The 71,491-nt window shown below is 44.1% G+C and overlaps 1 protein-coding gene across 4 annotated transcripts; it reads left to right on the forward strand.

Moving 5' to 3' along the window:
• Positions 1-7,595: 7,595 nt before the first annotated feature.
• ZNF124 (zinc finger protein 124) lies at positions 7,596-31,640 on the forward strand. 4 transcript variants are annotated; one of them, XR_013415837.1, is made up of 5 exons: positions 7,596-7,785; positions 26,771-26,951; positions 27,571-27,631; positions 29,392-30,558; positions 31,480-31,640. XR_013415837.1 is itself a non-coding variant. In XM_015128031.3 (4 exons), the coding sequence occupies exons 1-4, from the start codon at positions 7,756-7,758 to the stop codon at positions 30,041-30,043; spliced, it is 870 nt and encodes a 289-aa protein (XP_014983517.1). In that variant the 5' UTR covers positions 7,596-7,755; the 3' UTR covers positions 30,044-31,640. The 4 variants fall into 4 exon arrangements, 2 of the variants coding, with proteins under 2 accessions (XP_014983517.1, XP_014983535.1); XR_013415836.1 differs by having other exon boundaries at positions 26,825-26,951; XM_015128031.3 differs by having other exon boundaries at positions 26,825-26,951; positions 29,392-31,640.
• The last annotated feature ends 39,851 nt before the right edge of the window (positions 31,641-71,491 follow it).

Consider the following 71,491-nt stretch of genomic DNA (forward strand, 5'->3'; position numbering starts at 1 on the left):
CCTGAGCATCCCTCTTTAGAAATTGTATCTTTTTTTTTTTTTTTTTTTGAGACGGAGTCTCGCTCTGTCGCCCAGGCTGGAGTGCAGTGGCCGGATCTCAGCTCACTGCAAGCTCCGCCTCCCGGGTTCACGCCATTCTCCTGCCTCAGCCAAGAGTAGCTGGACTATAGGCGCTATAGTAGCTGGGACTATAGGCGCCCGCCACCTCGCCTGGCTAGTTTTTTTATTTTTATTTTTTAGTAGAGACGGGTTTTCACCGTGTTAGCCAGGATGGTCTTGATCTCCTGACCTCGTGATCCGCCCGTCTCAGCCTCCCAAAGTGCTGGGATTACAGGCGTGAGCCACCGCGCCCGGCCTAGAAATTGTATCTTTGTTCTGCATTCTCATTTTATATTTATCACATTGATGCTACAAATAAAAAAAAAAGACCCAATCATATGTGCACAGTGCAACTGAATAAAATGTATGCTAATAGGAAAAGAATCACCAAAACAATTGAAAAAATAATATCTAGTTGTCTTTCTGACATGCTGACCTTTCAATGCTTTTAATTCTTTGTCTCTCACACTTTGAATCTTTGTGATTAGACGTTTGAACCTACCATAGTAATTCAGGATAGTATCCTTATTTTTCACCAATAAATTAGCAATTTTGATCCCATGTGCAGCTTCTCATACCCATTGCCATGAAGTGTATATTTGCTGTATCTGAGAATTAGAACATGGACACCTTTGGAGGGCATTACTGTGCTTACCAAACCCTATTAGCTGTATCACATAAAAATGGCTCTGGCTCTCTTACAGTTTAGTTTCCATCTCAAAAATAAATTTTCTACGTCTCCACAGAGGATCCCCAGTGTCCAGCTGTGAATTGTCAAGAGAATAACACTAGTAATCACTTTATGACAACCATAAAGTTGCATCAAAATGATCAAATGTTGATCCTTTTCTTGAGATTCCACTTAATAGAGAGATCCCCTCTTTTGCTTTGAAAACACTTATTTCTCCAATAATAAAGGTAATTTCCCTCTAGTTTTGTTAGGATACCCATAATATCAGAACACCTGGCATAATTTCACTGAGCAATTTTGAAATTACTCTCTAATGTTATTGGCCAAGATGCAGGCATAATTGTTTTATCAAATTAGTGATTAGAACAAGTCAACTTAATGACACAAAAAATTAGAAAACCATTCCACACCACTCAGTTTTTTCTGAGATGACAGCTGTCAAAATTATATTTTAAAGGTCACTTATCACAGTGCCATCCCATGTATGTATGGAGCAATAGATGATAGATTAGATAGATGTAGATATCTCAATGCAGAAATGGCGACAATTAGTATTTTTGCCTCTTACTCAGAAATTAATGGTTAAGGTAGAAAATTTCTCTAAAACAACCTCATATGTATGAGCTAATCATTTCAACCTCATATGTTGAAATGATTGTTAATAATTCTTCAAAATCTTAGTAAAGGAACACACTTCCAGAACCAAACAACGGACAGTTCCATGAACATGCACCTTTACCCTCAGCACAACTTGGTTTTGCTGTCATGATAAAACCAGGAAAAGAGCCAGGATATCATCGATTTAAAGGCTTAATGGTCTCTCTTTGGAGGAGTATAGCTCCAGTAAAAGAATACTTGGACTTGGACTATTAATATATGTGCAATTATTTATAAACTACATGTCCACATAATTTCGTTAATAAAACACATGTAAGCCATATAACAAAAAGAGATAAAATAGGAAATCTGATGTTTTATTCTCTTACCCTAAGATATATTTAGCTCACCCCATGTATTTCACACCCTTCTCTCTACAAGTAACCATCACATGCTGAAAAATACTTTATCTGCTGAATCACCAGATGGAGTCCCTCCAACAAGTCTCTTGAGGTCATTGGTGTTGAGACTACACAAGAAAGGATCACAATACTGTGGATTAGAATTGACAGCTAAAGTGTATTTATTTTCATTATTTCTTTTGGAAATTTATCTCTCAGAATCTAACTGCTGATCATTGTCAAAGACATGTGTGTGCACCCAAAAGTCATTTGTCATTTATTTAAATTTTAAAGTTCATTTTCTGTCCTATTTTTTACTTGATGAATCTGGCAACTTCACTACGAATCCCAGGATTTGCAATAATATGGTACTGACCTGGGAGAAACAATATAGAAGAACATAAGCAGAGAGCGTATCTCTAGGTGGATCACAGTGCAAAGGACTATTGGGTCTTACATGATACGTTGAAAACGGATCAATTTAATGCACATCTCAGCCCTCCCTATGGGAAGTGACAGCCATGGGTGGCTGGGTCTGAGGGTGAAGCTCCCAAGCCCTCTCAGGAAACAGATAATGCAGATCAAGTTCATCCTCACGTTGGCTTTTACCTCAGACTATTCAAAGTATTGTAAGTCCCAGGTATTTATGTAATTATGAATAATGATGGAAAAAATTTACCATTAAATGAACAAGACACAAAAGACTGATGATAAAATCTGTGAGCTTAATCGACACATCTGAAGAAAAGAGGAGCGTACTAGAATGAAAAAGCCATTTACATAAATCCAGAAGCAATTTTACATGCAACTTTTACATGCAACTAATGTGTTCTTTGAAAAAAAAAAGTTTGCTGAGAACTCTCTCCTCAACTCTATTACAATATATAATTTTTACTGTTATTTGTGATAGATGGTGTCATTTTATAAATGACTGTACAGTGATCATTGTGGTCATTTAAGAATATAATCTTTATGATAAAAGTATCCCGTGTTTTGTTTTATTAATAAAAATGTCATTGTTATTACATGCAAGTAACAGCCAGCATTTTAAAACCTATGACTGGTCATTGATAACATAAAATGATTTTAAGAATTTCACGTTAAAAGTCAAAGAGGAGATGGCTAATGCATGCTGGGCTTAATACCTAGGTGGTGGGTTGATAGGTGCATGGGCCCAGACTCCCCTTTTCTCTGTGATTGGAGTGGATGCCAACAGTGAGGAGAAGCCAGACAGTGGGAGCAGCACTTCTGAGCCTGTGGGGGTGAGGGGGACCTCCCTGGGCCCTCCAGAGTTCAGAGATGCCTGGGTCTGCCGCTGTGGCGGCTGCGCCCAGGAGGGTGGGGCTCCTGCCTGCTCCAGCTCCCAAGAGCACAGGGATGCCCAGCTCACCGATGGGTCAACCCCCAAGAACATTTATAATTTCTCTAGAATGGCATAACCCTTCTGAAAGCTGACGGGGACCTTGGGAATCTTCTTCCAGAGGGCCCTGGTCAGGGATGTTGGCCTGGCTGTGAGACAGACAACCTCCTACCCTCCCTGTGCCTCCTGGGCCAACATATGGAAACCTCACCACGATGCCCTGCCAGTGGCAACAGGCCAAGGACGGGGTCCGCGTGGGAGGCGCAAGCGGTTCTGGGGCTCCCAGGAGAATTTAGAACTTCCTGCAGACAGATGCCTCTTTTCTTCACTTGTGGTCCAACTGATATACCGGATGGCGAGATAAACCGTACATTTTAATTTTTACGTATTTTTTTCATTATATGCAAAATGTATATTTAAACAATCAGACACTGGATTTGAAGGGAAAAGTATTTGAGGTTCATTCTTTTCTTTCAAATGTCATTTAGTCCTGTGTATGAACAGATTCACCCTATGTGTAGCAACTATGTAGATAAAAGAGTTATGAAATTGTTTTTGGTTTTACAATGCTATATTAAAAACATTAAAATTCACCAATCAAACAATCTATGCAAGGGTATTATGTTTTTTTTGTTATTGTTGTCAAAGTCCTGAAATACAGAGATAAGAGCCGAGTGAGTAGCCACTGGTAGAGAAACAGTCTTCACAGGGCCAGTATTTTTCTGCCCCATCTCATCTGGCTGCTGATCAACACGTGTCATTTAGTACAAACAAGCACACAAAAACAGTAATATGCTTGTGTGCCTACCCCAGATGCTTTATGTGCAATAATGGAATGAGGAAGGGGAAGATAAGAGAATGGAGAAAAGGATACTGTACCAGTCAGAACGTGGAGTCAGAACGTGGTGAAATCACATGGTGGTTTTGTACACGAGAATGTCTGCTGGAGCTGTAGGAAGAAGTTCTAGGGGAAGGAGCAGGTGTGTTCTTAGAAGACCCTCCTGTCTGCTGCTGGACACATCACCTGTTATTTGTCCTCCATTTCCCGCTTTGCAGGTGTGACAGTTTCACTGAGTAACCAGTCCTAAAATCCACATCTGATTTGCTTCATGGCCAAGCCCTGCCATTCGCCAGAGGCTTCCACCCCTTCATTCAGTGATGTGTGCTTCTTCCCCTTCAACTGCACCCCAGACCCATCCTAGCCTCCACCTTCAAATGCACAGAATTGTTGTTCTGTCTTGATTCAAACGTTTTTCCTGCCGCAGCAGAGCACTGAAAGTCTCTTAAGTTACAGCTTCACAACAGAGGTCCAAAGTCTGCACAGAACCAGCAAATCTGCAGCCGCAGGAGCAGCAGCACGATGAGGCAGCAGAGCTTTATTCCACGTTTTCATCACCGTTCCTACAACAGCAGTGGCAGCAGCAACAACGGCTACTACTGCTAATTGTGGTAAAAATACTTAGAATAATGATGCATCATAATAATTGTAGTTGTTGACACTTTTGGTTTATATATGATTATTTGTTATGTTCTACAATTTACTTTTAGTAATATACACATAACTTTTGTCATCAACATCAGGACCCTAAAACACCACACCTGGTGAATGAATGTCACCTATGGACCTAAGGCCTTCACCTGCTGGTGCAGGCCCTCTCACCACTCCATCTCCAGAGGATCTGGTCCACCTTCTGAGTCAATATAGTAGCCCTGACACTCACATGATCTATTTGAAGTCTTGGAAAACAACCTTCCCTTGTTAAAAATCAAAGGATGGGCCAGGTGCGGTGGCTCACGCCTGTAATCCCAGCACTTTGAGAGGCCGATGCAGGCTGATCACAAGGTCAGGAGATGGAGACCATCCTGGCTAACATGATGAAACCGCATCTCTACTAAAAATACAAAAAACTTAGCCAGGCGTGGTGGCGGGCGCCTGTAGTCCCAGCTACTCGGGAGGCTGAGGCAGGAGAATGGCGTGAACCCGGGAAGCGGAGCTTGCAGTGAGACAAGATCGCACCACTGCACTCCAGCCTGGGCGACAGAGCGAGACTCTGTCTCAAAAAAAAAAAAAAAATCAAAGGATGGCTTCAAATTGTATTCAGCTGTTTTGTTAAATGGCAGCAGGAAGAAATTTTTCTCAGCAGGTCTATTTTTATGTCACTTGCTTTCAGAGTAAGAGGTTATTTCAGACACAGTGGTTTGATTTAGTCTTTGTTGAAAATAGCCTACAAACAACAAAAAGGGAGGAACAGAATTTGTGTTCATGTGGAGGGCATCATCTCTGCTTTTAAATAAAAAATATATATCGAACGTTGGTTTCCTAAATTAGGAAATCAACCATTTCCTCAAATTATTTCAAGTTATTCCAAGATGCTTCAGAAGCATTCTCTGGAGGCAACTGTTCCAAATGGTGAAGAGTACTAGATGGATCAGAATCTCACAGGATTCTTACTTCTATTGCAGAAGATTACTTTCCAGGACTTCAAAGGTTTAGAGAAGCTGCTTGATTTGTGTGGCTTACAGAGGTGCTTGGGCTTTGGAGTCAGGAAAAGTTAATCCTGAGGCCCAGCCCAGCCTCTTAGTAGCTGTGAGGCTTTGGACAAGTTCCTTGTCTTGGAAAGTTATATAAACCTCATCTGCAAGAAAAGGCATGATACTGATTGCAAAAATGACAGCAATTCTTCATCCCTTCCTGTATTTATGTCCTTTGTGATATGCTTTTATAGCTGCTTTCATTGAGAGGCAGAATCTGGTTCCCAAACCTTGAATCTCACTGGCCTGATTTGCCCTGGCCAATAGAAAGCTGTGAATATGACCATGTGCCAGTTTGGGGCCGAGGCACAAAGCTCTTGAATGCTTCTGCTTTTTATTTCAGAACCCTGTCATCTCCATGATAACAAGTCCCTGTTAGCCTGCTAGAGGATGAGATACTATAGGGGAGAAACCAAAGTGCCACAGTTGACAGGCAGCTCACCCTCAGAAGCAGCATTGCCTAGTCAAGCAGCAGCTGACCACACGTGCCTGAAAGGGCCCGGCTGAGACCAAAAGAATGGCTCACCTGAGCCCAGCCTAAAAGGTGGACCAGCTCAATCTAATAAGTTTTGGGGAGTTTTACTGTGAAGCAGTAGGTAATATGTACACCTAGCGCAGACAGGGTGCCAGGATTCAATGACATGTTGATGACAAGTTACGAGGCAAACACATGGCACCCTGTATGCACTGATTTCCTTTTCCCTTTATGTAAAGTTGGATCTCTGGTTAGACAGTGTTGAGCCATACAGAAGTGCATGCAGACATGCATGCATGTGATCAGTGCTTCAACTCACACACTTAAATTCCACACCACAGGAGGAAACAGAAAACCACAGCTTGCCCATTAGGGCCAAAGCCAAATTGCATAATGAGAAGTTTGTCTTGAAGGTATTCCCTCCACATCTAAAGTCCTGAGGTTAAGGCTGTGGACAAATCTGAAGACATGGGTTTTCTTCTCCTGGGGCCCCTCGTCTTTTTTTCACTGTCTTATCTATAGAAGAGGCTGGGCCCCTGGCAAGAGCAGGTGGGAAATCGTAGACTCCCTCTAGATACTTCTTTATTGCAGCCTACTTCTCTCTCTGGGCACTGTCTCTGCCACCCTTGGGCCCAAGGAGAGATGTTAGCAAAAAGAGGGCGTTCCCTCACTTCTAGCAGAAAAGAGGGGTTCGGGCCCTTCACTGCCTGAGGTCAGGGGACTCAGAGCCCTCAAAACTGCACTTCAGTGTGACAGTCACTGCCCAAGGGGTCTACATAGCGCCTAGAATGTGGCTGGTCTGAATTGGTACGTGCTGGAAGTTTAAAACGCAGAGTGACTTTGAAAGATTTAGTACCAAAAAACAAATAACGACTAAAAATCCTTCATTAATATTATATTGATTATATATTTAAATTATAATATTTTGTATATATTGAGTTAAAGTATTACAATCAGTTTTGCCTGTTTATTCCTCTTTTCTTTTGCTACTAGAAATTTTTAAATGACACCTGTGGCTCGCATGTGATTTCTATGGAAATTGCTGCTTTGGAGGACTGCTTCCTTTTTCAAAACTCGGGCTCCTCGGACTGCTTCCTCAGAAGACCAGAGGCCATGAAGGTTAATAAGTCTGAAATGTTAAAATAATTATTATTATATTGTTTCCTATTTTAAATATCATATATATTATTCACAAACGAATGTAACGTTGTATACAAGGTTAAGTGTATATAAATGAATGTCCCCTAGGCAAGGCTGGGTCCCAGCCCCAGAGAGGAAGCCCTCCCCGAAAAGTGCTGTTGCCAAAACGCTGCCTCATTCAGACACGCGTGGGAGCGTGTCACCTGTCACTCAGGGCCTCAGGGGGCGGGGCCTGAGACCCTACCCAATCAGGGGCACCGGGGCGGGGACTGCCTAATCAGGCGCTCGGCTAGAAAGCCCGAGGCGGCTTCCGGGTCTGCCCGGCCTTTGTCTCTCGTGTCCGCACGTGCGTGGCGCGGTCAGTAGCCGGCGCTTCTCCGTCGCTCCTCGGGTTTCAGGAGGCTGTGCCGCAGCCTGGGTCCTCCTGTGACCTGCGTGTACTGGGGGATTCGCAGGGAGGATGTCGGGACACCCCGGAAGCTGGGAAATGGTGAGTTGCGCCGCCGGGGGTCTGGAGAAGGGAAGGGGCTGTGGCGGTGCCCGGCGCCGGGCTCCCAGCGGTCGGCTCCCGAGGGAGGACCCGGGTCCCTGCTGGCGCGGCGCGGCCCCCGGTCCTTTCTGGAGCCCGGCGGGGCTGGGCGGGCAGCGGCACCCCGGGCTCCCGTCCCATCTCTGCATGGCGACTTCTGTCCTGCCCGAATCCGCTGCCTCTCCAGCCCCGCACCCGCAGCCCCGTTTCCCCGGGATCCTGCAGTGAGACCCGAGGGTCCTCAGGGGAGAGGCCCAGCGCGGGGTGCGAGCTCGCGCCTGCGAGGATCTGTGGCCACTGGCGTTTCCAGTCCCTCTTTAATCCTGTTGAAAATCAAACTGAGGTTTAATTAAAGCGTTGCAGAGTTTGAGCAAACAGCGATTCATGAGTAGGGGAGCACCCAGCCACGGTTTTTGGTTTGTGGGCCACCGGATGGTCTTGATGGAAAGGCTTTTCTAAAGTGTGTAAGGAAGCAAACCAAATTTATTTTTTCTTTTAATGATTGGGCGGGTTGGGGGGGGGGTCTCTCTGTGTTGCCCAGGCTGGTCTTGAACTCCTGGTCTCAGCCTCTCAAAGTGCTGGGATTACCCTGCCCAGCCCAAAGCGACCCCAATGTAATAATTGATTGGTTGTAATTATGTAGTTCTGTTATTCGGATTATTTAGGTGGATGGTTCCCGGTTATGTATCAGAGGTAAATTGATGATTTGGAGTTGGTTAAGTTTTGGTTCCCTTCAAGTGACTTACTTTACAACGAAGGCATGAAGTTCCTTTAGGTTTTCTCGGTGAGGAACTCAGGGCACCGTAGTCACTTTAAGGGAGGAGACCACCCCTCATACTGTCTTATGCCCAGTTTCTGCCTCCAAAGAAAGAAGAAGTAAAAACTAAAAGGCAGAAATGAAATCCACAGGCAGACAGCCCGGGCGGCGCCCTGGGCCTGGTTAAAGATCGACCCCTGACCTAACCGGTTATGTTATCTACAGATTCCAGACATTGTATGGACAAGCGTTGTGAAAGTCCCTGTCCTGTTCTGTTCTATTCTGTTCTGATTACCGGTGCATGCAGCCCCCAGTCACGTACCCCCTGCTTGCTCAATCGATTACGATCCTCTCACGCGGACCCCCTTAGAGTTGTAAGCCCTTAAAAGGGATAGGAATTGGTCACTTGGGGAGCTGGGTGAGTCTTGCCAAAGCTCCCGTCGGAATAAAGCCCTTCCTTCTTTAACTGGGTGTCTGAGGGGTTTTGTCTGCAGCTTGTCCTGCTATAACTTCAGTCTAATTTCTTCCTATTTAATTATTTCCACAGGGGTACTGGTTTCCCCTGCATTTTCCAAATGTATGGCAAGCAGGGTCTCAAATCCATGACCGTATTCCCCAGCCTCTCTTCTAGAACTTGAGTAAAATTCTAAATTTCCAGTTTCTTCCTCATACTCTCGAACTCCAGCTTCCCCTCTGCAATTTACAACATTTTTAACTATTTGTTCTTTATTGTGCATTTGAACCAGATGCAGTCTTTTAATGGTTTATCATGTTTTCACTGCGCAGTGAGGAGCTGTTTCTGAGCATTTCACATGAAAACAGAGAATAATCACCTGATCTAGTCCACTAGAAAAAATTCTTTGTGCCTCTCCTCCTCTTGTCTTCCCTAGGCACACACACACTTTACCAGAACGTCTTTGGATGGAGGTTTCCCTTTGTGGCGATGTGTCCTCCGCCACCCTCCTGTCTTTTCTGGGTCCTGGGTTCAAAAACTGTTTGAGGATGACCTAATGTGCCCACACTGGCCATGTCTCTTGGAGTGTCATAAATAGTGAATGTCAGCCGTTGGGTCCTCTTCTCCCAGAAGACAAGGTGAGGTTTGGGGGTAGAGCCTCTCAGAGGAACAGCTGGATGGCATGAATCCCCTGGAACTGAGAGGAGTCTCCTGGGATACTCTTCTATACTCTTCCTCTAAAAAGCTAATCCAGTGGGTCTTAGATTTTTTTTTCTCTCACCCCTGTTATCACTCCTTAGAGACAAAATGCTGGTCAGGCAATCAGATACTGGTATTAATGGAAGAAAGAATTTCTGCCCTCTGAATTCTCTCATACTTGTGAAGGGAGAACAGCTATTCCAAAGTGCAAGGAAACACCCTCCCCGCCCGCCACCCACTGCAGTGAGGCAGGAACCTAAAAAGCAAAATGCATTTGGGGCACAGTGGGGACACAGCGCAGCTTTTTGCGGGAGGATGGGCATTGAGTACTGTCCTGACCAGGATGGGGTGGGAGGGCACGGTGGGGACACAGCGCAGCTTTTTGCGGGAGGGTGGGCATTGAGTACTTCCCTGAGCAGGATGGGGTGGGAGGATTCAGGTGATGAGATGGTCTGACTTGACCCTTGAGTCACCCATGTCCGTGTCAGTCAGTACTGCTACTCCTTGTGTTTGTCACCTTGAAAATATTTGTTCACTTATTTTAACTTCAGTTTTTCACTGATTGAAAAATACATTTTATCAGTACAGCTTGAGAGATAAGAAAATATTTTCAAAAGGCCAAGAAAGAGGTGTATATCAGAAAAATATTAGATATCTAGTCATATATTTCATTTGTTAAAAATTCTTAAATGCTTTTTTTTCTTCCCCAGAGGGAGTGTAGTAAGTTTCACAGGTTTGCTCTTTTCTAGGGGATCGTTCCAATCCCGATTCGGGGCTTAGCTTTGGGAATGCTGCCAGGGAAAAATAGGGACACTGTCTTCCATTGTGGCTACAGAAAAACACATTTTCACAAGAAAGTATAGTAGATAAATTAGTGAATAACACTCACTAAAGCATCAGCTCCACCTTTGTGCCGAGCGGAGATTTTGTGACAGTGGATGACTCTGTTTCCTGTTACCTGGATGTCCAAGTTTAATGGTAAATCTGTGGGTGGGGACTTGGCATTTTTAGATGTGTTAACATAGAAATAATTTCTTTATGAAATGATTTGTTATCATGGAAATAATTAAGTGACTTGTTTATTGTATGAAATAAATACTTCTGCTTTTCCTGTTGAGGTATAAAATGTAAGTGCCTTACAATTTTATTCCTTCCAACAAACATAAAAACTGAGTTTGAGTGATTTTGCTGGACTCTTCAAACACTGAGTATTTTTTCATTTAAAACAACGTGGGGGCCGGGCGCGGTGGTTCACGTTGGTAATCCCAGCACTTTGGGAGGCTGAGGTGGGCGGATCACTTGTCAAGAGTTGGAGACCAGCCTGACCAACGTGATAAAACCCCGTATCTCCTAAAAATACAAAAATTAGCCGGGTGTGATGGTGCACACCTGTAATCCCAGCTACTTGGGAGGTGGAGGCAGGAGAATCACTTGAACCTGGAAGGCAGAGGTTGCAGTGAGCAGAGATCATGGCACTGCACTCCAGCCTGGGTAACAGAGAAAGACTCCGTCTGAAAAAATAAAATAAAATATAAATAAAATATAAATAAAATGTGGGCTGGATGTGGTGACTCATGCCTGTAATCCCACCCCTTTGGGAGGCTGAGGCAAGAGGATCACTTGAGCCCAGGAGTTTGAGACCAGCCTAGGCAACATAGCAAGATTCTGTCTCTACAAAAAATAGAAAAAACGCCACGTTTGGTGGCACATGCCTGTAGTCCCAGCTACTTGGAAGGCTGAGGTGGGAGGATTGCTTGGGTCCAGGAGGCTGAGGTTGCGGTGAGCCATGATTGCACCACTGCAATCCAGTCTGGGTGATATTGAAACCCTGTCTCAAGAATAATATAATAATAAAGAATAATAACAATTCTTTTAAATCATAATCATTGTTTTTAAATCATCATATACATATTGATATATTAACAATAGTATTAAATATAATTATTATTATGGTTTAAAAAATGAATAACCTTGACTGGGAGAGCAGAAACATGAGCTTAGTGACTTACAGCTAAGGTCAATCGAGCCTGTAGGAGGAGGCTATCGAAGAGCCTGTTCGTTCTTCCTGGGTAGCCTGTCCTGCTCACACCAACCATGAAAGGAGCCCTTTATACTAACAGAAGCTACAAGGCCCTGGAGAGCTGAGGATCCACAGGCAGATGTGGCTGCTCTTGGGATAGGAGGAGGGTTGTGATGCCCTTTCTAAGGGTATAATTGTTACTGTCCCGGGAGTGTTGCAGTTAAATTCTATATTTCCGGTTCCTTCCTCACACTCTCAAACTCCAGCTTCCCTTCTCCTATTGACACCATTATTAACTTATTACTTATCAAATAATTTCAAATTTAGGTTAAAAGTAACTTTAAAGGAATGTTGCAATATGGAAAAGGACCAAATATAAGATCTGTAAGCCTCTCAAAGGTCAGGCAGAAAAGAGCTTGCTCTCATAGGGAGGAGCGAACATGATTAGAAAGGGGTTGGGAGGGAGAGAGCAGGATGGAGGTGGCAAAATCAGATCCTAGATCAGAGACTGTCTCACCCCGAAGTCAGCCTATTCTTAGGAAGGATGTAAAAGGGGTTATATGTTGACTGAGGCTAAGTAAGAGTCAGAGTTTGGGGGGCCTGGAGGTAGGAGAGAAAGTTAAGCAAAGTTTGGATAACAGATATTTTTTTCTTTTTTTTTTTTTTTGAGACGGAGTCTCGCTCTGTCGCCCAGGCTGGAGTGCAGTGGCGCGATCTTGGCTCACTGCAAGCTCTGCCTCCCGGGTTCACGCCATTCTCCTGCCTCAGCCTCCCGAGTAGCTGGGACTACAGGCACCGCCACCTCGCCCGGCTAGTTTTTTGTATTTTTAGTAGAGACGGGGTTTCACCGTGGTCTCGAGTATTTTTAGTAGAGACGGGGTTTCACCATGTTAGCCAGGATGGTCTCGATCTCCTGACCTTGTGATCCGCCCGCCTTGGCCTCCCAAAGTGCTGGGATTACAGGCGTGAGCCACCGCGCCCGGCCAACAGATATTTTTTTCTGACTACTGAAGAGAAAAATGTTCATCTAATTGTTTATGAAGCAAAAAAAAAAAAAGAATGCGGAGTTTGTGTCTGGCTTTGTGAGAGGTAAAAAAGGAAGCATCATCTAAGTCACGATGAAAAGGATGTTTCTTTGCAGTAAGCTGCTCTTGATACATGGAAATGATAGCGGATTTCTTTAATCACAGCTGTTTACCAGGGTTACCCACCCACCCTACCTTTCCCTGCCTCTTTTGCTCACCCTATACATTTTTTCCCTTTGACTGTTTCTGAGTTGTGTCCTTTATAATAAACTGTAAATATAAATAAAGTGATTTGCTGAGTTCTGTGAGTAGTTCTGTCCAATTATTAAACTTGAGGAGGGGGTTACGGAATTCTGTAGTTCATAGTGGCTCAGAAGTACAAATGGCCCTGGGGCTTGGGACAAGCATCTGTAGTGGGGGCAGTGTTGTGGGACTGAGCCCCAAACATGTGGAGTCTGCGCCGACCCCAGTGGTTCCGAATTGAGTTGCACGTTCAGTTGTGTTGGAGAATTGGTTGGTGTTCAGCAAACTTCACACATTTAGTGTCAGAAGAAAAGACATCACATGTCAGAACCTCAGACTGACTCCCAGTGACTGGTCAGTGGTGAGAATTGAGACCCTGGAGGAAGAAGCATTTTCACCCTGTGAGGAGGGGACAGTCAGGAGTGTGGAGCTCCCAGCATTGAATGTTGTGGCTGCTCAGATTTTCCTCATTCACTGCCTAGGAGTGAGCCACCCGGGGCTGCCTCCCCACAGTGAGTGTGAGCCCTACGCTTATAAACGTGAGTATATAAGATTTGTATTTTCTTATTTGAAAATCCAAGTTAATAGATGTGATCTGAAAAAGCAAAGATAATTATTGAAATAAATTGTTTTATGCTAAATTCAAATAATAAGAATGTGAAGAGTCATGGACTCACCACCCGGGGAATAAAGAGGCCCTGGGCAGTTCTGGTGTGTCTCCCTGATCCCACCTGTCTTCTGCCCACAGAGGTGATTGCGGTCCTGATTCTTTTTTTATTCTTTTCTTTTTTTTTTTTTTTTTTTTTTTTTTTTGAGAGGGAGTCTTGCTCTGTCACCCAGGCTGGAGTGCAGTGGTGTGATCCACCTCCTGGGTTCAAGCAATTCACCTGCCTCAGCCTCCTGAGTAGTTTAGATTACAGGTGCCCGCCACCATGCCTGGCCAGTTTTTGTATTTTAGTAGAGACAGGGTTTCACCATGTTGGTCAGGCTGGTCTTAAACTCCTGACCTCAGGTGATCTGCCCGCCTTAGCTTCCCAAAGTGCTGGGATTACAGGTGTGAGCCATCATGCCTGCCCTCTTTTTTTATTCTTTGTGGCTTCTTTTTGTGGTTTCTTTGCCTCAATCTGTTGCACACATACTGCTGCCTGAGGGTGGAGGGGTCAACCAGTTTACTCACCCATTCCGTTGCTTACGGGACTTGAGTTGTTTCAAGTTTGTTTTTAATGTGACGATGTTATTCTTGGTTTTGTCCCCAAGTGCTAACAGTTTGTAAATGTATTACTTATTGGGAAAAAATTGCTGGGTTGTAGATGATGGATACATTCAGATTTACTAAGAACGGCCAGTGGAATGTATAGATTTGCTGCTTGACTATTCATGCCCGTGCTTTTATTCCTTTTCAGTATTTATTCAGGCCAGATGTGGTGGCTCACGCCTGTAATCTCAGTGCTTTGGGAGACTGAGGCAGGAGTTTGATACCAGCCTGGCAACATAGCAAGACCCCCATCTCTACAAAAAAATTAAAAATAAACATGAGTTGGCATGGCGGCACCTGCCTAGCTACTGGGGTGGCTGAGGCAGGAGGATTGCTGGGGTCTAAGAGTTTGAGGTTGCAGTGAGCTGTAATGGAACCACTGCACTCCATCCTGGGTGACGGAGATACCTCGTCTTTAAAAAAAATTATTCATGTTTATTTCTGTGTGGTTGTATATTGCTTCTTGCTAATTACCATTTGCTTTGAGCATTTGTGTGTGTGTGGTCTTTCATCTTCTTTGAAATAGTTTTTCATCATTTTCTCACATTTTACCTGTTTGCATGTTTATTGCTTTTGTCGTTTGTGTGTGTGTATGTTTTTGTCAAACACACTCCAAACACTAATCCATATTCGTTTGTAAAGACTGTAAATATTTTTTCCCAGGTTGCATTTTGTTTTTCACTTCATTCTACAAGTTGATGGACAGTTCTTAATTTTAGAACCGTCAAACTTGTCAGTCTTTTCTTTGGGGCTTTATTTTCTCACATAAGAACCTGATAGATAGGAGGGCTTGCTGAGCTCCCAGAGTTAACTCTTAGGGTCTCCGTGCCTCATCACCAGGGAACAGTCCCCACTGAAGTCAGAGTCTGGCTTCCAAGCATGAAATATATTTAACTTTCCAAATGTGGGTTTTCATTGTGAACTGTGGGTGAAGCAGAGTCCTCTTCTGAGCCAGTTTAAACGTTTGGTTTTCTTCTCTTTTAATTTCTGTATAGACTGTTGCTGCCATATAACTCTAGTTTTTCCATATATTTCATAAATTTAGTTCTTTGTCAGTGTCTTTTTATTTTTTATTTCTGTGGCCGAATATGAGCAGGTTGAGGAATGGGGTTTGAGGAAGCCTTGGCTATGGGCCAGCAGCCTCCTCCCAAATTAAAAGCCTGGTCTGGGCAACCATCCTTCCCTTAGGTCAGGATGGCTCTGTTGGTCACTGAGTCTGTGCTTCCCTGTGCACACGTGGGATCCTGTGTTCAGGAGGAAGAAGCAGGAAGAGTTTAAGGACTGCAGGAAGACAGCAGGGCCCACTGTGGAAAGCCAAGGCCAAGTCTGGCTTACAGGCGAATGTCCCCTGGCTGGGGCCCTTCCCCCAGCTCTCAGGTGGAAGCCCTGCCTGAGTAGAGCTGTAGCCAAAAACCTGGGGTTCAGACCTGATTTAGTCACATGGTTGGTAGCATCCCCTGTCACTCACAGATGGAGGGGGCAGGGCCGGGAGTCCTGTACAGTCAGGGGCACTGAGTTGGGAACTGTCTAGTCAGCTGCACAGTCAGAGAGGAGGCAATCTGCCTGGGCCACTGTCTTTGTGCCTCCCGCTGAGCTTGTGGTCTGATCTCCGTGGCTGTTTCCTGGGCTCTGGGAAGCCCCAGGTGACTCTGCTGTGGTCTCTGTCACCTCGTGACTTGCAGGAACTGGAAGAGCCCTAGGAAGAAATTTAGGATACCCCAGAAGCCAGGAATGGGCAGAGCCAGGCCTCCCAAGAAGTGGGCGAGGTGTGGGTAAAACCTGCTAGAAACGGCTGTGGCAGGACCCAGGCCACCCTGCAGTCAGCTCCAGAGTCTGCAGCCCCTCCTGCTTGCTTGTGCAGCCTGGCCTCAGTATCCCCTGGCTGTAGGGCGGGGACGGGGTCTGCAGTGGGGACCCGGGCATCCTGCAAGGATAACAGAAGGGTCATCAGGGGAGAGTCCCTGCTTGCTGGGGAGGGGTGTTCATGTGTGGGAGGAGCTTGTGGTTCCTGGGATTCTCAGTCCCTCCTTTCTCCTGTCAAAAATTAAACACAGCACCTTTCCATTTTCAAGAGTTTATTTGAACAAACAGTGATTCATACATCAGGGAGCACCTGGCCATGGTTTGTGAGTTGAGGGTCCACCAGAGGGGCCTGATGGGAAGGCTTTTACAGAATAGCTGATTGGTTGCAGTTACGTAGTCCTCTTATTTGGACTATTCCGTAGATATTTGCAGAGATTAATTGGAGGTTTGTGGTTGGTTAAACCTGAATTTTCTTGTGAGTAATTTACAAGAGTTGCATTTGAGTTAGACTTCATTAATTCACAACATTATCCACTATTTGTCCTTTATTATACATTTCAAACACAGACATAGTTTTAATTGTTTGTTATTTTTTCACTAAATAGTAGATGTTACTTTTTAAGATTTGCTTTTTGGTTGTGAACATTGCACATGCGGGGGAAGCAGAGAATCATCTCCCACTCTTGCACTGTAAATGATCTAGTTGCCTCTCCTCTTTTTATCTTCCCTAAGTGCAGATACTTTATCAGAATGTCTTTGGGTTGAGGGTTGTTTTGGGAAACTACAACAGCGATGTGGCCTCAGCCACCCTTCTGTCTTTTCATGGTCCTGGGCTTCAGAACTGCCTGGTGATGTCCCAGGAGCCCACAGTGGCCATGACCCTGCAGCATCCAGGGAAGCCAGACCATGAGTCATCTCCAAGGACAGGTGAGTGATGGGAGTGGAGCCTCACAGGGAGGCCCTGGAGCTGCTGTGCCCTTCATTTAAGAAGCTCATATCTTAGGACAATTCGAGTGTCTCTCCTCAACCTGTTTTTTGTGTTTTTTGTTTTTTTGTTTCTTTTTAAATAAAAACTGGCAGATTTATTCCACAGGGGCCCATTTTCAAGAAGCTGAAGGTGGGAGAGAAGTTTCCTCCCCTTTTCCTTTCTCCCTCATCTTATTTTCTCCACAAGATTAAAAAAAAAAAAAAAAAAAAGGCCTGGAGCCTCAAACCTACCCCCACAAAAAACACGAAGAAACTGAGGTTCCAAAATGTTACAGCATTTTAATTTCACTTAGAAAAGGGGGAGGAGCCAGAGGGAAAGGGAGTCCCTGGAGTTGGGGGAGGTACCCCAAGCTGGTGGGACACCCCCTCCCCTTAACTAGCTGCCTCAAATGGGGCGGGCCTATAGCATTTAAAAACTCCACAGCCCATTTTATAAAACCAAACAAAAAAAATCCCTTTTTCTCTGAGACTCAAATATATATATGTAAAAAATATAATATATGTAAAAATATATATTTAAAATTATGTGTGTGTGTATATATACATATATATAATTTTTAAAATTATATATGTGTGTGTATATATGTGTGTGTGTATATATATACACACACATATATATAATTTTTTTTTCTGGGACAAAAAACAAATTTGGAAGCATTAAGCATTAAAGTGATTCTGGAACAAGAAAATGTGAAATTCCCTCCTTCCTTCCCCGTCATTGTGGGTTAACTGGTGCATCCTAAGCCAGGGACCAGCCCCCAGGTGATGGCAGAAGGGAAGGAAGCAAAGGGTGAGGAATCCCCAGCCAATCAGCAGCCAGTATGGGTGTGGGCAGCTGTGCCGGGAAACCCACATGCACTTAGGGTTTTTCACGTGGAATGGGGTGTGGGGAAGATGCATTCCTGTGCGGTCTTCGGCCAGTTTCAAGTCAAGTGGAGGCAGGAAAGCGGGGTGACAGGCGGGGTGTGCAGAAAGGAGATGCGGGTCTTCTGGATCCCTGTGGTCAAGAAGAATCCCGCTTCCTCAGCTCCTGCACAAAGCCTTCAGTTACTTCCTCTTTGACTTTGTGCATTGTTCCTCACCTCTTTCAGAGTCTCCTGTTTCACTCTTTCCAGGTGTACATTATCACTGGAGCTGGGCATACAGGCTCAACCCCAGTTTTTATTCCTGGGACAGACACTGGTGTCATCCAATCCAGTGCTGGTATTTTGAGGGAAAGACAGAAATGATTCCTGCCCTCTGAATTCTTTCACACTTGTGAAGGGAGAAAAACAATCTTTAAAGAACAAGAAAATTTCTTCCCAGTGTTGCAGGAAGTCAGGGACCTGAAACAGAGGGACCAGCTGAAGCCATGGCAGAAGAACGTAAATTGTGAAGATTTCATGGACATTTATTAGTTCCCCAAATTAATATTTTATAATTTCTTAGCGCCTGTCTTTACTGCAGTGTCTGAACATAAAGTGAAGATTTCGTGGACACTTATCGCTTCCCCAATCAATATTCTTGTGATTTCCTGTGCCTGTCTTTAATCTCTTAATCCCATCATCTTCGTAAGCTGAGGATGTATGTCGCCTCAGGACCCTGTGATGATTGCATTAACTGCACAAATTGTTTAAACAATATGAAATCTGGGCACCTTGAAAAAAGAACAGGATAACAGCGATCGATGTTCAGGGAACAAGGGAGATAACCATTAGGTCTGGCTGCCTAAGAGCTGTGCAGAACAGAGCTATATTTCTCTTCTTTCAAAAGCAAATAGGAGAAATACTGCTGAATTCTTTTTCTCAGCAAGGAACAGCCCTGAGAAAGAGAATGCGTTCCTAGGGGGAGGTCTCTAAAATGGCTGCTCTGGGAACGTCTGTCTTTTATGGTTGCAGATAAGGGATGAAAGAAGCCCGGGTTTCCCGTAGCGCTCCCAGGCCTATTAGGACAAGGAAATTCCCACCTAATAAATTTTGGTCAGACTGGTTGTCTGCTGTCAAACCCTGTTTCCTGATAAGATGACAATGCGTGCCCAGTGGGACATGAAACTTCATTAGCATTTTTAATGTCGTCCCAGTCCTGTGATCTTAACCTGCCTCCATTTGCCTTGTGATATTTTATTCCCTTGTGAAGCATGTGATCTCTGTGACCCACACCCTATTTGCGCACTCCCTCCCCTTTGAAAATCATTAATAAAAACTTGCTGGTTTTGCGGCTTGCGGGCATCACAGAACCTGCCAACATGTGATGTCTCCCCCGGTCACCCAGCTTTAAAATTTCTGTCTTTTGTACTCTTTCCCTTTATTTCTCAGACCGGCCAACACTTAGGGAAAATAGAAAAGGACTCACGTTGAATTATCGGGGGCGGGTTCCACTGATACCCGGGAACATGACACAAAAACCTGCCAAGCAAACTGCACCTTAGGCACACAGTGGGCCACAGCGCAGTGCACTGGGAAGGCGGTCCTTGAGTACCTAGTCTCCGAGGAGAATGGGACCAGAGAATCTCCTGTTTTAGACATGGTCTTTCTTGATATGTGAGTCAAACATGCCTGTGTTCCAGTTAGCACTGCTTCTTCCTGGGCTGTCCTCTTGCAAAGATTTGTTCATTTATTGGTGCCTTAGGTAAACATGAAATGTATTTCATCAATAGAGCTTTAAAGATAAAATATATATATATATTTTTTTTTTTGAGACAGAGTCTTGCTCTGTTGCCCAGGCTGGAGTGAGTGGCGCCATCTCGGCTCACTGCAAGCTCCGCCTCCCGGGTTCCCGCCATTCTCCTGCCTCAGCCTCCTGAGCAGCTGGGACTACAGGCGCCCGCCACCGCGCCCGGCTAATTTTTTGTATTTTTAGTAGAAACGGGGTTTCACCGTGGTCTCGATCTCCTGACCTTGTGATCCGCCCGCCTTAAAGATAAAATATTTACAAAAAGGCAAAGAAATAAGTGGATTTAAAATATCTACATTTGTATGTAGGTATTTTATATACACATATGTCAATATTTTAAATCCACTTTGTATATATATAGTTTTTTTAATTAGAAATTTTTTTTAATGTTATATCAATAAATTTGGGGTAGCAGGTGGTTTTTGGTTACAAGGATAAGCTCTTTAGTGGGGATTTCTGAGATTTTGGTCCTGTCACCTGATCAGTGTATGCTGTACCCAGTATGTAATCTTTTGTCCCTCACCCCCTCCCACCCTTGCCCCCAAATCACCAAGGTCCATTGGATCATTCTAATGCCTTTGTATCCTCATAGCTTAGCTCCCCCTTATGAGAACATAGAATAATTGGTTTTCCATTCCTGAGTTACTTCACTTAGAATAATGGCCTCCAACTCCATCCAAGTTGCTGCAAAGCCCATTATTTCATTCCTTTTTATGGCTGAGTAGTATTCCACCACATTTTCTTGATCCACTCATTGGTTGATGGGCATTTTAGGTTTGTTCCATATTTTTGCAGTTGCAAATTGTGCTGCTATAAACATGTGTGTGCAAGTGTTTTTTTCTTGCCTTCTCTTTTTTTTTTAAGTTGAGACGGAGTCTCACTCTGTCACCCAGGCTGTAGCGCGGTGGCACCATCTCAGCTCACTACAACCTTCCATCACGTGGGTTCAAGGGATTCTCATGCCTCAGCCCACCAGTAGCTGGGACTACAGGCATGCACCACCACACCCGGCTAATTTTTTTTTTTTTTTTTTGTATTTTTAGTAGAGACAGGATTTTGCCATGTTTGCCAGTCTGGTATCGAACTCCTGACCTCAGGTCTTCCACCCGCTTCAGCCTCCCAAGGTGCTGGGATTACAGGCGTGAGCCACTGCGCCCAGGCATGTTTTTTTCATATAATGACTTCTTTTCCTTTGGGTACATACCCAGTAGTGGGATTGCTGGATTGAATGGTAGTTCTACTTTTAGTTCTTTAAGGAATCTTCATACTGTTTTCCATAGCAGTTGTACTAGTTTACACTCCCATCAGCAGTGTAGAGGATTTTCCTTTTCACCACATCCACACCAGCATCCTGGCATCTATTATTTTTTATTTTATGATTACGGCTGTTCTTACAGGAGTAAGGTGGTATCTCATTGTGGTTTTAATTTGTGTTTCCCTGATAATTAGTGATATTGAGCATTTTTTTTCATATTTATTGGCCATTTGTATACCTTCTTTTGAGAATTGTCTATTCATGTCCTTTGCCTACTTTTTTTTTTTTTTTTGAGACAGAGTCTTCCTCTGCCAGGCTGGAGTGTGTGACCTTGGCTCACTATAACCTCTACCTCCCGGGTTCAAGCCATTCTCCTGGCTCAGCCTCCCAAATAGCTGGGATTACAGGCACCCACTACCATGCCCAGCTAACTTTTGTATTTTTAATAGAGTCGGGGTTTCACCATGTTGGCCAGGATGGTCTCGATCTCCTGACCTTGTGATCCACCTGCCTTGGCCTCCCAAAGTGCTGGGGTTACAGGTGTGAGCCACTGCGCCCGGCCCTTTGCCTACTTTTTTGATGGAATTTTTTCTTGCTGATTTGTTTGAGTTTTTTGTAAGTTCTGGTTATTAGTCCTTTGTAGGATGCATAGTCTGTGAAGATTTTCTCCCACTCTGTGGGTTGTCTGTTTACTCTGCTGATGATTTCTTTTGCTGTGCAGAAGCTTTTTAATTTAATTAGGTGCCATTTGTTTATTTTTGTTTTTGTGAATTTGCTTTTGAGTCTTGGTCATGAATTCTTTGCCTAAGCCAATGTTTAGAAGAGTTTTTTTGATATATGTTATTTTCATTCCCCTGAGCATATGTAGTAATTTTTTGAGGTCTCTTCTTTTGGGTAATTTCAAATGAAATTCTAGGGCTTTTAACCAGGAATCCTACTAGGGAAGAGAAATAGGAAAAATCTCTCTTCCTTTATGGTTACAAAAAGTGAATACATTTCCACACACAAAAGTGTGATACATAAATTGGTGAATTACAAAAATTAACCAAAACATCAGTTTGTTTCTTGCAGGATGAAGAATTTGTTAGAGTGGATAAGTCTGTGCTATTTTCTGTTGCCTGCATTTGGCACATTAATGCTAAATCTGTACAACAACCTTGCCCGATCACTGTGCCCCGGATTTCCAATACTGTGTTGAATGGGAGTGATAAAAGCAGGTGTTCTCTATAGCTCTTTCCTGATCTTGGGAGAAAAGGGTTTTTTGCTTGTTTGTTTCGGTATTTCAGCATTGGTGGTGATGTTAGTGCTGGTTTTTCATATTGTAGTTTCCTTTTAGTCCTCGTTTATTGTGTTTGTATCATGAATGGGTCTTAACAATTTGCCAAATACTTTTCCTGCATCAGTTGCAATAGTTATGATATTTCAGTCACTTTGCTAATGTTATGTATTACACTGATTGATTTTTCATATATTGAACCATTTTAGGAATAAATCTCACTTGGTTTTGGTGCATAATCCTTTTACTATGATGCTAAATATGGTTAGTACTTAAGTGAGGATTTCTGCACTAAGTACTTAAATGAGGATTTCTGCGTTAGTACTTAAGTGAAGAGTTCTGAGTTAGTAGTTATAACTGTACTTCATATAACTGTATTTTATAGTTACATCTGTAGCTTTTGTAGTGTCTTTGTCCATCTTTAGTGTAAGTGTAATTTTTTGGCCTCATAGACTGAGTTTAGAAGTGTTGCTTTCTCTTCATTTTTTTTGGAAGAGTTTGAGGAGGCTTGGTGTTAATTTTTTTTTAATTTTTTTGAGATGGAGTCTTGCTCTGTCGCCCAGGCTGCAGTGCAGTGGCGCAATTTCGGCTCACTGCAACCTCCGTCTCCCAGGTTCACGCCATTCTCCTGCCTCAGCCGCCCGAGTAGCTGGGACTACAGGCGCCCGCCACCAGGCCCAGCAAATTTTTTTTTGCCTTTTTAGTAGAGACGGGGTTTCACCATGTTAGCCAGGATGGTCTTGATCTCCTGACCTCATGATCTGCCTCATGTTAGCCTCCCAAAGTGCCGGGATTACAGGCATGAGCCACCACGCCCAGGTATTAATTTTTTTAATGTTCAATAGATGTTGTCAGTAAAACAATTTGGTCTTGGGTTTTTATAATTTAGGGGTTCTGATTACCACATCAATGTCATATAACTGTGAGTCTGTTTAGATTTCCTAATTCTTCATGATTCAGTCTTGGTACTCTGTGTATTTCTAGACGTTTGTTCACCTCATCAATGTTATCCAACTTGCTGGTGTGCCCTTAGAGACTTTTGACGGAAGATTTAAGACACAGATTTCCTTTATATGTGTTTTACTCTTCTTGTCTATGTATTCTGCTTGTTTTGTAAATGTTTATTTTAGGTTCAGGGGTACAAGTACACAATAGTAAATACATGGAATCAACCTAGATGCCCATGAACAGTAGACTGGACAAAGAAAATGTGGTATATACACATTTGTGAACAATGCTGCAGTGAACCTATGCATGCGCATTTCTTTACGGTAGAATGATTTCTGTTTCTTTGGATATATACTCAGTAAATGGGATTGCTGGGTTGGTGGGAGTTCTGTTTTAATTTCTTTGAGAAATCGCCACAGTGCTTTCCAAAATGAGTGAACTGAATTCCCACCAGCAGTGTATGAGCATTCCCTTTTCTCCACAACTTTACCAGCATCTGGTTTTTTTGTTTTGTTTTGTTTTGTTTTCACTTTATTATTTTTTTAGGGGCAATGTCTTGTTCTGCCCAGGCTGGAGTGCAGTGGCATGATCTCGGCTCACTGCAGCCTCTGCCTCCTGGGCTCAAGCAGTCATCCCACCTCAGCCTCACGAGTAGCCAGGACTATGGGCATGTGCTAACAGGCCCGGCTAATTTTTTTATTGTTTCGTAGAGACAATGTCTCACTATATTGTCCAAGCTGGTCTGGAACTCCTGGCTATTTATATGTGTGGATTTGATCTTGTTATTGTGTCATTGGCTAGTTATTATGCAGACTTGTTTGTATGGTTGTTTTATAGTGTCACTAGTCGATGTACTTAAGTGTGTTTTTGTGGTGGCTGGTAATGGTCTTTCCATAGTTAGCACTCCCTTTAGGACCTCTTGTAAGGCAGAGCTAGTGGTAACAAATTATCTTAGTAGCTGCTTGTCTGAAAATGATCTTATTTCTCCTTCGCTTATGAAGCTTATTTTGGCTAGATGAGAAATTCATGGTTGGAATTGCTTTTCCTTAAGAATGCCGAATATAAACCCCGATAAGGCACAATAAATTTTCTGGACATTAGAGAAAAATTACTGGACTGTAGATTGTGATAAAGTTCAAATTACTGGCAATAGCAATGGAGTCTATCCACTGCCTTGGCCTTCATTTCTGCATGTTTATTTGGTGTGGTGATCACCACTTGAGATTGTCTAATTTTCATTCTTCTAAAGAATGTGAACTATTGTCTATATGCCATACTATTTGGCTATCTTATTACCAAGAAAATGGATCTCTTTCCATAAATGGTCTTTTATCTTGTTATGTATCTTTTGCTTATTTTTTCCCCGTTTTTAAATCATGTTTTCATTCATTTTTACTGTGCACACTAATTTATTTTATATTGCATGTATTGCAGATTTTTATTTTACTGTTTTTTGTAATTCCCCTAATTTTAATATATTAGAATTTGTCAGTCTTGCCGGGCACGGTGGCTTAAGCCTGTAATCCCAGCACTTTGGGAGGCCGAGACAGGCGGATCACGAGGTCAGGAGATCGAGACCATCCTGGCGAACACGGTGAAACCCCATCTCTACTAAAAAGTACAAATAAAGTAGCTGGGCGTGGTGGTGGCGCCTGTAATCCCAGCACTTTGAGAGGCCGATGCAGGCTGATCACAAGGTCAGGAGATCAAGACCATCCTGGCTAACACGATGAAACCGCATCTCTACTAAAAATACAGAAAAATTAGCCGGGCGAGGTGGCAGCGCCTGTAGTCCCAGCTGCTCAGGAGGCTGAGGCAGGAGAATGGCGTGAACCCGGGAGGCGGAGCTTGCAGTGAGCCGAGATCTGGCCACTGCACTCCAGCCTGGGCGACAGAGTGAGACACCGTCTCAAAAAAAAAAAAAATTTTGTCAGTCTCTGTTGTTTGCTCCTTTTCTCCTATTCATTTGTCAGAAAAAACCTTGTCTGTGACTTCTACAAGCGGTCTATTTGTACTTTTTACATTTGAATATACAACAAATTGATTATTGTCTACCTAACAGAGGGCAATGCAATCCATTTTTTTTTCCAATTAAATAACAGCTTTGTTCCATGTTTAAAGTGCTTGGTACTTCCTTCCCTGTCCTGCAGTGCCTCCTCTGTTCTTAGTCAGCTTTCCGTATCAGTTCCAGCTCATTAAAGACTGTGCCTTTCTCTCGGCCTAGTTCTTCATCCTCTGCTTGTACCACACTGCCCTGAATATTACATCTGAAAATCACTGGTGGTTGTTAGACAAGCCATCACACTGCTATTCAGAAGACTTTGACGGGTGTTAAGCACTTATTATTTCTGTAGGTTTTGAAAAGTAGTTTCTGCTGAACTGCTAGAAAGTCTGTTTCAGGCATCTACAAAATTTTACATGAATATCATTTGTGAGAGGTGACATCTAGATGACATTGAGCTTTTTTCTTTGAACGCATGCCTTTTCACTTATTCCATTCTGCGTTGACATTTTTCAATAGAAATTGTAAAATAATTATTTTTAGATTATTGAATATTGATTATTAGTGTTAATTACCTCTTGATTAAATTTGGGCTTGAGTGAACCACTTATAAGCTTCTACACGTTTTCTCTTGGTGTAACCACATGGATTGGGCTCAATTTCCCAATTAAAAAGTTGTGACATCATATATGAAATATTGTCTCCCAGGGAAGCTCATCGGATACTCAGTGCTCAGAGTGTGTTTTGTTTATTGAGGCTGATCCCCTCAGTGAGGCACCACTGCTACAATAAAACAAAATAATAGACCTTTGGAAGGAAAACAGGAGTTCAGCAAATTCCAGATTGTTTAGATAAACTATTTAGCAACAGTGAGCCACTTTTATCACTTAGGTTGTTGGGATGCCTCTTAAAATTTAAGTGCCCTGATACCAGCAAAGTTTGAACTTTGTAGCAGGTATTTCTAAGGATAAGTAATCTTGTGACTGCTAATATTAACTCTCCTATGCACACCAGATAATAAGACTTTGTTATGATATGTGCTACAGGTATATTCTATAAAGAAAAATCATAACAGCAAATATTATTCCCTGGACCCACCAACAAGAAGGGTGTTCCTTCTCTGCTGCTGCCTTGCTGAATAATTCAACTTTAGCATAAGACCTGCTGGCTGGGCGCTGGGGCTCACGCCTTTAATCCCAGCACAGACAGGCGGATCACGAGGTCAAGAGATTGAGGCCATCCTGGCCAACATGGTGAAACCTCGTCTCTACTAATAATACAAAAATTAGCTGGGCGTGGTGACGCGCGCCTCTAGTCCCAGCTACTTGGGAGGCAGAGGCAGGAGAATCACTTGAGCCCAGGAGGCGGAGACTGCAGTGAGCTGAGATCGCGCCACTGCACTCCAGCCTGACGACAGAGTGAGACTCCATCTCAAAAAAAGAAAAAAAAAAAAAAAAAGGACTGCTGTGTGGGAGAAAGTAAGTGTAGACAGAGTCATAGTTCTAGGGACCACATTGTGGAATCAGTGTTCACCGCAGAATCAGGTTAACATCTTATGAATTGACTACAGATTTCCAGTGCTTTCAGTCTCATCCATCCTCTACAAAAATGTGAAATGTTTTAGAACTCGGTTGCCTTTGAGGATGTGGCTGTGAACTTCACCCAGGAGGAGTGGGCTTTGTTGGATCCTTCCCAGAAGAATCTCTATAGAGATGTGATGCAGGAAACCTTCAGGAATCTGGCTTCCATAGGTAAGAGTCACAATATTTCCTTACTTAGTCAATCAGAGAATAAGTGTTTCATGGTTTGCAGTGTCATTCCATGATTTGGAATATGCAAAGGGAACACGTTGATGAATGAATGAGGCATGGACCCAGCGTGCAGTGACTCTTGTTTCTTAGTTTGTTTTTTAATTGTTATAACAATACCTGATTCTGGGTAATTTACAAAAATAGTTTTATAATGATTTATGATTCTAGTGGCTAGAAAGTCCAGGTTTGTGTCTGGTAAGGACCTGATGCTATTTCAGCTCAGGGCATGAAGCAGAAGCGAGTGGGCATCTGCAAAGGGATCACACAGTGAGAAAATAAGGGCAGTGCTTGGCAGCTGAACTTGCTTTTGTGACAGCCTGCCCTCTGGCAACTCATTCAGTCTCGCAAGAGTAAGAGAAAACATGCATTCCCAAGCAAGGACATTAATCTGTTAATAAGGAACCTGTACCCATAACATGAACGATGTTGCCATATTGGTGACCAAATGACAGCATTCATTTTGGTGGGTACAAACCATATCCCCAACATAGCACCTAGAATCTGTAATTTTTCTATCATTTCAAATAATTTGTAATCTATTTCTGGGTCTACATTTTAGGAAACAAAGGGAAAGACCAGAGCATTGAAGATCAGTACAAAAATTCTTCAAGAAATCTAAGGTAATTTGCACTCACAAGAGGAAGCAGTCCCCTTTGGGGACAATTGTAGTATATAATCATATGTTTAAAGCAAACAAGGCCAGGCATGGTGGCTCACACCTGTAATCCCAGCACTTCGGGATGCTGAGGTGGACGGATCACCTGAGGTCAGGAGTTTGAGACCAGCCTGACCAACATGGCGAAAGCCTGTCTCTACTAAAAATACAAAATTAGCCTGGTGTGGTGGTGCATGCCTGTAATCCCTGCTGTTTGGGAGGCTGAGGCAGGAGAATTGCTTGAACCTGGGAGGCGGAGTTTGCAATGAGCCAAGGTTGCGCCATTGCGCTCCAACCAGGGAAACAAGAACAAAACGCCATCTCGGGGGAAAAAAAAAACCAAGCAAACAAAATAAATTAAAGACAACATCAATTTATTCCCAAAGTTTTTACCAAAAATACATACGTCAATGTAACATAGATGTTAAGTGTTTGCAAAATAGTTCACTTGAAAACAGTATTGTTTTAGTCTACTTGCATTGCTATAAAGGAATATCTAGGCTGAGTAATTTATTATGAAGAGTTTTATTTGGCTAATGGTTCTGCAGGCTTTATCAGAAGCATAGAGCCAGCATCTGCCTTTGATGAGGACCTCAGAAAGCTTCCAGTCATGGCAGAACGGGAAGGGGAGCTGACATGTCACATGGGGAGAGAAGGAGCAAGAGAGAGAGAAAGGAAGTGCCAAAGTTTTTGTTTTTTGTTGTTTTGTTTTTTTGAGACGGAGTCTTACTCTGGTATCCAGACTGGAGTGCAGTGGTACAACCTTGGCTCACTGCAACCTCCGCCTCCCAGGTCCGAGCGATTCTCTGGCCTCAGCCTCCCAAGTAGCTGGGATTATAGGCACACACCACCACACCCAGCTAATTTTTGTATTTTTAGTAGAGACAGCATTTCACCATGTTGGCCAGGCTGTTCTTGAACTCTTGACCTCAAGTGATCTGCCCACCTCAGCCTCCCAAAGTGCTGGGATTACAGGTGTGACCCACCACACCCGGCCATTTTTTTTTTTAAAGCAATCGGATCTTTCCGGAACTAATAGAGTGAGAAGTCACTCCTTATGTGGAATCTGCGCCCATGACCCAGACACCTCACACCAGGTCACACCTCCAACATGAGGATCAAATTTCAGCATGAAATTGGAAGGGAGTAAATGCTCAAACTGTATTCAATACTAAGAAACTGCATATAAGAATGTTACTGTTTTGTTAATAGCTATAGGGGAGAGAACCATGCTGTAGACTAATCAATCCATTTATGTTCAGTTTGTGTATGTTAGAAAACCTGCACTTTCTCTGATATTGGTAGCAGTGTAAGTTCAGACTTAGTAATAAAAGAAAATAACTAATAAGCCATTAATGATGGGGTTGTCATTTTTTGTAGAAGTCATATGATAGACATACTATGTAAAATTAAGTAAGTCAGTGTAGAAAAACCTTCAGATGCCAAATTTTAATCTGAACAAAATAATTCCTACTGGAGTAAAACCACGTGAATGCAGTGCGTGTGAAAAATTCTTCGTATGTCATTCATCCCTTCATAGACACATCATATCTCACTCTGGAACAACCCATATGGGTGTGAGGAATGCAGAAAGAAGCCATATACATGTAAACAATGTCAGAAAACTTTCCTTTCTGTCACAAGCATTCAAAGAGACACAGTAATGCACATTGGAAATGGACATTATAGTTGTACAATGTGTGAGAAAGTTTTTAATATTCCCAGTTCATTTCAGATGCATCAGAGAAATCACACTGGAGAGAAACCCTATGAATGTATGGAATGTGGGAAAGCCTTAGGTTTTTCCCGTTCTCTTAATAGACATAAAAGGATTCACACTGGAGAAAAACGCTATGAATGTAAGCAGTGTGGGAAAGCCTTCAGTCGTTCCAGTCACCTTCGAGACCATGAGAGGACTCACACTGGAGAGAAACCCTATGAATGTCAGCACTGTGGGAAAACCTTCCGTTATTCCAATTGCCTTCACTACCATGAGAGAACTCACACTGGAGAGAAACCGTACGTGTGCCTGGAATGTGGCAAAGCGTTCAGTTGTCTCAGTTCCTTGCAAGGACATATAAAGGCTCATGCTGGTGAAGAACCCTATCCATGTAAGCAATGTGGGAAAGCCTTCAGATATGCCAGTTCCCTTCAGAAACATGAGAAAACTCATATTGCACAGAAACCCTATGTATGTAACAGTTGTGGTAAAGGCTTCAGATGTTCCAGTTCCCTTCGTGACCATGAAAGGACTCATACTGGAGAGAAACCCTATGAATGTCAGAAATGTGGTAAAGCCTTTAGTCGTGCTAGTACTCTTTGGAAGCATAAAAAAACTCATACTGGAGAAAAGCCCTATAAATGTAAAAAAATATAAAGGCTTTAATCACTACAGTTTTTGTCAAAAACATGAACGATCACATACTTGAGAGAAACTCTGAATGTAAGGTGTAGGAAAGTACTTAATTTCCCCAGATTTCTTCAAATACATGAAAGGAACCAAACTGGAGATAAACCCTATGACTATAAGCAATAATGTAAAGCATTCAGTTTTCCATTTCTTTTTGAAAACTTGAAAGGACTCACTGAAGAAAATCCGTATGAATGTATAAAATGTGGTAAGGCCTGCAGTTGTTCCAGTGGTATCTGATGGTATAAAATAACTCATTCTAGAGAAAAACTTTATGAATGTATCTAATGTGGGAATGCCTTCATTTATCCTGTAACTCACTCAGAGACACATGGTAACACATACTGCAGTTTGACCTTATAAAGAAAAGAATGCCCACCAGATTGAAACCCTAGTAGTTTGGAAAATACAGAAGATTCTGAATTTTAGCAATTACTTTAAAAGTCATGTGAAAACTCCTACTGGAAATAAATCCTATAAATGTAAGTATTATGGAAAACCTTATGTAAAATAATTATAGTACAATTCTCAAGAAAATTCACTATGTGAATGAGATGTTTTAGGAGCTATGAATAAATTGAATATATCAGTTGCTAATTTTTAAAGAGAATCTCTAGAATATAGATTTTCACTTCTTTTGAAAAAAAAAAAAACATTGAGGCAAGACATCTGTTGTTTTTTTTTTTTTTTTTTTTTGAGATGGAGTCTCACTCTGTCGCCCAGGCTGGAGTGCAGTGGCACAGTCTCGGCTCACAGCAAACTCCACCTCCCAGGTTCACACCATTCTTCTGCCTCAGCCTCCTGAGTAGCTGGGACTACAGGTGCCGCCACCAGACCCGGCTAATATTTTGTGTTTTTAGTAGAGAAAGGGTTTCACCGTGTTAGCCAGGATGGTCTTGATCTCCTGACCTCGTGATCCGCCCGCCTCAGCCTCCCAAAGTTCTGGGGTTACAGGTGTGAACCACCACACCCAGCTGAGGCGAGACTTCTGTAAGTATTCTTCAAGCAGTAGTACAAGAGTTAATATGTGTTCTTCTTTTTTAAGCTGGTAAATAAATTTCCTTTTTCTCCTCATTTTAAAGTGTGTTGGTTATATATGGGTAAATTGAAATGTATTTCTTTTCCTTTTTTTTCTTGCATAGCCATTTTTAAAAATATTTTTTAAATATTTAAAATATAAAATATTTTTAAAAAATTTTTGTGGGTTACATAGTAGATGTGTGAAATGTATTTGTAACATGTATGTAGGTTTAACTTCTGTGTAGCTTAATTGTTTTGTTATTAATTGATAAATGAGTCTATTTTCTTTGCTAATAGAGTTGCTGTCAATTTGTAAGTATGTAAAGTTTATTATAGAGTATATTCTCACATGAATTATTATTTTCATCTGTTGTTCTTTACAGTGTCATTATTTTTGGCTATTTGCACCAGTCACATTGGTTTAAGGAGAGACACCTGTGATCGAACAGTGTCTTGTGTCTAATCTGGGAAAGAAAGCATCCAGTCTTACCATCATGTATGATGTTAGCTGAGGATTTTTAAAATAAATTCCTTAAAGTAGATTGAGAAACTTTCCTGCTGTCCATTTTTTTTTTTTTTTTTTTTTTTTTTTTTTTTTTGAGACAGAGTCTGGCTCTGTTGCCTGGGCTGGAGTGCAGTGGCCAGATCTTAGCTCACTGCAAGCTCCGCCTCCCGGGTTTACACCATTCTCCTGTCTCAGCCTCCCGAGTACCTGGGACTACAGGTGCCGCCACCTCGCCCAGCTAGTATTTTGTAGTTTTAGTAGAGACGGGGTTTCACCGTGTTTGCCAGGATGGTCTCGATCTCCTGACCTCGTGATCCGCCCGTCTCGGCCTCCCAAAGTGCTGGGATTACAGGCTTGAGCCACCGCACCCAGCCTCCTGCTGTCCATTATTATTGAAGATTTCATTGTCAAGTATTGTTGAAGTTTTTCTCATGGTTTTTGTGCATCTCTTGGAATGATCTTGTGGTTTCTGAAATTTATTCTGTTAACATGGTGTGTATTACATTAATTGACTTTCTAAAGTAAGAGATTGGGTCTAACTTTGTCACCCAGGCTGGTCTCAAACTCCTAGGTTCAAGTGATTCTCCTGCCTTGCCCTCTCAAAGTGTTGGGATTACAGATGTGAGCCACTGTGCCCAGCCAAATTGACATTTAGATGCAAAAACAACATTGCTTTTCTGGGGGATTAAGTCTCTCTTGGTAATGAAGTATAAGTCTTTTTATGTGTTGGTAAATTCAGTCTTGTAGTATCTTTTGAGACTTTTTGCATCTATATTGAAAGAAATTTGGGTACCCTAGCGTAGTTGATAGTGGTGTATACTATATAGCATACTATATAGTACTATATAGTATTATTTCGTATATATGTAGTTCGTTAGTTCATTCTCACGCTGCTATGAAGAAATTCCTGAGACTGGGCAATTTACAAAGGAAAGAAGTTTAATTGACTCACAGTTCAGCATGGTAGGGAGTCCTCAGGAAACTTACAATCCTGGCAGAAGGTGAAGGGGAAGCAAGGCACCTTCACAAATTCACAAGGTGGCAGGAAGGAGAAGTACAAGCAGGGAAGATGCCAGATGCTTATAAAACCATCAGCTCTCATGAGACTCACTCACGATGAGAACAGCATGGGGGAAACCATCCCCATGATTCAGTTACCTCCACCTGGTCTTGCCCTTGACACATGGGGATTATTACATGTCAAGGTGAGATTTGGGTGGGGACACGGAGCCAAACTATATCTGTGTGTGTGTCACACGTGTGCGTGTACAAGGAGACATCCACTCTGGGGAGAATTAGGCATCTCAGACAGTTGCCTGACAAGTGATTGTTGTGTAGGAAAACTTAGTGACCTTGTGTTTTCTGTGCTGCTTTTTCTCTTGCTGCTGTTATGTGCACTCTTCTGATGAGGTGCATATGCATAGTTCCTCATGGTTTAGGTGCAGATGAGCAAAGAGAAGGGAAATAATCATTTTATATTATTCCCTCCCAAAGTATGGGAGAGTACCCTTCCCAATACTAAACTCCTAGCCAAAGTGTGGGCTTTCCTTAGCATTGCTGCTCACCAGCATTCTCCTGTGACCACAAGGCTTGATGAACTTAGACAAAATGACCTTCTTATGGACGCTAACTTCAGCAAGATATAGTAGACCTCACTGGAGGCTTAGGTGATCTTCTCCACTGTGAGTTGCCGGGCTTCTGAACTCTTTCCCTTAACCACACAGATGGTCTACACCGTTTGTTACCAGGTAGCGATAGTACCTGAAACCTGAAACCTGTAACTTTACATGAGTAGAAATCCAAAATGTTATAAGGCAATTGTTACAGCGAGAAAGGAGAAGGCTAGTTATGTGATGTGCTCACATCCAAAAATCTAACAGCAGATGACTCACCAGTCATAATAGAGCATGTCAGTTAAAGGCACTCCGTGACTTCAGTCCAGACAGGATCAAGTCCCCACTCTACTCCTGTCCAGTGTCTGAATTTAGACAAATCACTTACCGTCTGCATGTTTAAGTTCTCATCCTGATAATGGCAGCACCTACCTCATAGACTTGTGAAGAATAGAAAGTTACTACATGGCTGCTCATCATAACAGTGATGAATACATTGCAGGGACACTTTAAATGGTGTACAACAAGTAATCTATGAATTTACTAGGGTACCCACATCCTTGCCAACACATGGTATTTTCTTTTTCTTCTTCTTCTTTTTTTTTTTTTTTTTGAGACGGAGTCTCGCTCTCTCTCCCAGGCTGGAGTGCACTGGCCGGATCTCAGCTCACTGCAAGCTCCGCCTCCCGGGTTCCCGCCATTCTCCTGCCTCAGCCTCCTGAGTAGCTGGGACTACAGGCGCCGCCACCACACCCGGCTAAATGTTTGTATTTTTAGTAGATACGGGGTTTCGCCGTGTTAGCCAGGATGGTCTCCATCTCCTGACCTCAGGTGATCCACCCGCCTCGGCCTCCCAAAGTGCTGGGATTACAGGCGTGAGCCACGGCGCCCGGCCCAACACATGGTATTTTCTGTCATTTTCATTTAGTCTTCTGGTTGCTGTGTGATGGTCTCAGGCTTTATTTACATTTCTCTGATTGCTAACAGACTTGAACATTTCAGCACACTTTTTAGTTATTGGATAACCTCTATTTTGAAGACTTATTTTGCTCATCTCCCACTATTTTAGGGGTCTTTTTCTTCTTGATTTATAGTGGTTCTTTACATGAAGCTGGGTAAGAGTCCTTTCTTTGGTATTGCTCTCACTCAGTCTCTCTGTATTTTGATAAGCTCTTAATTTTAATAAATTGTATTTGTTATTTTCCCCAGTATATTAAATACTTTTTATTTAAGAAATATTTCTCTTAAGGCCACAGAAATTTTGTTTTTTAAATGAGGATGTATATTTAAAATTTTATTTTGCAATTCATTCAGAATTGAGTGTTTTTGTGCCTAGGAATTCAATTTTTCCAGTAAACTAACAAAATATAATTTATTCTGTATTTTGATAAGTTGTTAATTTTAATAGAATGTTATTTATTCTTTCCCCCAGCATATTAATTTTTTTGTTTTATTTAAGAAATCTTTCTCTATTTTAAGGCCACAGAAATGTTTTTGTTTTTTTTAATCAGGATGTATATTTAAAATTTGATTTAGCAGTCTATTCAGAATTGAGATTTTTTTTGTGGCCAGGAATTTTTTTCCAATAAGCTAACAAAATATAATGAATTCTTTTTTATTTGCTGTCACCTGTCATTGTCTCACCCAAGTTAGTATCATCTCACCCTCAGAGCTGGCTTTTTGGTGAAGACATATAATCCTGCTCCTTTCTTCATCTTTCAGTTCTCAGCAGCCCCACAGCACCAGAGTCAGTGGTGGTTTTGGTCAGAAACCTTCAGTGGGCCTTTTTTGCTCAATGGATAAATTATTTTCATATTTTATTTGTATGTTTAATTTTAAAATATTAGTTGACAGATAATATTGGATATATTCAAGATATCTCCAAAGACACATTGTGTGGTAATTGTTACAAAACCAGTGTCTACCATGACTTACAAGTTTGTCCTCCACCTAAATTTGTGTTGAAACTTTAAACTCCAAAACAATAATATTAAGAAGTGGGGCCTTTAGCGGGTGGTGAGGTCACAAAGGCTGTGCCCTCATCATTGAGATTAATGACTTCATAAAAGAACTTGAGGGAGTGAGTTCTGCCCTTTCTGCCCTTCTGCTATCTGTGAACGTAACATTCAGGGAGTCATCTTGAAGGCAGAGAGCAAGGTCTTCACCAGAGACAATCTGCCAATGGCTGGATTTTGCACTTCCCGGCCTATGTAACTGTGAGCGATGAATTTACGTCACGTATAAACTACCTAGTCAGGTATTTTGTTAAAGCAGCAGGAATGGGCTGAGACAACATCTGTTGCCACCCGTGCTGTACATTAGATTGCCAGAACTTATTCATCTTAAAACTGAAAGTTGGTACGTTTGAGCCATGTCTCCCCATATCCCCTACCTTCCGGCCCCTGGAAACCACTATGTAGTCTGTTTCTATGAGTTCAATGTTTTTAAGCGCCATATAAGTAAAATCATATAACATTTGTCTTTCTGTATCTGACTTATTTTACTTAACATTCTCCAGCTTCATCCATATTTTCACAAATGACAAGACTATTCTTTCTTATGGCTGAATAATATTTCATTGTGTGTGTGTGTGTGTGTGTGTACATCTCACAATTTCTTTATCCGTTCACCTATGAATGGGCATTTAGGTTGTTTCCGTGTCTTTGACTATTGTGAAAAATGCTGCAATAAACCTGTGATTGCAGAATTCCCTCTGAGATACTGACTTTATTTCCTTTGGATGTAATACCCAGACGTGGGCTTGCTGGATAATATGGTAGTTCTATTTTAATATTGTGATGAGCCGCCTTACTGTTTTTTATAAGGACTGTATCAATATTCTCATATGTAAGGGAATGTTGCTCCCTTTTGGGAGACAGTGCTTCATGGATCTCTCACTTCATTTTCCCACATCTTGTGTAAGCGTTTCTTCCGGGCTGTCTTTTTCAGAATTTTTTTAAATGAAAGAAACAGACTTGAAGGATGTGTCTCGTCAGGTCTGTAAATAAATACTTGGACAATTGAATAAAGATTATGCCTTTCTCTGAGGCACTGGTTGGCAGGTTTTCTTTGAAACACATGTTAAAGCACTGGGATTTCTTAACCTTGAGATTCCTCAGCTGTGATCAAAATCTACTGTGCAGAAAGTATCCAGTTGGGTCTCTTGGTATCATCCCTGTCACTTGGAGTGGAATGGGGAACAAATGCAAATATGGAGCTCTTGCTTTCATTTGTGTGGTGAATCATCAAATATTTTCATCAGGCCCAGGAATCTCATGCCTTCTTTTAATATCCATGAAGTTGACAGTCTTAATTTTTTGGCTTGTAAATAGAAAAAAAAAAATCCAAGAATGTTCACATTTTTGACAGCTTGGGTGATGATGAGATTGATTCTGAGAGATCTATAACCTTATAACTTTGTATAAAAGGAAAGTAGAAAGACTCTTCACAGACCTGGCCAGGGCATATGAGAAGGCTTCCTGGAACAAGCAGCAAATTCTCTCACCCAAACGAGAGTGAAGTGAGAGTAAGATCCCTCCATTCTCCAACCTGTTAGCGAGGCTGTTGTGTGAGAGGGAGAATTGAAAGGAGCAGTCTAAATGTGCCTCATATGTTCATTCTCCTAGCCAAGGTAGGAAACAATGAGGAGTCCCCAAAGCTGATAGAAGACTTAGGATAAATAGAAAATATTGTAAGTTCTTGTGGTTTTGCTGAAAGCAGTCAACAGGCTGCTAGCAACTAAAAGAAAATTTGGGTGTTGGTACCTTGCTTATAAGCAGAGAGTCTCTCTATGTACTTGCTGATACCAAAACTCCACTGACAGGGCTTGGGCAGGGTTCACCATGAGGGCAGAAATGCCACAGAACAATGGAGGTGGGGCCTTTGGGGCTAACTCAGTGTCCTCTGTGTTTCTACACCAAACTTCACAGTTAGAATTGTGTTACCTGTGTTTGTGCTTCCCTGTCCCCTGAGTGCCGGCGGGGATTATTCCAGTCTGGGTGAGAGACAGACTTCTCCATTTGCCACAGAGGGCAGGTCAGTCTTTATCATGAGAACCTTTACATTCTGATGTCCAAAATGTTCACCCTGCATGAGCTGTTAGCTGCAAAGACAAAGGTGTCTGTCTCAGTGCTCCTGTCTAGAATGGTAATATCTCTCTGCTAGTAGATGTAGCTGATAATTGAAACCGTGCTTCAGAAAGTTAAAGAAGCAGCCAGGCGCGGTGGCTCACCTGTAATCTCAGCACTTTGGGAGGCTGAGCTGCGTGGATCATGAAGTCAGGAGTTCGAGACCAGCCTGGCCAACATAGTGAAACCCCATCTCTAATAAAAACACAAAAATTAGCCAGGCGTGGTGGCACGTGCCTGTAATCCCAGCTATTCTGGAGGCTGAGGCGGGAGAATGGCTTGAACCCAGGAGGCGGAGGCTGCAGTGGGCCGAGATCAGGACACTGGACTCCAGCCTGGGCAACAGAGCAAGACTCTGTCTCAAAAAAAAAAAAAAAAGTTAAGCCAATGACTAACAGAAATCCTTGAGTTTACAGGATGGCAAATTAAAACAAAACAAAACAAAACACACACACACAACTTCTTAAAACACTGAAATTCCCTCCACTTATGGGATAAAGTAACTGGCTGAAATTGGTTTGAACAAATATGACCAATGGGACTGTGCACAGAGTGAGCTTGCTGACATCATAGCCTGAATTTCTACCACGTTTCCTACTAACTCCCCCAAAATTTGCACATATGACCCATGAGGAAGCATGAAGAACTGGGCATGCCCATGGGTGTTCCAGACCTCCCGTTATCTGCTAGTCACCTCCTAAGCTCAGAAGCTACCCCCGTACCTTTTCTAGTAGAAATTCTGCTGTGATGCCAGCAGAGGGAGACAGATTCGAGCTTGGGACTCCTGTCTCTTTGAGAGTGAACTTTCAATATAAAACTTTTCTCAAAAACAAAAAACCAATGACAACTCAATGTATTGGCCCCTAGCATATTGGGTAGTAAGCCCTGTTTTCTCAATAACAAGAAGACCTGAAAAAAACCCAGAGCTCCGCTTTCCAAATAAGGTTTAGTGAAGCTAAGTGGGCATATTTTCATTGCTCAATTCTTCCAACAGTCAAGAAAAACGTGATCACTTTGCCATTTGGAGCCTTTGACAAAAAGAGCCTGCACCTAAACATATTCTTTGGCGTGTTTGACTCATAGCCACCCTGACACTACTACAGGTTACACTAATGTGCAAGTCAGTTATAAGCTTGCTACAGAACTCCAGTCAAACTGAATCCCAACTCAAGGAGGGCTGGGGGCTGCCTAGCTTTGTATTCCAATTTTGAGGTGGGTCAATTTGAACTCTTATGAAAGACCTCAAAAGACTACTTGTTAAATATAAGTAATGTGTTCTAGAAGGAAATTGGACTGACACAGAAATAGTTCTAAAGGGAAAATCGGAGTCTCTCTGTGGTGGGAATTTTATGCCCTGCTACACTATCTGGAGCAAAGCTTCTGGCTCTGTGGGGCCCCCACCTCACTAAGTATTCCCTAAATTTCTTCCCCGGTTTACCGATAGGTCGGGGAAACTGATACCTCATGGTGTTCACTGAGCTACCGTCTACGGTGGCTTTTGAACTTCAGTGCTAGCCATGCGGAACTTGAGTGGGGTGGTCATGCCACTCAATGCTCAGAACTCAGGTTTCATTGCTCACATTCTAGCTGTTTGGTCTTTTGCATTAAAAACTACAGACTGTCTGAAAAAAGGAAATCTTTCAGGCTGCAAACTGGAAATAACCTCAGCAGCTGATTTACTGCTGTGTCAGGTCACTCATTTACAAGTTTTTGGCCGGGCGCGGTGGCTTATGCCTGTAATCCCAGCACTTTGGGAGGCTGAGGCGGGTGGATCACCTGAAGTCAGGAGTTTGAGTTGGCCAACATGGTGAAACCCTGTCTCTACTAAAAATGCAAAAATTATCCAAGCATGGTGGCAGGCATCTGTAATCCCAGCTACTCAGGAGGCTGAAGCAAGAGAATCGCTTAATCGCTTGAACCCAGGAGGCGGAGGTTGCACTAAGCCGAGAATGCACCACTGCCCTCCAGCCTGGGCGACAAGAGTGAAACTCCGTCTCAAAAAAGAAAAAAAAAAAACCCAGAAGTTTTTAATAAGAACCTCTTCTCTGAAGAGACTGACTATAACCAGGCTGTGGGTTGAGTCTGAATCCATGTCTAATGCCGAGGGCATCACCGCGGCCAGACTTGTGGTTCTTGGTGAAAGGTGATCTTTCTATCTCACAATATGGGAGGCCCCCGACTGTTCTCAACAGAATGACTTCACCGACCTTTTGACTCACTTCGGAAAGTATTGTTAATACCTCATCACTGCGCACACCGTCAGCATAAAAACTGACTCCAGACACACCGTGTGTCCCTCAAAACTAATCTCTGTCACCTTTTCAAATTTCAGAACCATTTGCACTCTGACAATGTTGTGTCTCTTATCATCAAATCTACTAGAAATTGACTGACTGATTTTACCATCTTTTCCTTCTCCTGATCCATATGTTACAATTTGTTGATTGAATGTAATTCTTTCTAAAAAGGAATAATCTCTTTTTGACTGCCTCCAGGATAAGAATGAAATGGTTGAGGGCTGTAGAGATCTGTTTCCCAAATTTGAGATTCCACGCTGACTACTTGAAAAGATACATCTTACTGGCTGGGCATGGTGGCTCATGACCATAATCCCAGCACTTTGGGAGGCCAAGGCGGGTGGATCACAAGGTCAGGAGTTCGAGGCCAGACTAGCCAATATGGTGAAACCCCGTCTCTACTAAAAATACAAAAATTAGTCAGGCGTGGTGGTGGAGGCCTGTAGTCCCAGCTACTCAGGAGGCTGAGGCAGGAGAATTGCTTAAACTCAGGAGACAGAGGTTGCAGTGAGCCGAGATCAGGCCACTGCACTCCAGCCTGGGAGACAGAGTGTGACTGTCTGAAAAAGAAAAAAAGAAAAGAGAAAGAAGGAAAGACAGTGAAACCCTGTCTCTACCAAAAATACAAAAAAAAATTAGCCGGGCGTGGTGGTGGGCGCCTGTCGTCCCAGCTACAGGGGAGGCTGAGGCAGGAGAATGGTGTGAACCCGGGGGGCGGAGCTTGCAGTGAGCAGAGATCACGCCACTGCACTCCAGCCTGGGCGACAGAGTGAGACTCCGTCTCAAAAATAAAAAAATTTAAAAAAAAAGAAGGAAGGAGAGGAGGAAAGAGGAGAGGAAAGGGGAAAGGAAAGGAGAGGAGGGGAGGGGAGGAAGGGAGGGGAGGGGAGCAGAGGAGAGGAGAGAGGAGAAAGGAGGGGAGGGGAATGGAGGGGAGGGAAGGGGAGGAGAATACATCTTCCTTTCCCCTAAGTGCAACCCTCGCTTAGTTTGTACTAGACTAGGGTTTAGAGCTAGTCTTTTGCAGCCTTTCATAGAGTTCCAGTTGACCCACCTCAAACGTGGAATATAGAGCTACACAGCCCTCAGTCCTCCTTGGGTTAGGATTCAGCTTGACAGGAGCTCTGTAACAAGCTTTTAGCTGACTTCCACATAAGCTCTAACTAAATGCTAGCTTTCCCCTAACTGCTCCAAGCCTAGTTTGTAGCAGGCTGAGTGGCAGCCTAGCCCAAAGTGGGATTATGATACTCCAACTTAGTTGTGGTTGAGTTTTATGTGAACATTTGTGTCCCTATTTTATCTGGCTTTTCTAGATAAAATGTCTAGGAGAAGGTAGGAAGTGACCAGAATCAAGGTGAAATTCTTGGTGCTGGAATGAGATACACTAATTTTGTGGATGTAGTTGGAGAGGGATAGCTACCCGAAACCTGCAGAGTAAACAACTCAGACCTCAGGAGATACGGAGAATGGAGGGCATTAATAACTTTTTGTCTTTCTGAGTCACCCTTAGTGAGGGCCAAAGAAAAATCTGGAAATCATCTTGGGAAAGGACAGGGTTAGTATTGGAGCAGATGGTAGGGCAGGCGCTGTGGGTTCATATCCTTTTGGTCTCTCCACATCACCCTTCAGGGTCCTTTGGGACTGTTCCGTCTCTGTCATGTGGATGTGGAGTTTTATTGAGCATGCATGCTCACTGCCTCGCTGTCTGAGGCTACAGGTGTAGATGATGGGGAACTATTACTTTTTTTTCTGAGAGATTTAGTATCTCATGGCCGAGCTTAAGCTGAATCTATGGAGCATTGATCCGATTCTCTACTTCTGTGAGCTGGAGCTCCTCCATCTAGTTTCTACCATCTAGAGACGAATCTTGTCAATACTTGGGTAAACCAAAGACATAAGTCAGGTAAGGGAACCCTAGACATAGCCTGACTCTTGCCTTGTTCCTCTTCTCACTTGAACTCTTGTTGGCTCAGAGAGATCCCCCCAGATGAAATCTCTCAGGAGTGATTAGAACATTGTATTCTAGAGAAGCTGGGGGAACAGGGCAGGGTCCCAGTTCAAAGATTCTGTCAAAAGCTTCCAGTCTGTGTGTAGTAAGTAAATCTAGAAACGATCCTAGAGCTCTGGATGGATCACTAAGAGAGGGGAGGATTTCTGTAGATCAGAATACCAGGACACACGTCCCTGAGTCACCTTCTGGGGTCAGATTCTTGGTTAAACCTGTGTGGTAGGGCTGTAGAGCAGCGTATGCCTGGGAAAGCCTCTGATCACACATTTCCTCAGGGATTTTTTTAGGCCTGATTTCCCTTTGAATTTACTTTTACAATCCTTTTGTAATTTTATTTTTCACGTCAATTATAACTTATAAATTGGTATTATTATACATATGTAGGCATTTGGGTGTGTTTTGAAGGCATGGCCTACTTCAAACTGATTTGTGGTATATTGAATTACGCCCATTTACTGGAATTATCAACTGCTTTCCTCCAACTACACCAAGAGCTGAGGATTCTGGGGAGGTCAGGATGGAGATGAAATAGAAGAGAGGAGAAAACAGCTCTCTATTCCACATGCAGATTCTTTATGGATAAAATGCATAATTACCTAAAATGTAAAATACTCAAAAAACTATCTAATCAGTATGTAATGGAAATTGTACAGCAAAGAACAAAACAAATACCAAAATACTTTTCTTTTTTCTACATAAACATTAAATAATTTATATAATGAAATATTGTGTGATCCCAGTGTAAAATGCCAATAGAATATATGTAAAAACAAAAGACAGTATCTGTATTAGATTTAAAATCTCCTACAATACATAAGATGAATTGAGACAAATTGATGGGTGCAGCACACCAACATGGCACAAGTATACATATGTAACAAACCTGCACGTTATGCAAATGTACCCTAGAACTTAAAGTATAATAATTAAAAAAAAAAAAAGATGAATTGAAATTTTTAGAGTAGAAGAAAGTTTAAAATTAGGCAAATGGGCCAGGCGCGGTGGCTCATGCCTGTAATCCCAGCACTTTGGGAGGCCGAGACGGGCGGATCACGAGGTCAGGAGATTGAGACCATCCTGGCTAACACGGTGAAACCCCATCTCTACTAAAAAATACAAAAAAAAACTAGCCAAGCGAGGTGGCAGGCGCCTGTAGTCCCAGCTACTCAGGAGGCTGAGGCAGGAGAATGGTGTGAACCCGGGAGGCAGAGCTTGCAGTGAGCTGAGATCTGGCCACTGCACTCCAGCCTGGGCGACAGAGCGAGACTCCGTCTCAAAAAAATAAATAAATGAAATAAAATAAAAATAAAATAAAATTAGGCAAATGATATAAGCCAGGTGAAGAATAGGATCAATAAGCATTTAATATACCTTGTCTTAGATTCTATGTAAGAAAATGAAAAGTAAATAACAATGGCATGGCGATTTCATCAAACTGAACAAATAGAAGCATTTCTCCAGAGAGAATATGCTATTAAAGGTTGGTGAATATCAGTCTTCTGAGGACTTGGCCTGGGAGAGTGAAAAGCTACAGCCTTTTCTGAGTTCCAGTGGGGAGGATATAAATATATATTCATTTTGCTACTCTTTTTAATATACAAACATATATGAATGATTACACCCTAATGTATTTTCTGATTTACAGAAATGCGTGACTGTCATAAGACATCAGATGTCTTATATGAAATACAAAATGTGTCAGTAATCAGCCCTAAAGAAAATGGGGTTTACCATTTTCAGTGTATTGTTCAAGTTCCTTTTCTACAACCACCGCAGGTTCTGTTATTAACATGGTGTGTCTAAAGTTGTCACTGCTGGTCATCCGGAAGAATCTGAGAAGCAGCAAGTCTTTGTTTTCACTCCCAGACCTGTTTTCTTTGCTGAATAGGGTCAGGAGACCCCCAGGTCAAGCTTCTTCTCATCTGCAGATAGGCTGAGTTACCTTCGGTCCAAAAAAGGGCTGGGCCTGTGTTTCTCCCAGAAGGAACTCTGCACTTCTCCAGCCAGGGCTGGACCCTGGGACAAGTCAGTGTGGCTGAGATTCGCAGCCCGCAGCAGGGAACACAGGCCACCTGGGAGTCCATGGTGTAGACGATCTGTACTGCAGCACAGAGGCCCCCAGAGCTGGTGAGCTAAGAGAGCTGCGCCCAGGTCAGCAGAGAATGGACCTACTGCGCTTGTGTCTGAGCTAGGTCTTGATAAGTGGCCTCAGACTTAGCATAGAGGTCATCAGGCTTTTCAGAAGTGGCAGCAGGTGATCTCCTGGGGACTGAGATATGGGCTGCTTGCTGGACCCAGTGCAGACCCTTGGGGATCCACTATGGCAGGCATCACAGGTCTGCTCAGTTTTCCTGCTGTAGGGCCCCCAGCTCATGAACACAGAACAGTCACCTCTCCCCTGGCTGAGCGTACCCACCAGTAGTGGCCCAGAGTTTCCCATGGAGAGCCTCCGAGAGGCATATGGAAGCCCCTCTGCCACTGCCACAGTAACGGTTCTATCCCTGCTGCCTTTGGTCTGGGGAAGAAACAAAGAACCTGAGAGCTACAGCCAAGCTTACAGCCACCACCACAGCCCCACACCGAGAGCAGACTAGTCTTTCTCCCTGTGAGAGCTACACCCAAGCTTACAGCCACCACCACAGCCAAGTTTACAGCCACCACCACAGCCCCACACCGAGAGCAGACTAGTCTTTCTCCCTGTGAGAGCTACAGCCAAGCTTACAGCCACCACCACAGCCAAGCTTACAGCCACCACCACAGCCAAGCTTACAGCCACCACCACAGCCACCATACCGAGAGCAGACTAGTCTTTCTCCCTGTGAGCCTTCATCCCATTGCTCCCCAACAAGTGGAACCCCAAGCTTATGCCAGCAGTGCAGCTGCCCCACCCACCAGCTGAACACCCCCAATAACTGTGGTTCTGCATTTCTTGGAGGTGGAGCCCTCAGGAGCAACCAAAAGCCTTTCTACCACTGCAGTGGAACTGCCCTTGCTATCCTCAGACAAATGAATGAACCAATACCATAAGTGCCTTATCCACACCTCCAACAAACTGCACTTGACCCAAGGAGAGGAGACCAGTTCATCTCCCACGGGTTCCACCCACACCCCTGCTTGTCACCAGACAGGAAACCCTGGGCTTGGACCCACAGCACAGACCCTCCATCCTGGGCTGGTTGCACTTAGCAATTGCTAACTGGCACCTCTGGGGTGGAGCCCCCAGGAGACAAGCAAAAGACCTTTGGCCACGACCACTATTAAGGTCCCTTCCTCTGCTGCCTCCAAGCCAGAGGAGGAACATAAACCCTGAGACTGCCCCAGAGCTGTGGTGGGCAGCCCAAGGGTGCCAAGCTGCAATTTATAGCCAGCATTCAAGTGGGAGAGAAACCTGCACTTTCAGAACATCAAGAGAAGTGTGACTGCAACTGTCAGAAAATATAGGGGAGCCACATGACCAAGCAAGAGCCTACCAACTAACCAGTATGCCTAAGTACCACCTACTGGATCACATCCCAAAGTTCCAACACCAAAAACACCTTGCTATCATTCCCCTCTGTGAGACCAAAGACATGTCAGCTACAAATGAAGACGCTGCACAAAGCCTCGGCTCTGTGAAAACATCGAGAAAAAAGGTGTACTCACTGTACTCAATCGACACTGCAGTTACAGGAACACCCACGTGCAGAGATGAAAAAGAACCATTGAAAGAACTCCAGTAACTCAAATGGCCAGAGTGTTATATGTCCTCCAAATGACCACACCAGTTTTTCAACAGGGGTTCTTACTCAGGCTGAGCTAGCTGGAATGACAGAAATGGAATTCAGAATATGGATAGAAATGAAGATCATCAACATTCAGGAGAATGCAAAACCCAATCCAAAAAAACTAAGAATTGCAGAAGCTGAAAGACAAGATAACTGATACAAAAAAGAATCTAATCATTCTGACCGAGCAGAAAAACACACTACAAGAATTTCATAATGCAATCACAAGTATTAACAACAGAAGAGACCAAGTGGAGGAAAGACTCTCAGAACATGCAGACTGGCTCTCTGAAATAAGACAGACAAAAATTAAAAAGAATAAAAAATGAACAAAACATCTGAGAGATACGGTATTTTGTAAAGTGGCCAAATCTATGAATTATTGGCATCCCAGAAAGGGATGGAAAGAAAGCAAACAAGTTGGAAAACGTTTTAGTATATCATCCACGAAAACTTCCCCAACCTTGGTAGAGAGGCCAACAGTCACATTCAGGGAAACCAGAGAACCCCTGTAAGATTCTATACAAGAAAATCATCTCCAGGACACATAATAATCAGATTTTCCATGGTCAAAATGAAAGAAAGACTATTAAAGGCAGCTAGACAGGGCAGGTCACCTACAAAGGTCACCCCATCAGGCTAACAGCAGACCTCTCAGCTGAAACCGTACAAGCCAGAAAAGACTGGGGGCCTATATTCAACATTCTTTTTTTTTTTTTGAGACGGAGTCTCACTTTGTCTCCCAGGCTGGAGTGCAGTGGCACGATCTCAGCTCACTGCAAGCTCCACCTCCCGGGTTCATGCCATTCTCCTGCCTCAGCCTCCTGAGTAGCTGGGACTACAGGCGCCTGCCACCACGCCTGGCTAATTTATTTGTATTTTTAGTAGAGACAGGGTTTCACCATGTTAGCCAGGATGGTCTCAATCTCTTGATGTCGTGATCCAACCACCTCGGCCTCCCAAAGTGCTGGGATTACAGGCGTGAGCCACCACGCCCGGCCTCAACATTCTTAAAGAAAAAACTCTTCAACCAAGAATTTCATACCCAGCCAAACTAAGCTTCCTAAGTGAAGGAGAAATAAGATCCTTTTCAGACAAGCAAATGCTGAGGGAGTTCATTACCACCAGACCTGCCTTACGAGAGATCTTGAAAGGAGCCCTAAATATAGAAAGAAAAGTCTGCTACCAGCCAATACAAAAACACACTTAAATACACAGATCAGTGACACTATAAAGAAACCACACAAACAAGCCAGCATAATAACCACCTAACAACATGACAGGATCAAATCCACACATATCAGTACTAACCTTGAATGTAAACAGGCTACATGCCCCACTTGAAAGGCACACAATGGCAAGCTGCATAAGAAAGCAAGACCTGATGGTATGTTGTCTTCAAGAGACCCATGCAGTGACCTACGCTCACAATAAAGGGATGGAGAAAAATCAACCAAGCAAATGGAAAACAGAAAAGCAGGGGTTACAATCCTAGTTTCTGACAGAATAGATTTAAACCAACAAAGATTTAAACTGACAAGGGTATTACATAGTGGTGTGAACCATGAAAACTTGAGATGAGTCACAGTTAATTTAGAAAGTTTATTTTGCCAAGATGAGGACACTCATCCATGACACAGCCTCAGGAGGTCCTGACAACATGTGCCCAAGGTGATCAGAGCACAGCTTGGTTTTATACATTTTAGGGAGACATGAGACATCAATTAACATATGTAAGATGAACATTGGTTCAGTCCAGAAAGGCAGGACAACTCAAAGCAAAAGCAGGCCAACTCGAAGGGAGGGAGCTTCCAGGTCATAGGTAGGTAAGAGACAAGTGGTTGCATTCTTTTGAGTATCGGACTAGCCTCTCCAAAAGGAGGCAATCAGATATGCATTTATCTCAGTGAGCAGAGGGGTAACTTTGAATAGAACGGAAGGCAGGTTTGCCCTAAGCAGTGCCCAGCTTGACACTTCCTGTTATTTCTTACTGTCAATCATGTTCACACTCAGCCTTAAACAATTTGCCAATTACACTTTTCAGTTTTCCTGCAGATGTACTGGTTCATGAAGATGTTGTGCTCATGAGTTTCTACTCTATTAAGTTTTGGGTCTATGTATGTACCTTTCTTTCTCTGCACTCTTGGGGCAAGGATTTGCCATATGATTGATCGGAGAATTGTTCATTTTAAATTAGAACAGAATTTTTATTATTTCTTTTATTCTAAAAAACAAAAACAGGATACATGTATAGAACATGTGGGTTTGTTACATGAGTATACGTGTGCCTTGGTGGTTTGCTGCACCTATTGACCTGTCCTCTAAGTTACCTCCCCTCATCCCCCAACCTCCAACAGCCCCTGGTGTGTGTTGTTCCCCCTCTGTGTCCATGTGTTCTCAATGTTCAGCTCTCACTTATGAGTGAGAACATGCGGTGTTTGGTTTTCTGTTCCTGTGTTTGCTGAGGATGATGACTTCCAGTTTCATCCATGTCCCTGCAAAGGACATGATCTCATTCCTTTTTATGTCTACATAGTGTTCTATATATGTCTACATAGTGTTTTATATATGTGTGTGTGTATATATATGTGTGTATATGTGTGTGTGTGTGTGTGTGTGTATATATATATCACATTTTCTTTATCCACTCTATCATTGATGGGCATTTGGGTTGGTTCTACATCTTTGCTGTTGTAAGTAGTGTTGCCATAAACACACGTGTGCATGTGTCTTTATAGTAAAATGATTTATATTCCCTTGGGTATATATGCAATAATGGGATTGCTGGGTCAAATGGTATTTCTGGTTCTAGATCCTTGAAGAATCGCCACACTGTCTTACACAATGGTTGAACTAATTTACATTCCCACCAACAATGTAAAAGTGTTCCTATTTCCCCACATCCTCACCAGCATCTATTGTTTCCTGACTTTTTAATAATCACCATTCTGACTGGCATGAGATGATATCTCATTGTTTTGATTTGCATTTCTCTGATGATCAGTGATGAATTTTTGTTCATGTGTTTGTTAGATGCATAAATGTCTTCTTTTGAGAAGTGTCTATTCATATCCCTTGCCCACTTTTTGATGAGTTATTTGTTTTTTCTTGTAAATATATTTAAGTTCCTTGTAAATTCTGGATATTAGACCTTTGTCAGATGGATAGATTCCAAAAATTTTCTCCCATTCTGTAGGTTGCCTGTTCACTCTGAGGACAGTTTCTTTTGCTGTGCATAAGCTCTTTAGTTTAATTAGATCCCATTTGTCACTTTTTGCTTTTGTTGCAATTGCTGTTGGCATTTTTGCCCTAAAGTTGTTGCCCACGCCTATGTCCTGAGTGATATTCCCTAGGTTTTCTTTTTCTTTTTTCTTTCTTTTTTTTTTTTTTTTGTATTTTCAGTAGAGACAGGGTTTCACTATGTTGGCCAGGCTGATCTCGAATGCCTGACCTCGTGATCCACCCACCTTGACCTCCCAGACTGCTGGGATTACAGGCACGAGCCACCATGCCCAGCCTCCCTAGGTTTTCTTCTAGAGTTTTTATGGTTTTGGATTTTACATTTAAATCTTCAACGCATCTTGAGTTAATTTTGGTATAAGGTGTAAGGAAGGGGTCCAGTTTCAGTTTTCTGCATATGGCTGGCTAGTTTTCCTAGCACCATTTACTGAATCAGAGATCCTTTCTTCATTGCTTGTTTTTGTCAGGTTTGTCGAGGATCAGATGTTTTTAGATATGTGGTGGTATTTCTGAGGTCTCTGTTCTGCTCCACTGGTCTATATGTCTGTTTTGGTACGAGTACCATACTATTTTGGCTGCTGTAGCCTTGTAGTATAGTTTGAAGTCAGGCAGCATGATGCCTCCAGCTTTGTTCTTTTTGCTTGGGATTGTCTTGGCTATATGGGGTCTTCTTTGATTCCATATACTTCTTTTTTTTTTTTTTTTTTTTTTTTTTTTTTGAGATGGGTCTGACTCTGTTGCCCAGGCTGGAGTGTGGTGGCATGATCTCGGCTCACTGCAACTTCCACCTCCTGGGAGCAAGCAATTCTCTTGCCTCAGCCTCCCCAGTAGCAAGGATTACAGGTACACGCCACCATGCTTGGCTAATTTTTGTATTTTTAGTAGAGATGGGGTTTCACCATGTTGGCCTGGCTGGTCTCAAACTCCTAACCTCAAGTGATCTACCTGCCTTGGCCTCCGAAAGTGCTGGGATTACAAGCATGAGCCAGTGTGCCTGGCCAATTCCACATGAAATTTTAAATAGTTTTTGCTAATTCTGTGAAGAATGTCAATGGTAGTTTGATGGGAATAGCACTGAATCTATAAATTACTTTGGGCAGTGTAGCCATTTTCGTGATACTGATTCTTCCTGTCCATGAGGATGGAATGTTTTTCCATTTGTTTATGTCCTGTCTTATTTCCTTGAGTAGTGGTTTGTAGTTCTCCTTGAAGAGGTCCTTCACATCCCTTGTTAGCTGTATTCCTAGGTATTTTATTCTCTTTGTAGTGATTGTGAATGGGAGTTCATTCATGATTTGACTCTCTGCTTGCCTATTGTTGGTGTAACAGAATGCTTGTGATTTTTGCACAGTGATTTTGTATCCTGAGACTTTGCTGAAGTTGCTTATCAGCTCAAAACGTTTTTGGGCTGAGTTGATGGGATTTTCTAAATATAAAATTATGTCATCTGCAAACAGACTTCCTCTCTTCCTATTTGAATATGCTTTATTTCTTTCTCTTGCCTGATTGTCCTGGCAAGAACTTTCAATACTATATTTTGTTGTTTTTTTGTTTTTAATCATTATACTTTAAGTTCTAGGGTACATGTGCACAATGTGCAGGTTTGTTACATATGTATAAATGTGCCATGTTGGTGTGCTGCGCCCATTAACTCGTTATTTACATTAGGTATATCTCCTAATGCTATCCCTCCCCCATCCCCCCACCCCATGACAGGCCCCGGTATGTGATGTTCCCCTTCCTGTATCCAAGTGTTCTCATTGTTCAGTTTCCACCTATGAGTGAGAACATGCAGTGTTTGGTTTTCCTTCCTTGTGATAGTTTGCTCAGAATGATGGTTTCCAGCTTCATCCATGTCCCTACAAAGGACATGAACTCATCTTTTTTTGTGGCTGCATAGTATTCCAAGGTGTATATGTGCCACATTTTCTTAATCCAGTCTATCATTGGTGGACATTTGGGTTGGTTCCAAGTCCTTGCTATTGTGAATAGTGCCACAATAAACATACGTGTGCACATGTCTTTATAGCAACATGATTTATAATCCTTTGGGTATATGTCCAGTATTGGGATGGCTGGGTCAAATGGTATTTCTAGTTCTAGATCCTTGAGGAATTGCCACACTGTCTTCCACAATGGTTGAACTAGTTTACAGTCCCACCAACAGTGTAAAAGTGTTCCTGTTTCTCCATATCCTCTCCAGCACCTGTTGTTTCCTGACTTTTTAATGATCACCATTCTAACTGGTGTGAGATGGTATCTCATTGTGGTTTTGATTTGCATTTCTCTGATGGCCAGTGATGATGAGCATTTTTTCATGTGTCTGCTGGCTGCATAAATGTCTTCTTTTGCGAAGTATCTGTTCATATCCTTTGCCCAGTTTTTGATGGGGTTGTTTGATTCTTTCTTGTAAATTTGTTTAAGTTCTTTGTAGATTCTAGATATTAGCCCTTTGTCAGATGGGTAGATTATAGAAATTTTCTCCCATTCTGTAGGTTGCCAGTTCACTCTGATGGTAGTTTCTTTTGCTGTGCAGAAGCTCTTTAGTTTAATTAGATCCCATTTGTCAATTTTGGCTTTTGTTGCCATTGCTTGTTGTGTTTTAGTCATGAAGTCCTTGCCCATGCCTGTGTCTTGAATGGTATTGCCTAGGTTTTCTTCTAGGGTTTTTATGGTTTTAGGTCTAACATTTAAGTCTTTAATCCATCTTGAATTAATTTTTGTATAAGGTGTAAGGAAGGGATCCAGTATGTCTAGCCAGTTTTCCCAGCACCATTTATTAAATAGAGAATCCTTTCCCTATTTCTTGTTTTTGTCAGGTTTGTCAAAGATCAGATGGTTGTAGATGTGTGGTATTATTTATGGGGGCTCTGTTCTGTTCCATTGGTCTATATCTCTGTTTTGGTACCAGTACCATGCTGTTTTGGTTACTGTAGCCTTGTAGTGTAGTTTGAAGTCAGGTAACGTGATGCCTCCAGCTTTGTTCTTTTGGCTTAGGATTGTCTTGGCAATGCAGGCTCTTTTTTGGTTCCATATGAACTTTAAAGTAGTTTTTTCCAATTCTGTGAAGAAAGTCATTGGTAGCTTCATGAGGATGGCATTGAATCTATAAATTACCTTGGGCAGTATGGCCATTTTCTCAATATTGATTCTTCCTATCCATGAGCATGGAATGTTCTTCCATTTGTTTGTGTCCTCTTTTATTTCATTGAGCAGTGGTTTGTAGTTCTCCTTGAAGATGTCCTTCACATTCCTTGTAAGTTGGATTCCTAGGTATTTTATTCTCTTTGAAGCAATTGTGAATGGGAGTTCACTCATGATTTGTCTGTCTGTCTGTTATTGGTGTATAGGAATGCTTGTGATTTTTGCATATTGATTTTATATCCTGAGACTTTGCTGAAGTTGCTTATCAGCTTAAGGAGATTTTGGGCTGAGACAATAGGGTTTTCTAAATATACAATCATGTCATCTGCAAACAGGGACAATTTGAATTCCTCTTTTCCTAATTGAATACCCTTTATTTCTTTCTCTGGACAGAAGTTCTCTGACCAGAACTTCCCACACTATGTTGAATAAGAGTGGTGAGAGAGGGCATCCCCGTCTTGTGCCAGTTTTCAAAGGGAATGCTTCCAGTTTTTGCCCATTCAATATGATATTGACTGTGGGTTTGTCATAAATAGCTCTTATTATTTTGAGATATGTCCCATCAATACCTAGTTTATTGAGAGTTTTTAGCATGAAGGACTGTTGAATTTTGTCGAAGGTCTTTTCTGCATCTATTGAGATTATCATGTGGTTTTTGTCTTTGGTTCTGTTTATATGATGGATTACATTATTGATTTACATATGTTGAACCAGCCTTGCATCCCAGGGATGAAGCCAACTTGATCATGGTGGATAAGCTTTTTGATGTGCTGCTGGATTCGGTTTGCCAGTATTTTATTGAGGATTTTTGCATTGATGTTCATCAGGGATATTGGTCTAAAATTCTCTTTTTTTGTTGTGTCTCTGCCAGGCTTTGGTATCAGGATGATGTTGGCCTCATAAAATGAGTTAGGGAGGATTCTCTCTTTTTCTATTGAGTGGAATAGTTTCAGAAGGAATGGTACCACCTCCTCCTTGTACCTCTGGTAGAATTCGGCTGTGAACCTCTCTCATCCTGGACTTTTTTTGGTTAGTAGGCTATTAATTATTGCCTCAATTTCAGAACCTGTTATTGGTCTATTCAGGGGTTCAACTTCTTCCTAGCTTAGTCTTGGGAGGGTGTATGCGTCCAGGAATTTATCCATTTCTTCTAGATTTTCTAGTTTATTTGCTTAGAGGTGTTTATAATATCCTCTGATGGTAGTCTGTATTTCTGTGGGATCAGTGGTGATATCCCCTTTATCATTTTTTATTGCGTCTATTTGATTCTTCTCTCTTTTCTTCTTTATTAGTCTTGCTAGTGGTCTATCAATTTTGTTGATCTTTTCGAAACACCAGCTGCTGGATTCATTGATTTTTTGAAGGGTTTTTCGTGTCTCTATCTCCTTCAGTTCTGCTCTGGTCTTAGTTATTTCTTGCCTTCTGCTAGCTTTTGAATGTGCTTACTCTTGCTTCTCTAGTTCTTTTAATTGTGATGTTAGGGTGTCAATTGTAGATCTTTCCTGCTTTTTCTTGTGGGCATTTAGTGCTATATATTTCCCTCTACACACTGCTTTAAATGTGTCCCCGAGATTCTGGTATGCTGTGTCTTTGTTCTCATTGATTTCAAAGAACATCTTTATTTCTGCCTTCATTTCGTTATGTACCCAGTAGTCATTCAGGAGCAGGTTGTTCAGTTTCCATGTAGTTGAGCGGTTTTGAGTGAGTTTCTTAATCCTGAGTTCTAGTTTGATTGCACTGTGTTCTGAGAGACAGTTTGTTATAGTTTCTGTTCTTTGACATTTGCTAAGCAGTGCTTTACTTCCAACTATGTGGTCAATTTTGGAATAAGTGTGATGTGGTGCTGAGAAGAATGTATATTCTGTTGATTTGGGGTGGAGAGTTCTGTAGATATCTATTAGGTCCACTTGGTGCAGAGCTGAGTTCAATTCCTGGATATCCTTGTTAACTTGCTGTCTCGTTGATCTGTCTAATGTTGACAGTGGGGTGTTAAAGTCTCCCATTATTATTGTGTGGGAGTCTAAGTCTCTTTGTAGGTCTCTAAGGACTTGCTTTATGAATCTGGGTGCTCCTGTGTTAGGTGCATGTATATTTAGGACAGTTAGCTCTTCTTGTTGAATTGATCCCTTTACCATTATGTAATGGCCTTCTTTGTTTCTTTTGACCTTTGTTGGTTTAAAGTCTGTTTTATCAGAGACTAGGATTGCAACCCCTGCTTTTTTGTTGTTTTCCATTTGCTTGGTAGATCTTTCTCCATCCCTTTATTTTGAGTCTATGTGTGTCAATAGGAGTGGTCAGAGAGGTCATCCTTGCCTTATACCAGTTTCCAAAGGGAATGCTTCCAACTTTTGCCCATTCAATACGACATTGGCTGTGGGGTTGTCATAAATAGCTCTTACTTTTTTGAGATATGTTCCATCAATACCTCATTGATCGAGAGTTTTTAACATGAAGGGATGTTGAATTTTATTGAAGGCCTTTACTTCATCTATTGAGTCATGTGGTTTTTGTCTTTGGTTCTCTTTATGTGATGGATTATATTTATTGATTTACGTGTTAAACCAGCCATGCGTCCCAGTAATGAAGCTAACTTGATCGTGGTGAATAAGTTTTTTGATGTGCTGCTGGATTCAGTTTGCCAGCATTTTCTTGAGGATTTTTGCATTGATGTTCTTCAGGGATATTGGCCTGAAGTTTTCTTTTTTTGTTGTGTCCCTGCCAGGTTTTGGTATCAGGATGATGCTAGCCTTATAAAATGAGTTAGGGAGGAGTCCTTCCCTTTCAATTGTTTGGAATAGTCTCAGAAGGAACGGTATCAGCTCCTCTTTGTATTCTGATAAAATTATTTGAATCCATCTGGTCCTGGGCTTGTTTTGGTTGGTGGGCTATTAATTACTGCCTCATTTTCAGAGCTTGTTATTGGTCTATTCAGGGATTTGACTTCCTCTTGGTTTAGTCTTGGTAGGAGTCCAGGAATGGATCCTTTTCTTCTAGATTTTCTAGTTTATTTGGATTGAGGTGTTTGTAGTATTCTCTGATGGTAGTTTTTATTTCTGTGGGGTCAGTGGTGATACCCCCTTTATCATTTTTTATTGTGTCTTTTTGATTCTTCTCTCTCTTATTAGTCTAGCTAGTGGTCTCTTTTGTTAATTATTTCAAATAACCAGCTCCTGGGTTTGTTGAATTTTTTTGAAGGGTTTTTTGTGTCTGTGTCTTCTTCAATTCTTATCTCATCTTAGTACTTTCTTGTCTTCTGTTAGCTTTTGGATTAGTTTGCTTTTGCCTCTAGCTTTCTAATGTAGGCATTTAGTACTATAATTTTTCCTCTTAACATTGCTTTAGCTGTGTCCCAGAGATTCTGGTACATTGTCTCTTTGTTCTCATTGGTTTCAAAAAACTTCTTGATTTCTGCTTTAATTTTATTATTTACCTAGCAGTCATTCAGGAGTAGGTTTTTTGATTTCCATGAAATTGTGTGGTTTGGAGTGAGTTTCTTAATCCTGAGTTCTAACTTGATTGCACTGTGGTCTGAGGGACTATTATGATTTCAGTTCATCTGCATTTGCTAAGAATTGTTTTATTTCCAATTGTGTCATTGATTTGAGAATAAGTGCCATGTGGCACTGGAGAAGAATGTATATTCTGTTGATTTGTGGTAGAGAATTCTGTAGACATCTACTAGGTCACTTGATCCAGAGCTGAGTTCAAGTCCTGGATATCCTTGCTAATTTTCTGTCTCATTGATCTAATACTGACAGTGGGGTGTTAAAATCTCATACTGTTATTACATGGGAGTCTAATTCCTTTTGTAGGTCTGTAAGAACTTGTTTTATGAATCTGGGTGCTACTGTAGTGGGTGCATATATATTTAGAATAGTTAGCTCTTCCTGTTGAATAGTTCCCTTTACCATTATGCAGTGCTCTTTTTTGTCTTTTTTGATCTTTGTTGGTTTAAAATCTGTTTTGTTAGAGACTAGGATTGCAGTCCCTGCTTTTTTTTTACTTTACATTTGCTTGGTAAATATTCCTTCATCCCTTTGTATTGAAACTGTGTGTGTCTTTGCACATAAGACGGGTCTCCTGAATACAGCACACTGATGGGTCTTGACTCGTTATCCAGTTTGCCAGTCTGGGTCTTTTAATTGGGGCTTTTAGCCCATTTACATTTAAGGTTATTGTTATTATGTGTGAATTTGATCCTGTCATCACGATGCTGTTTTGTTATTTTGCCCGTTAGTTGATGCAGTTTCTTCTTAGTGTCATTGGTCTTTATATTTTGATGTGTTTTTGCAGTGGCTGGTACCAGTTTTTTCTTTCTGTATTTAGTGCTTCTTTCAGGAGCTGTTGCAGGGCAGGCCTGTTAGTAACGAAATCCCTCAGCATTTGTCTGGAAAGGATTTTATTTCTCCTTCACTTATTAAACTTAGTTTGGCTGGATATGAAATTCTGGGTTGAAAATTCTTTTCTTTAAGAATGTTGAGGCTGGGCACGGTGGCTCATGCCTGTAATCTCAGCACTTTGGGAGACCGAGGCAGATGGATCACCTGAGATCAGGAGCTCAAGACCAGCCTGATCAACATGACGAAACCCCATCTCTACTAAATACAAAAAATTTGCCAGGTGTAGTGGCCATGCCTGTAATCCCTGGTAATCAGGAGGCTGAGGCGGGAGAATCACTTGAACCTGGGAGTCGGAGGTTGCAGTGAGCTGAGATCACATCACTGCACTCCAGCCTGGGTGACAGAGTGAGACTCCATCTTAAAAAAAAAAAAAAAAGAATATTGAATATTGGCTCCCTATCTCTTCTGGCTTGTAGTTTCTGCTGAGCTATCTGCCGTTAGTCTAATGGGCTTCCCTTCGTAGGTGACCTGGCCATTCTATCTGGCTGCCCTTAACAGTATTTCCTTCATTTTGACCTTGGAGAATTTGATGATTATGTGTCTTGGGGTTGTTCTTCTTGTGGATTATCTTAATGGTGTTCTCTGTATTTCCTGAATTTGCATGTTGGCCTGTCTTGCTAGGTTGGGGAAGTTCTCCTGGCTAATATCCTGAAGTGTGTTTTCCAGCTTGTTTCCATTCTCCCTGTTCTCCTGGTACTCCAATCAGTCCTTGAGTTCGGTCTTTTTACGAAGTCCCATATTCTTGGAGGCTTTGTTAATTATTTTTCATTCTCTTTTCTCTCTTCTTGTCTGCATGTCTTATTCAGTAAGGTGGTTTTCACACTGTGATATCCTTTCTTCTACTTGGCCAATTCAGCTGTTGATACTTGTGTGTGCTTCACGAAGTTCTCATGCTGTGTTTTTCAGCTCCACCAGGTCATTTATGTTCTTCTCTAAACTGGTTCTTTTTTTTTTTTTTTTTTTTTTTGAGATAGAGTCTCGCACTGTCGCCTGGGCTGGAGTGCAGTGGCACAATCTTGGCTCACTGCAACCTCCACCTTCCAGGTTCAAGTGATTCTCCTGCCTCAACCTCCCAAGTATCTAGGATTACAGGCACCCACCACCACACTCGGCTAATTTTTTGTATTTTTAGTAGAGACGGGGTTTCACTATGTTGGTCTCGAATGCCTGACCTCATGATCCACCTGCCTCAGCCTCCCAAAGTGTTGGGATTACAGGCGTAAACCACCGCTCCCGGCCTTAAACTGGTTATTCTAGTTAACAATTCTTCTTGTAGCAGGAGGGGCTGCAGACAAAACTCCTCAGACATCGGGTTAAAGAAGGAAGGAGCTTTATTCAGCCAGGAACTTCAGCAGACTTGTGTCTCAAAAGCCGAGCTCCCCAAGTGAGCAATTCCTGTCCTTTTTAAGGGCTCACAACTCTAAAGGGGTCCGCATGAGAGGGTCATGATCCATTGAGCAAGCAGGGGGTATGTGACTGGGGGCTGCATGCACCGGTGATCAGAACGCAACAGAACAGGACAGAGATTTTCACAACACTTGTCCATACAATGTCTGGAATCTGTAGATAACATAACCGGTTAGGTCAGGGGTCGATCTTTAACCAGGCCCAGGGTGCGGCACCCGGGCTGTCTGCCTGTGGATTTCATTTCTGCTTTTTAATTTTTACTTCTTCTTTCTTTGGAGGCAGAAATTGGGCATAAGACAATATGAGGGGTGGTCTTACTGTCTTATGCCCAATAAGGGGTGGTCCTCCCTTATTCTAACCTTTTATCAAGGTTCTTAGCTTCTTTGCATTGGGTTAGAACATGTTCCTTTAGCTCATTGTAGTGTTTATTACCCATCTTCTGAAGCCTACTTCTGTCAGTTCGTCCTACTGATCCTCCATCCAGTTCTGTGGCCTTGATGGAGAGATGCTGTGATCGTTTGGAGGAGAAGAGGCACTCTGGCCTTTTGGGTTTTTAGCATTTTTTCATTGATTCTTTCTCTTCTTCGTGAGTTTGTCTAGCTTCGGTTTTGAGGCTGCTACTCTTGGATGGGGTTTTTGTGTAGGCCTTTGTTGTTGACACTGTCAGTTTCTGCGTGTTTGTTTTTCTTTAAGTAGTCAGGTCCCTCCTCTGTAGGGCTGCCTCAGTTTGCTGGGGGTTCACTTCAGGCCATACTCATCTGATTCACTCCCATGCCTGGAGATGCCACTCAAGGAGGCTGGAGAAGAGCAAAGATGGGCGCCTGCTCCTTCTTCTGGGACGTCTTACCTCAAGGGACACCAACCAGACGCCAGTGGGATCGCTCCTGAATGGGGTGCCTGACAACCCCCGTTGGAGGAAACAGGGAGAAGGACCCGTTTAACGAAGCACTTTGTTCCTTGGTGGAGAGGGTGTGCTTCGCTGGGGGGAAACCCACCCATCAGGGCTGCTGAGATTCCTCAGAACTACCAGGAGGAGGGGCTAAGTCGGCTCCTCCTCAGAGACTGCGGCCACCCCTCCCCTAGGGGCTCGGGCCTAGGGAGATCCAAATTCTGTCCCTGAGCCTCTGGCTGGAGTTATTGGAGACCCTCCAGGGAAGCCCCGCCCAGTGAGGAAGGATGGGTCAGGGTGAGGCCCGAAGAGGCACTCGCTGCAGGCTGCCACAGTCGCGTATTGGGCTGTAGGGACAGGTCTTGGGACCGAGCTGCCCCGCCTCCCTGGCTGAAGCAGGGGAAAGTGCAGCCTGGAGCTTTAGAAATGAGTGCCACCCTTCTCCCGCCCAGGGAGCTTCGCACCTTAGGCAGTTGCAGTCCCTGTGCTGGCTGCTGCCCCTCCCCCAAGGAGCTCAAATGGCTTGGACAGCAGGCAGCAGCCAGTGCTGGTTGCCCCTCCGCCTGGGAGGTGGGTGGGCTTAAGTAGATTCCAGCTGAATGGCTGTAAGAATCCGGGCATTCCAGGGTTGGGCCGCTGGGCCTCCGTGGCGTAGGTTTGCGAGTGGGATCTTCCCACCGTGGGTGGCACAGCTCCATGGAAATAGCACAGTTTCCCTGGTTGGGTTGCGCAGTCACTCACCGCCTCCCTCGGCTGGGGTAGGAGGTGCCCCTTGCCCGCATGCTCTCAGATGGGCCCCGGGCACCACACCGTTCTTCCTGCTGTCCGTGGGGCACGCCATGCTTCTAGGCAATTTTGATGAGAGAACCTGAATACTTTGGTTGCTGGTGAAGGATTCACATGCTTATTATGTTTTTTGTTTGTTTTGTTTTGTTTTCAGACGGAGTCTCACCCTGTCGCCCAGACTGAGGTGCAATGGCGTGATCTCGGCTCACTGCAACCTCCACCTCCTGGGTTCAAGCGATTCTCCTGCCTCAGCCTCCCGAGTAGCTGGGATTACAGGCATGCGCCACCAGCCTGGCTAATTTTTTTTATCTTTAGTAGAGATGGGGTTTCACCATGTTGGTCTGGCTGGTCTCGAACTCCTGACCTCATGATCCGCCCGCCTTGGCCTCCCAAAGTGTTGGGATTACAGGCATGAGCCACCACGCCTGGCCTATTTTGCATTTTCTAGAATTTTAGATGAATACAATTGTACAATATTTACTTTTCCCCAGTTAAAATAGCTTTTATTCAAATGTCCTTAGCCTTATCTGGATTATTTTACTTGGACTAGTTAATCTGAGATCCATCCACATTGCTGCATGTGGTTTAAATAGGTAAATCGTATGCTGTTTGAATCCTCTCTCAATAAAGGTGTTACCAAAAACTCCCATGAGATACCACTGCATTCCCAGTAGAATGACTAAAATGAAATATATAGACAGCTGGGTGCAGTGGCTCAGGCCTGTAATCCCAGCACTTTGGGAGGCCGAGGCAGGCGGATCATGAAATCGGGAGTTCCAGACCAGTCTGGTCAATATGGTGAAACCCCATCACTACTAAAAATACAAAAATTAGCCGGGTGTGGTGGCAGACACCTGTAATCCCAGCTACTCAGGAGGCTGAGGCAGGAGAATCACTTGAAACCAGAAGGCGGAAGTTGCAGTGAGTGGAGATGGTGCCATTGCACTCCAGCCTGGGCGAAAGAGCGAAACTCCATCTCAAAAAAAAAAAAAAAAAAAAAAAAAAAAACAGACAAAAACAGGTGTCAGTGAAGATAAGGAGAAATTGGAACCCTCACACCCTGCTGGTGGGATTGCATAACGGTTGCAGCCACTCTGGAAAACAATCTGGTCTATCCTTGCAATGGAACCTTACTCACCCATAAGAACGAACAAAGGGGCGCTGTGGCTGACGCCTGTAATCCCAGCACTTTGGGAGGCCTAGGCAGGTGGATCACTTGAGCTCAGGAGTTGCCAGCCTAGGAAACATGATGAGAGCTCATCTGTACTAAAAATGAAAAAAAAAAAAAAAAAAAGCTGGGCATGGCAGTGTGTGCCTGTAGTCCCAGCTACTTGGGAGGCTGAGGTGGGAGGATCACCTGAGCCTGGGGAGGTCAAGGATGCAGTGAGCCATGATCACACCACTGGACTGCAGCCAGGGTTTTAGAGACCCTGTCTCTAAAACAAAACAAAAGGAATGAAATGCTGATACATACTACAACATGAATGAACCTTGAAAGTATTTGGCTAAGCGAAAGAAGTCACATACACACACACACGAACCCCACATATTGCATGATTTTATTTTTATATGAAATGTCCAGAATTGGCAAATAGAGACAGAAAGTAGATTAGTGGTTGCATAGGCTGGGGTAAGGGTGGCTGGGGGAAAAGGAGTTGGCTGCTACAGGATGCAGAATTTCTTTGTGGGGTGATCATCTCAAATTGACTGTGATAGTGGTTGCACAACTCTGTGGATATACTAAAAGCCACAGAATCAGGGCTGGGCGCGGTGGCTCACGCCTGTAATCCCAGCACTTTGGGAGGCCGAGGTGGGCGGATCACAAGGTCAGGAGTTTAAGACCATCCTGGCCAACATGGTGAAACACCACCTCTACTAAAAACACAAAATTAGCCAGGTGTGGTGGCGTGCGCCTATCATCCCAGCTACTCAGGAGACTTAGAGGTAGGAGAATCGCTTGAACCTGGGAGGCGGAGGTTGCAGTGAGCCGAGATCACACCATTGCACTCTAGCCTGGGCTGTAACAGAGCGAGACTCTCTCTCAAAAAAAAAAAAAAAAAAAGTCACAAAATCATTTTTTTTTTTTTTTTTCTTGAGATGGAATTTCGCTCTTGTTGCCCAGGCTGGAGTGCAATGGCGGGATCTCGGCTCACCGCAACCTCCACCTCCCAGATTCAAGCAGTTCTCCTGCCTCAGCCTCCGGAGTAGCTGGGATTACAAGCATGCGCCACCACGCCTGGCTCGTTTTTATTTTTGATAGAGACGAGGTTTCTCCATGTTGGTCAGGCTGGTCTCGGTCTCCTGACCTTAGGTGATGTGTCCGCCTCGGCCTCCCAAAGTGCTGGAATTACAGGCGTGAGCCACCGCACGCGGCCCAGTCATTCATTTTAAATGGCTAAATTTTATGTGTGTGAATTATATCCCAATAAAGCTATTACCAAAAAATGGCTCAGGTACTGAGTTCCTTGCATTGTGTGAATACACCACAGTTTGTCCATGCGTTCATTTGTTGATTGGCCATTGGATTGGTTCCGGCTCTCGCCCATTAAAAATCCCAGCACTTTGAGAGGCCAAGGTGGGCCATCCTAGGCAACATAGCAAGACCCCCTGTCTCTACAAAGAAATTCAAAAATTAGCCAGGCCTGGAGGCTTGTGCTTGTGGTCCCAGCTATACAGGAGACTGAGGCGGCGAGATCATTTGAGCCCAGGAGTTTGAAGCTGCAGTAAACCATGATCATGCCACGGTACTCCAGCCTGGACAACCAAGTGACACCCTGCCTCTAAATAAATAAATAAACTGTAAGCCAGGTGGGGTAGCACGTGCCTGTAGTCCCCGCTACTTGGGAGGCTGAGGCAGGAGGATTACTTGAGCACAGGAGTTCAAGTCCGGCCTGGGAAACATGGCAAGACCCTACCTCAAAAAAAAAAAAAAAAAAAAAAAAAGCTGCTGTCATTTATATGTGTCAATATACCTCAGTAAAGCTGAAGAAGAAAAATAAATAAAAAATAAAAAAAACAAGCTTGTATGAACATCCATGCATGAGCTCCAGTATGGACATACGCCTTCCCCCACTCCCAGGTAAATACACAGGGGTGGAAAGTCTAGATCACACGGTAGGTATGTTTAACGTTTTAAGGAACTGATCAACCATGTCCCAAAGCAGCCTCATCAGTCCGCTCCCCCACTGACAGTGTATGAGGGCTCCACATCCCCACACTCTTGTCAACACTTAACATGATGAGTCTTCTAAGTTAGAAATCTGATAGATACGCCGTAGTACCTCATTGTGATTTTAAGCTTGTATTTCCTTAATGGATAACGATGTTGAACATCTTTTCATGGGCTTATTTGCCATCTGTATAAACTTTTAGGTTCAGGGCAACACGTGCAGGTTTGTTACGCACATAAACGTGTGTCATGGGGCTTCAAAGTGCAGATTATTTCATCGCCCAGGCATTAGACCTAGTACCCATTTGTCACTTATTCCTGATTCCCTCCATCCTCCGACCCTCCACCCCCTGAGAGGCCCCAGTGTGTGTTGCTCGCCTCTATGTTTCTACGTGTTCTCATCATTTAGCTCCTGTGTATAGGTGAGATCATGTGGTATTTGGTTTTCTGTTCCTGTGTTAGTTTGCTAAGGATAATGGCCTCCAGCTCTATCCATGTCCCTGCAAAGGGCAAGATCTCAACCTTTTTTATGGCTGTGTATTATTCCACGGTGTATATAAACCAGTCTGTCATTGATGGGCATTTATGTGGATTCCATGTCTTCACTCTGGTGGATAGTGCTGCAGTGCACATATGCATGCATGTGTCTTTGTAACAACGATTTATATTCCTTTGGGTATATACCAAGTAATGGAGTTGCTGGATCAAATGGTATTTCTGGTTTTAGGTCTTTGAAAAATCACCGCACTACTTTCCACAATGGTTGGAAATTGACACTCCCACCAACAGTGTATAAGCATTCCCTTTTTTTCTGTAACCTTGCCAGCATCTGTTATTTTTTGACTTTTTAATAAGAGACATTCTGACCGCTGTGACATGGCATCTCATGGTGGTTTGAATTAGCATTTCTCTAATGATCAGTGATGTTGAGCTGTGGTTACACGACTCCAGTGTCCCAGTGGCTGAGCACAAAGTGTAACCCCAACTTGGATTTGATTCACTGTATGTGGGTGACCTTCCGGGGAAGCTGACTCACAGGTGGCAGGGACCTACCTCCTTCACTTCCACTCCGCCCATTGCTCAGTCTAGTCCTGGCTCTGTGAGAGGCACTGGGAAAGGCAGAGGAGAAGTTGGCCAGTCAGATGCAATGAGCATTTCAACCTCACATGCTTCACCTGGTAGCTCTTCGGGTGAAAGTTTCCATGTTTTTTCACAGCCCATGTTCCTTCCCCAGCCTGTCTATAATGGAAAGTTCATTGTCAATTGTGGAAATAGATACAGCAAATTTGGGTATCAGGTTATGTTCACACATGATTGGTGCAACTGAAATATAATAACAGATCTCATTCTGTAGTTAATAGTTTGTGTTCAATTACACCAAAAAAGATTGTTGTGTACATAAGAACATAATATGTGTATTGTGTCTCATGTACACTGTTGAAAAGGTAGCAGCCCACGATTGATGAGATAGTCCAGTGATCTTATGAGATACAAGTTTGTTCTTACGTTCTGTCTCTGACATTGTCTGTACTTAGTTATTGTGTTCATGCTTATTCCTTCATGGTCCAAGTTGGCCGTCCCACCTCCAGGTATCAAACCACATTCCAAACAGCAACCAGGAGGAAACATGAAGCTGACAGGTCATGGGGAATTAGGTTGGCAGCCATTGCTTTTGAATTTAGAGAGGGCCATCCTCCCCAGGCACTTCTTTCTAAGTCTCATTGATCACAACTCAACCATGTGGCCACCATCAGCAGACATCTCTCTGTAGCACCGTGGAACACATGAGAACGTAATTGGGGATGGCCGTTGTTATTTGAACTGTTTTGAAAGATCTGACATAAAGGTCATTGCCTTGTGCACTTCAACAGGGTGTTATTACAAAACTCCCAGGTCTGGGCATGGTGACATACACCTGAAATCTCAGCTATTTGGGAGGCTGAGGTAGGAGGATTGCTTGAGCCCATGAGTTTGAGGCTGAAGTGTGCCTGTGAATAGCCACTGCACTCCAGTGTCTAGGACACATAGGGAGACCTCACTTTTTTATGGCTGCATAGTATTCCCTGGTAAAGAAATGTACCACATTTTCTTTATCCACTTCACTGTTGATGGACATTTAGGTTGAATCTGTGTCTTTGCTATTGAAGTCACACTTTTTAATCAAGTTACTTAACTTTCCTATGTTCATTTATGTGTTATATACTGAAACATTTTTATTTCTGTGGTTTTAATGCCACCTAATATGATTATCAATATGCATTCTCCACAAATCATTGTGTTATACATGTTAAACGGTTACATATTAAGTGTACAGGTATAATAATGACTAACACATTGTATGAACTAAATAAGTACTTATCACTCTGATTCATCAAATTTCCATTGTTCATCCCATTCATAATTTATTAAGTGGTGTAGTATTTGTTCTTATCAACATTTGCTTTTCTGTCCTATCTAAATATTAATGAAACAGTGGAGGTGGGCTCAGTTTCAGTGCTGTCTTGAAATAATCCAAAGTCCGATGGCATGCTTCACTGGTTTCCTTTAGATTCAGTAACTTATTCGACTCACACAATAAAATGAGTTTTAAGTATATCAGCTATCCTTATATTTGTCATGCTACAACAGAGAAAACTCTGGGTCGCCGGGCATGGTGGCTCACGCCTGTAATCCCAGCACTTTGGGAGGCCAAGGCAGGTGGATTGCCTGAGCTCAGGAGTTCGAGACTAGCCTAGGCAACATAGTGAAACCCCGTCTCTATTAAAGTACAAAAAATTAGCTGGGTATGGCAGCATGTGCCTGTAGTCCCAGCTACTCAGGAGGCTGAGGCAGGAGAATTGCTAGAACCCGGGAGGTGGAGGTTACAGTGAGCCAAGATCACGCCACTGCACTCCAGCCTGGACGACAGAGCAAGATTTTTGTCTCTTAAAACAAAAAGAGAAGAAAACTCTCGGTCATTCACTGATGACACCGAAACCTTACCCTCATAAATCTTCCATGTCGACTGCCCAGAAAACCTAAAAACATGGAATACTATGGAATACTACAAATTAAGAATAAATATCTCATTCGGTACAAATTATCAAGGTAAACCCAAGATGAAATAGGATAAATACACATATCATAGTAAAGAGATTTAATTAATTTAAAAATATACAAAGTTGGCCGGGCACGGTGGCTCAAGCCTGTAATCCCAGCACTTTGGGAGGCCGAGACGGGCGGATCACGAGGTCAGGAGATCGAGACCATCCTGGCTAACACGGTGAAACCCCGTCTCTACTAAAAATACAAGAAAACTAGCCGGGCGCGGTGGCGGGCGCCTGTAGTCCCAGCTACTCAGGAGGCTGAGGCAGGAGAATGGCGTGAACCCGGGGAGGCGGAGCTTGCAGTGAGCCGAGATCGCGCCACTGCACTCCAGCCTGGGGCACAGAGCAAGACTCCGTCTCAAAAAAAAAAAATATATATATATATATATATATACAAAGTTGCAGAGAGAAAAGCAAATTTTTTTTTTTTTTAATTTTTTTTTTTTTTTGAGACGGAGTCTCGCTCTGTCGCCCAGGCTGGAGTGCAGTGGCCGGATCTCAGCTCACTGCAAGCTCCGCCTCCCGGGTTTACGCCACTCTCCTGCCTCAGCCTCCCGAGTACCTGGGACCACAGGCGCCGCCACCGCGCCCGGCTAGTTTTTTTTACTTCTTTTTAGTAGAGACGGGGTTTCACCGTGTTAGCCAGGATGGTCTCGATCTCCTGACCTCGTGATCCGCCCGTCTCGGCCTCCCAAAGTGCTGGGATTACAGGCGTGAGCCACCGCGCCCGGCCAAAGCAAATGTTTTTTAACCAATTAGAGACAGTCACAGGAGTGATTCCCACTTTTATGAATTGACATGTTGTTGAGGGGAAACTACATCTAATTTTGGACTTTGGTTCATAGCAGGTTCTATATGAACCAACAACTTCATATCCTGGAGAACTACTCAGTGCACAGGATTTTGTTTCCTGCTGGTGCCTTTTTTTTTTTTTTTTTTTTTTTTTTGGTGAGACAGGATCTCACTGTCTTCCAGGCTGGAGTGCAATGGCACCATCTGGGCTCACTGAAGCCTCGACATCCAGGGCTCAAGTGGGAAAATTGCTCCCACCTCAGCCTCCCAAGTAGCTGGGACTACAGGCACGTGCCACCACACCCAGCTCATTTTGTTGTATTTTTTGTAGAGACGGGGTTTTACTACATTTCCCAGGCTGGTCTCAAACTCCTGGACTCAAGTGATCCTCCTGCTTCAGCCTTCCAACATAATTTTGTCTTTCATAGGTTACTCCAAACATTCTATAATGCTAGTAGATTTCAATGAAATCTACCAGTGAACTGAAGACTTAAGTGAAGCGAGGCCTCCAGCCTGCCCATTCCCCTGTACCCAGCCAGGGGTGGTGCCCACCTTGGGAGCAGTGAGGTAGGGCGTGCTGTCCAGCCTGTACCCAGCCGGGGGTGGTGCCCACCTTGGGAGCAGTGAGGTAGGGCGTGCTGTCCAGCCTGTACCCAGCCGGGGGTGGTGCCCACCTTGGGAGCAGTGAGGTAGGGCGTGCTGTCCAGCCTGTACCCAGCCGGGGGTGGTGCCCACCTTGGGAACAGTGAGGTAGGGCGTGCTGTCCAGCCTGTACCCAGCCAGGGGTGGTGCCCACCTTGGGAACAGTGAGGTAGGGCGTGCTGTCCAGCCTGTACCCAGCCAGGGGTGGTGCCCACCTTGGGAACAGTGAGGTAGGGCGTGCTGTCCAGGCCTGCCTTGCTGCCACTCACCTCCATGTGCTGAGGCGCTGTACACCTGCCGTGGAGCTGCACCTCGCTGCCCAGCAGAAGGGGCTGGCGAGGAGAGCACGTTGAGGGGCCCAGCTGGGCTTAGGGCTACCTCACTTCATGCTCCCTGCCTGAAGGCCACAGCCCACACAGCATGTCCAGCATGTAAGTTTGCTGGATGCTGCTGAGCTTGTTCTTCATGACACGGGTGGAAAACAGCAGTCTGAAGGCACTGCACTCTTCATAACCAGACTCTACTGCTGGTGCCTCAGCTCCACATGGAAGGGCGGGAGAGAGGATGGCAGCCCTGCCCCTACCACCCTCCAGGCCCACCTCGATGCTCACGTGTGATGCTTTCCATGGAACTTCTTCTGGCTCTTCAGCCAGATGGAGGGAATAGAGTTGCCCACGGTCAGGCATCAGAAGCAAATGGTGTTGGTGTCTGGCACCACAAGCTGGTTCCTGTCCACCCACTGGAGCTGAGTCCAGTGGGGTCCCTGTTGGCAGAAGTGCACGGGAAGGCCATAGCCAAGGTGGGGAGCAGAGGCCCATCTGACCCGATGCTCTTCCAAAGCTGCCCTTGCCCACGCCTGCGATCTTGGTTTTTCCTCCTGTGTAGGGAGTGTTGGCCTTTCAAAGACCCCTGCCTAAGTAGATGAGGCTCCCAGAAGCCTCGACATCATGTTCCCCCACGTCAGGCTTTCTCAGAGCTGGACCATGTGTCCCCTCCCCGTCTGCTTCCTCCAACTGACAGCTCCTGCTGAGAGGTCCGGGGTGCTCCCCCTTGGCCTTGGGGCCTTCAGGTCATAAGGGCATCTGCCAGGGGGGTACCCACCTGCCCGAGGAAGCACACTGAGGCAGGCCCACCAGGAGAAGGCCCAGGACCCAGCTGGGTGCATGAACCAGGACAGGCCTTGGGAGCAGTTTACCAGAAGGGGAAATCCGGCTGCCTGGAGAACTGGGAGCCTCAGAGACGGCTGGGCAGCGATGGCCCACTGGAGTCTGCGCCCCTAGTTCTCCCTGTGTAGAGCTCCAGGGCTTGGTGGGTACCGGGTGAGGATGGCATCCAGGAGGCCCTGCCTCTGCCCCCTTCTGGTGTCCGGGGCTGCTGCAGCCTCTACCCTCAGCCCAACGGTTTTCTCCCCTGGGGGCACCAGGAGCCCAGGAGGAAGATAACCCCTCCCCATGGTGACCTTGCTGTCACCCACCCACAGGGACATGCCCCCTCCCCATGATGACCTTGCTGTCACCCACCCACAGGGACACGCCCCTCCCTGTGATGACTTTGCAGCCACCCACACACAGGGACATGTCCCCTCCCCATGATGACCTTGCTGTCACCTACCCACAGGAATACACCCCTCCCCATGATGACCTTGCTGTCACCCACAGGGATACGTCCCCTCCCTGTGATGACTTTACTGTCACCCACCCACAGGGACAGGCCCCCTCCGGCCCCCTCCCTGTGATGACCTTGCTGTCACCCACCCACAGGGACATATGCCCACCTCTCAGGGGATGATGCCAAGGCACTGGTGGGCACAGTTCGGACAGATGCTGGGAAGAGGCACCTCCCAGAGCTCTGAGCTGCCCTCCCAGGCTTCCCCAGGTGGGGGGCAGAGACCCCAGGAGACAGTGAGAGCCTAGGAAACTGCACCAGGGGCTCTTTCTCAGGACCAGGCAACCACAGTGACTCAACAGTGCTGTCCACGGCCAGACAATGCCTTCTGAAATGCTGCTGTCCAGGGACCCTCACAGCCCAAGCTCACAGGGGATGAAAACGCCTAACTCCTACCTGGGATGGTCAGGTAGGCGGGGGCAAGCAGGGACTCAGGGCAAGAGTACTGGAGTATGTGATCAGGAGTAGGGGCCATGGGGACAGCACAGCCAAAAGAATTCTCATCCTATCCCAGGATCCACTGCTCTGGCCTCTGGTCCCCTGGGCTTTCCCCGACTTCCCCCTCCCAGGCTGGCTCCTCCTCACCTCCTTGCCTGCTCCAGTCCAGCGGGCATGGGGGCTCAGCCCATACGCCATTGGTCCCCAGGTTGTGTGACTGCCCCCCTCCGTGTCCATCCCAGGATGACACTCACTCGCATGGGCACGTCTCTTGGCTTCTCCAAAGCCAAGTCCCACCTCCCCACCCAGGCCATCTACAGTTAAGCAAAGTGCACCTGCCTCTGTTCCAAGCCAGAACCCCTGGGCATTGTCCCCCTGATTGCTGTCTCACACCCACAGCCATCTGCTGGGAAACCCAAACCCTGCTGGCACTAATCTACAGCCCCTCATAGACACCCTCCCCCGCACTGGGCAGTGGCAGTCATCTGCTGGTGCCCTTAATGCCTGGGTCCATTCACCCCATTGCAGCCACCTGAGCTCTGCTGTAGTCACATCTGCGGGCTCCACCTCACCCAGAGTCAACACCAAAGTCCCCACAGGCCAGCCCTGGCCTCCTCCTTGCTCCTGGAGCCCTCGGAGCCCTGCGCCTCAGTCTCCCCATCTGCAGCATGGGTGTCCCCTCCCACCCCCAGCCTGCTACCCAGGGCCCAGGGCCAGGCATACAGACCCATCTCAGTGGCCCAGCTCCTCCTCCACCCTGAGGCGATTTAGGGAGGTCATACCCCAGACCTCAGTCCCTTACCTGCATGTGGAGGTCTGGGCTTGCTGGGTAGGAGCAGGCGTCACCTCCGGCCAGTCTATGTGCCTGGAATCTGGTCTCCCCTGTGTCTTAGCCTCATCCTCCCATCTTCCTCACCTCCCGAGGGTGGAGCAGCTGCAGGGCAGGAGAGGGTGCGAGTGGGCGGGGGCCCTGAGGCAGCCCACACCCCGGGCAGGAGAGGGTGCGAGTGGGCGGGGGCCCTAAGGCAGCCCACACCCCGGTGCCTGCTGCTTCTCAGCTGGGGGAAGGGACTTTCACCCCAAGGGCTCAGTCTCTGACTCGCCCCAGGAGGACCCTAGGCGCCCTTCACAAGCGGGAATGGAGCCCCTCAGGCAGCACCTCCTGGGGATCCTCTCCTCTCTATCAATGACAAGCAAGTCCTTCAGGGTAGGGTCATGGCAGCCACACCTCCAGAGACCCGTTGGCTGCTCCTGGACCACACAGTTGCTCAGGGAACTTTAACCTCTGGCCCCCTGCACACAGCCCAGCATGACCCCTGCAGGCACTCGCCTGTCACTCGCACACAGAGGGCACGGGACACACAGCCTGAGGGAGCCGCTGCCAGCAGCTGTTGGCCTCAGCGCTCTCTCGAAGGCATTGGCACCAGCAGCCACTGGGACCCCTTCAGAAAGCAGTTCAGGACACCAGCCCTGCCCCAACCTTGACCCAGACACCGCTGGGTGGGTGGCAGCTCAGCCCCAAGGTGTCCCCACTGGTTAAGAGTAAATATTCCTACTGGCCAGAATCAGGCACTGGGATCTCTGTCAGTGAGACAGTCAGCCTGATGCAGGCACCCCAAAACCTGGCACAAGACTCAACACCCCACAGGGAGGCCCCATGGCACCCCCACTTTACAGACACACCAGCAGAGGCCACTGGAGCCCTGAGTGAGGAAGGAGCCGGCCCAGAGCCTGGGGTCTCAGCAGACAGTGCTCAGAACCAGGCATGGGCTGGAAACTCCCTAAAGAGCCGAGGGTCAGTATTTTCAACTTTGTCAATGCTTCCGTCCCAAGGACGGGGCCCTGCAGTTGCAGCGTGACCGCAGCCTTCCGCAGACAATGTGTAAAGGAACAGGCAAGGCTACACTCCCAGAAAACTTCACTATGGACATGGAAACTTGTAATTGGAAAGTGTCATAAAGTGTTAATCTTCTTTTGATTTTTTTCCTATTGCTTGGGGATGTAAAATTCACTCAGTTCATGGGCAGCACAAAAGCAGGTGGGGACAGGGTGCGCCTGGCTGACCTCTGGCTGACATGGAGTTCGGGGAGAAAATGATGGGATGGGGCAAGCCCAGCCCCCTCACAGTAGAGATTCACCCAGGGGGGTCCCTGTCAGCACCCCCTCCCCATCCCTCGTCTTGGCTTCAGGAGTAGCTCAGGTGGAGAGTGGGGGAACAGAACGGGCCTCAGCAACAAGGATGGAGATGCAGGCCCAGGCAGCCATGTGGACAGATCCACTCAACAATGCACACTGCAGGGGCTGTCAACACCAAGCCAAACAGGCTTGACCAGCCAAGGGCCCCAGAGTGGGGGCTTTCGGGGGTGGGAATGTTCTATACCCTGCGGCTCTTATGATAGCTCCACACAGCGGTAGTTACAGAA

This window comes from Macaca mulatta, chromosome 1 (assembly GCF_049350105.2).
Source record: "Macaca mulatta isolate MMU2019108-1 chromosome 1, T2T-MMU8v2.0, whole genome shotgun sequence".
NCBI classification, from domain to species: Eukaryota; Metazoa; Chordata; class Mammalia; order Primates; family Cercopithecidae; genus Macaca; species Macaca mulatta.

What these genes read in the sequence shown, in the direction of transcription:
- ZNF124 (XM_015128031.3), top strand. Translation starts at nt 7,756, where the DNA reads ATGTCGGGACACCCCGGAAGCTGGGAAATG. An exon ending in ACCCCGGAAGCTGGGAAATG is followed by an intron (nt 7,786 to 26,824) that starts GTGAGTTGCGCC and finishes GAAATGTTTTAG; the next exon opens with AACTCGGTTGCCTTTGAGGA. An exon ending in AATTCTTCAAGAAATCTAAG is followed by an intron (nt 27,632 to 29,391) that starts GTAATTTGCACT and finishes TAATATTCCCAG; the next exon opens with TTCATTTCAGATGCATCAGA.